We start from the raw sequence: 72,089 nt of genomic DNA on the forward strand, positions 1-72,089 counted from the left end.
TTCTCTCTCCTTCTCTCCTTCTCATTTTCTAAAAAAAATGTGTTTATACACACAAAGTGTGTAGGAAAATGCTAGTTAAAAATTGTGAGAAGTCAATTTAGACCATCTCTAACTGAAGGGTCCAGAGGACCAGAAGGCCGAAAATAGTTCGAAAACCGTCTCCAACCGAGGGCTAGGCCAAAGGGTTCATGGGCTCCACTGGACAAAAAAGGGCCAAAGGGCCAACTGGTTGGCCCAAATGAGCCAGACAGTCAGCCTCGGCCCGGGCTAGATTTTTCACCATTCTTGTCGGTTATATAACCGACAGCATTGTACTTATTCCTGTCGGTTATATCCGACAAGAATGGTAGGCCAAAATTTCAAATACAATAGCTAGCTAATGCCAACTAGCCGTTATTTTTTTTTTATAATTATTTTTTTTTATAATTTATTTTTTCCTATAACTTCTATTTTACAAAATCTGTTTCATATTTTTTTTAAATTCTATTTTTTTCCTATAACTTCCTAAGCCATTATACAACATGAAATTAAATTAAGTAACGTGATACAACATTAAACAATATGAAACAACATTAAATAACATTAACCAACATAAAAATTTATACAACATATAAAAAACATTTAACAACATGAAATTTAAACAACATTTTTAAAAACACTTAACAACATAAAACTTAAACGCCTACTGTGACATCCCGCATCGCCCAGGGAAATGATCCTTATATGTATATTCCCATCCCTTCCTAGCACGAGGCCTTTTGGGAGCTCACTGGCTTCGGGTTCCGTAGGAACTCCGAAGTTAAGCGAGAAGGGGGCTAGAGCAATCCCATGATGGGTGACCCACTGGGAAGTTGCTCGTGAGTTCCCAAAAACAAAACCGTGAGGGAATGGTAAGCCCAAAGCGGACAATATCGTGCTACAGTGGTGGAGCGGGCCTGGGAAGTGATCCGCCCCGGGCCGGGATGTGATAATTTGGTATGAGAGCCTAACCCTGGTCGTGGTGTGCCGACGAGGACGTCGGGCCCCTAAGGGGGGTGGATTGTGACATCCCGCATCGCCCAGGGGAGTGATCCTTATATGTATATTCCCATCCCTACCTAGCACGAGGCCTTTTGGGAGCTCACTGGCTTCGGGTTCCGTAGGAACTCCGAAGTTAAGCGAGAAGGGGGCCAGAGCAATCCCATGATGGGTGACCCACTGGGAAGTTACTCGTGAGTTTCCAAAAACAAAACCGTGAGGGAATGGTAAGCCCAAAGCGGACAATATCGTGCTACGGTGGTGGAGCGAGCCTGGGAAGTGATCCGCCCCGGGCCGGGATGTGACACCTACTCCATGCTTCTTTTGGCCTAAAGATGTTGTGGTTTTTAAATTTAAGTTATTGTAGTTTTTAAATTTAAGTTGTTGTAGTTTTTAAATTTAAATAATAAATTATGTTTGGCCCTATGGCCCTTTGGCCCTAGGTTGGAAACGGTTTTTTGTGACAGAGCTAAAATGAGTCCTATGACCCTTTAGCCCTCGGTTGGAGATGGAGGCAAATATAACCCTTTACTGTTCATTAAAATATTAATATCTTGAAGGCCTCACATCTCTCTCTCCTTATTTTCATGGTTTTTCCACCTGCCCTTCTTTCTCTTTCAAGCCCTCATTTTCTTTGTTTTCGATCTTCTCATCTTTCTCATTTTTCTTAGCCAAATCATCATCCGTGCAAATTTCTTGCGTTTAAAACCCTTGGAAAAATAAATAGTTGCTGCATTTTGTGTTTAAAACCCCTGGGTCAGTACCCATTTTGTTGGTTTTTCGATTTTATTAGGGTGGGTTTGTTACCTCCAAGGTCCACCTCCGTTTGGTGGTGAATTTTTTTTAAGCTTTATAGTATTGCTGTTTTATTTATTTATTTATTTATTTATTTTTATTTTTTTGTAGTTTTCCATGTTCAAGTGGGATTTTTGTATGAATTTTTTTTAATCTGGATGTTTTCTTTATATCGTTAGATCCGATGTGTTGGGTGTATGATTTGTTTGTGTTTTTTGTTTCAAAACACGTTGTTCTATGTTTTTTGGAATTTAGTTTTTGTAATTTTGGGTGTTTTGTTTATATCCTTAGATATGTCGTTTGGTTGTATGATTTGCTTCTTTTTTTTTGTTTCAGGACACTTTGCTCTTAGTTTTTTGGGGCTTCTGTGTGTTGCTTCAAAGCTTTTTTTGCTCAAGGTAAATAATTTCAGTTTTTTCCTTTTAGCATTTTTTGCAATAATTTTTTATTTATTTATTTTATTATAAATATTGTGAAGTTGTTTTCTATAGTGTGGAAGTTGAATATGTGGGATTTTTTTTAAAAAAAAAAAAAAGATTTTGGTGTCTTTGTTATGTTGTTCTATGGTTTTGGATAGTGTTGGATTACTTCGTGTTTCCTGTTGTGTTGCAAAGGATTTTATCTTAGGTGGTAGCAAGTTTTTGTGAAAATTAAATATGAAAAACAATCAATAATTTCATAGAACTTGCATTAATTGTAACATCCCACATCAATCAACGAAGAGGAGATGATGTGTCTTATATGTACATGCCCACCTTTATATAGCACGAGGCATTTTGGGGACTCACTGGCTTTGGATTCCATCGGAACTTCGAAGTTAAGCAAGTTTGGGCTGGAGCAATCCCAGGATGGGTAACCCACTGGGAAGTTGCTCGTGAGTTCTCAAAAACAAAACTGCGAAGGCATGGTCGGGGCCCAAAGCGAACAATATCGTGCTAAGGTAAAACCGGTTTGGGATGTGACAAAATGGTATCAGAGCCACTCTGTCGTTCGGTGAAAGTGTGCCGACGAGGACATCGGGCCTCTAAAGGGGTTGGATTGTAACATCCCACATGGACCAACGGAGAAGGGGTGATGTGCCTTATATGTACATGCCTACCTCTATATAACACGAGGCTTTTTGGGGACTTATTGGTTTCGGATTCCATTGGAACTCTGAAGTTAAGCGAGTTTGGGCTAGAGCAATCCCAGAAACAAACCGTGAAGGCGTGGTCGGGGCCCAAAGTAGACAATATCGTGCTACGACAGAGCTGGTCTAGGATGTGACAGAATGGTAACAGAGCTACTCTGTCATTTGGTGCGAGTGTGCTGACGAGAACGTCGGGCCCTTAAGGGGGGTGGATTGTAACATCCCACATCGACCAACGGAGATGGGGTGATGTGCCTTATATGTATATGCCCACCTCTATATAGCACGAGGCCTTTTGAGGACTCACTAGCTTCGGATTTCATTGGAGCTTCGAAGTTAAGCGAGTTTGGGCTGGAGCAATCCCAGGATGGGTGACCCACTGGGAAGTTACTTATGAGTTCTCAGAAACAAAACCGTGAGGGCATGGCGGGGTCTAAAACAGAAAATATCGTGCTACGGTAGAATCGATCTGGGATGTGACATTAATCGTCTAACAATGGTTCCTAAAAGACCCTTTAAAAGCTAGATCTTTCTTTAAAAGAATTGTTGGCACTGTTATGCGATCTGTGCAAGACGATCAAAAGGAGCAAGGTTGGTATTGCTTTATGTTTTTCCTTATTATAAGATCTTGCATATTTTCTTTTGAAAGAACTGATTGCTTAATTTTTAAAGTTCTCTAAGAGCAGTTCCAGCGTGGGAAACCTTCCAGGCAATACACTATGTTATCCACTCAACAGTAACTGCCCTTAATGAACAATAACTACCTTTTGCATCTCCATCGTTGCACTTCAATAGCCTTGGAAATAGATAATAAAATATTAGTATTTTTTTTATTTATAAAATAATACAAAATAATTTTATAGAAAAGTAAAAACAATTTAAAAAAAAAAAAAATTTGGATTTTTATTCGTTTTTTACAATTAAAATTTTTTTTTTATTCAACTAATTAATCTCTGCCGTTGGATTTTAGAAAAATTGAATTCCAACATTCCATATTGTGCCACGTGGCATAACGGTAACATTTCTAAATTTTAAAACTTTTTTTTTAAAGGAGAATAATATTAACCATTGATCTCAAATCCAACAATTGATATTAAATAAGATTTTTTTATTTTTTTTACGGTTACAAATCAGACGGTCCACATTGTATAGCCGTTGAGATCCAACGGACCATGGGATGCCATGTGGCTTCCCAACGGTAGCTTTTTGAAACTGCACCACTGGCCCCAAGCACTGAAACCGTGTCGGGTGACGCGCCCCCACGCGCTGGTGAGGTGCACGCACCTGACAGAAAAAAATAAAAAATCCAAACGTCAGATCCACTTCGGGCCGCGGGCTGGCAATTCCTCACTGGCCCGATGCTCGGGCCTCCAGTGTCCCTCGGGCTCCCCACATTGGAGTGTGTAGGCCGGGCTCTCAGGCCCTTTTTCCCGGCCTGTCCCCCGAGCAAACTCCCACGCTGGAGTTGCTCTAATACTTCTCTAGCGATGTTATTTGCATGCATTGAGACCTAATAGATATGTTATCGTATTAAGCTTTCCAGACCATCAACATAGTGCAATTACTCTGTTAAGGACGTCATAGTTGTCTTATTTCACTTATCTCCTCCCCTTTCCCTTCCCCTTTTCTTTTCAGTTACACGGATATCAGAAACATGGAAGCAGAAGTGCTAGCATTGGAAGAGCTTTCAAAGCAGCTATTCCTGGAAATATATGAGCTTCGTCAAGCAAAGGTTTACTTCCAGTTCCGTAATTTCGGTTATATGATATAATTTTTAAATGATTCCCTATGGGACTGCTGATCTATGTGATTATTTGTACTGAACCATGCATCTGTTATTTTAGGTACTACAATTTTCATTAACTTCTGCTCAAATGCACCTCAGCCATTATGATTTTTTTCAACCTGGGTGCAAGACTGCAACTTAGGTGCTAGCTTGGATGAAGGGAAAATTCTTTTCAAAACCATTAAGAATTCATCACGATAGTTTTTTAGTAACTGTTGTCTCTTAATTGAAGGTGTTACAACTTACAAGTGAAGATTTCTGAATTGAAAATTTGTGTAGGCTATTTAAAACTCAATTCCATGTGCCATGCAAGAGTGTAGACGATAAAAATGACCCGGTTAACTCAAGTTAGGGCATAATAATGTTTACCCATATTTAATGGCCAAAATGTGGTGATGCATAGCTGATTGGAACTTGAAAGTGATGAAAAGAAGATTTATATGAACCACTGGCTGTTTCAATAATTTAAACCTGTGCCTGATTGAAGTTGTATGAACTGAAATCCTTACTTGACAGTAGGCTGCTGCTTCTTATTATTTTACTGTCATCTGTGAGGATTGGTTTTTGCTACTTCCATAATATTGTGCAGGATACATAGATGATAGATTTCATATCACCTGCGTCCAACTATGTTAGACAACGTTCTTCGTTTCAATTAAAATCACCTACGACGATATCGATTGTTTGTCTTCTTTGTTGTCATAGAGATTGAATTCAATGTCTTTGATTGAATTGATTGTTTCATTATTTATACTTTCACCTGTTTGGTTGTTGGAAAAACGTTGGCAACAAAAGAACTCAATTTCAATGCTATTGTTGTGATGAATACTTATTTTGACAAACTTATCAAATTTTGGATATTTTATGAATTTAAGATCTTGAGTTTTAGTACTTTTTATCAAATTGTAATGAATTTGCAAATTTGTCAACTATATCTTACATTTGTGGTTCCATATTCACCTTGCCCATAACTATTGAATTTTGTCTCTTGACTAGATGGATTTTTATAGCTTTCAGGATCTACAATTGCAATGCCTTTGATGGATAAAGCACAGAGGACCCGGCTACTCTTATAAAGCTTCTTTAGCATCATAAGTTAAAATTGCATATCATTTTTTTGCTTAACGGAATTCATTATGTTAATAGCATACCAATTATGTGATAACAATTGTTATCTTAGCAGTTTCTAACAATTGGTAAATATGGATAAATGTGTAGAAGTTTGAATTATACATATGAAAATTTCATCTATTACACTCTTTTACTAATTTTTGTTACACAATCAATCATTCACAGGTAATGCTATTCATAGAGTAGTTCAAAGAATTCCAAGAGTTTCATTCACCCAATTTATGCTCTTCATGTAAAAGTTCTTTCAAAAAACTCAAACATCTTTCAGCGTAGATGACATTAACATTCTGTAACAATATATTATTGCTTTGAAACATATTTTTCCATACGGTTTCTAATCCCGCAACAACACGCAGGCCATATTTCTAGTTAAGATCTATAAGTCGTTCCAGACGTAATTGGTCACTTTTTCATCCTTAATACAATCAATGCATAGAACAAGTTTGAAGCAAAAGATTTTTCATGGGTCTTAGACCTATCAGAGTAGGGTGGCACTTTATTATCGTGATGAAAATCTTTATAAATGTTAAGTTTAAAAGGTAATGTTTACTACTTAAATGTTGTCAAGGGGTCTAGAGCTCCGTCTCGGTCCTACAAAGTTATTTGTGTTTGACTTCGTTAATTATTACTCTGATTTGGTTTACTTCGGAAAGATTGTCATATTAAATTATATTCTGTGAAATGGAACCAAATTGTGAAAACTTCTAACTGTTTCACTTTAACACGATTAAAGACTTGAGTAAAATATACTTAACCAAATGACACAAAATAATGGAGATCAAAGAGAAACCACTAGTGAACACTTAAAAATAAACAACTCGCTACTCAAAGGAATCCACCAAAGAGATAAAAGTTCAAGGATAGGAAGAAGCACTCTTCCCTAAACCAAGCTTAAAAGTAATTTTCAATTTCTGAATCCTCCATTTCCGTACATGAGTAGAGTTTTAAATAGTCTAGGCATGGAACAACCTTCCATGCCCTTATTTATAATCATGCATAACCATGACTTAAAACTATGCATGAACTTATTTTATACTAATCATGAACTTGAAAACATTGAACAAACTTTTAATTAAGTATAATGAACGCACCACCTAATAATTAGATGGGTCTAGAATCGGTATTCAAAAGATATGCAAGTTATCTCTTAGGGCATCTAAGTCCTTCTAAGGATATATTCTCTATGACGATGGATATACTCTGCAACATGCACATATTTTCTACACGCCATTCGTCTGTGTGCAGACATGGAGAAATATATCATACATACCTTGCCATAGGCAATTCGTCAAGGATGGTTCACGATGTTGCACACATCACCCAATTCCTTCGTAGAACTACACCATGCAATCACAGAGATATGTAAGCAGTCCGATCTGGATTTATTCACACCCAATCAATCCCATTCTCCCATAACCGAAGTTCATGGGTAATTTTAACTAGATTTCGCCTCCGTTTGCAGATGTGCACAAATTTAATTCCAACATAGCCCTTTCAAGAGATCTCTTTACCGCTTATATTTTGCGGATTGTCCTTTCGACGAGATAGTACTCCAACCGTTAAAAGGAGATAAAACGATCAAAATGACGCGAATTAGCGTGGACGTTGCCCACTATGTCTTATCTTGATTCCAATACCGCATAAGTATTATAAGCAATTGCGATATATTCTAGCTTTCAAAACGTTGCTCCATATATATTTCTCTAATCTAACTAAAGTGACGAGATCATATACCAGCTGCAAACATACTTGCAAGGATAGACATACATAACAGACATCAAGCTAACAACCCCGAAGGGTGTGTCGCATTGAAGGATGATTGGCCCCCCTATTGGACAACCAAGTATCTCGACACCTAGCCAATCATTTGTCATCGTCTAGATGCATGACAAATCACTCGGTTCACAGGATTTACTTCCCTAAATGAGGAATGACATGACACAAATGCATCCCTACTTGATCGCTTACTCAACGATCTCATGAAATTAGGAGGCTTGAAGTTTTTGGTCCATTATGCATACATGGATGCAATATAGAATTGGAATTAGATTATCATTGATGATGTTTCACTTCTATGATAGCTACCAATATAAATGAAAGCATTTCAGGTTTTAACAAATAGTTTAAATATATATTAGAGATGATTTTAGTAAAGGCACTGGGTGGGGAAATAGTATTTCAAATTTTTAACTTTTTTGTGGTGTGTGAAATTATAATGTTTATTCTTCTGAAAAATTAAATAACTTTATATATATGTTAGAGGTTTTTAACGATGTATGATAGAGGACCTTGGGGATTTTTTATTTTTTGAACAAATGATATTATTTACACTAAGGGGAGAATGATAAGTTTAGCCTCACAATAATATGTTTAAATTTGAATTTGGCGAAAATCAAACTTAAGACCTCTTACTTACAAATGAAAAGAAATACCACTAAATTGTAATAATAAGTGACTATAGAGAACTTTGGTTTTTTTTCACTTAAAATATAAATAAAAATACAAATGGGAATGTAAAAATAAAATAATTAACATAATAACTGAAAAAATAGAAAAAAAGAAAGTGAGAAAGTGGGGATAAAAAAGGCAAAAACATAGAGAGAGAGTGGTGCAAGCCTAGGGAGAATCGATAAAATTTTGAGGTATGTTTTCTCAATCTTATTAGGGTAAATTACATTTTCATACCTCAGGTTTGTAGTCTATTTCAATTCCTTACAACATCTTCAAAACATTTCATTTTCATACCTTAAGTACTATTTTATTTCAAAATAATACATCCGTTACATTTTTCATCCATTGATCCGTTAAGTGCTGACGTGGCTGCCACATATATGCCACGTGGCCAAAAAAAATAATTTTTTATTTTTTTTTAAACCTAAATCTTCAAAAAAAAAAAAAAAAGTTAGAAAACTAGATCCCATCACCCCAACCCCCCCCCCCCGGGGCCGAAACCCCCATACGTAAACCTTCAATCGAAAAAATAAAAAAAAAATAGAAAACCCAGATCCCGCACACCTTCCTCCCTAGATCCCGTCAAACCCCCCCTCGCGGTGTCTGAGCCTCATCATCTTCCATCTATCGTTCGCACCCATCCTTCACCTCCTCCGCGCACCCATCTTCCCATCTTCCCTCTTCCAACCTGAGCCCAACCTGCAACCCAAAAATAAGAAAAAGAAAAAAAAACCCAGCACACCCACCCTCTGCACCCATCCTCGCACGCACCCCTTCCCTCCTCTACACACCCCACTCCTTAAATCCACATTCATTGGGGAAGACATAATTTGGGTTGTATGGAAATGGAGAGTTTGTTTTTCTTTTCTTTTCTGGGTTTTTTGTTTTTTTGTTTTTTTTCTTTCTGGGTTGCAGGTAGTGGGTGCAGAGGAGGAGTTGGAGGGTGGGTGTTTGAGGAAGACAGGAGGGGGAGGAAGATGAAGGATGGTTTTTTTTTTTTTTTTCCCTTATCCTCTTCTTCTTCTGGGTTGCAGGTTGGGGTTAGGGGGGGGGGTAGGGAGGGATGGGGGTTGCGGGTTTCGCTTTTGTGTTTGGTTTTTATTTTTTATTTTTTAAGAAGATTCAGGTTTTTAAAAAAAAAAAATTAAAATATTAAATTTTTTGCCACATGGCAGACAATTGGCAGCCATGTTAGCACTTAACGGATCAATAGATGGAAAATGGAATGGAGATATTATTTTGAAATGAAATAGTACTTAATGTATGAAAATGAAATGTTTTGAAAATGTTGTAAGGAATTAGAATAGGCTCCAAATTTGAGGTATGAAAATGTAATTTATCTATTTTATTATTATTATTTTTTATAGCAATAAAAAATTACAATTTTAATAAGATAATATCTAAAGATAAGATATGATAAATTTCTATAAGAATTCTATTACAACTGCATCTTATTTTTTAAGTTAATCTAATATTGTGTTTTACAAGATATACTCTCAAAACGATCTTACCAATTTACCATCATCACCCGAAAAGGAATCAGGAACTGCCTTACGAAACCTTTTGCAATTTCAATATTTAAGATTTTTCCTTTATAAATTAAAGTAAAAGTCTCCTGTGAGTTCCCTCGATTCGATTCGGCTCGTCTCCTACCTTGTGAGTATAACTTTTCTTTTTAATTATTTTATTTAAATCTGTGAATCTCTGTGTGGAACTTTGTGAAAAAGGTTTTTGAATTTAAAGCTACCAAACACGAAATCACTCACAAAATTAAACAAATGAAACACTAAACAACTAAGCCAGATCTACCATGGTCATTAACGAGAGACCTCCCAAGCGCCCCAGGACGAGGGTCACCGCCGATCTCCCCGACTTTTTCGCCTTCCCTCCGCTCCAAAACGACGGTGTCGACCCCCTGCCCTTCCGCGACAGCGTTCGCCGCTTCCTCATTCGTCACGCGCATGTCACGTGCCCATCATCCTCGCTGTTCCCTACCCTGGTGACGTCGCAGATCTCACTCCGCCGACTCCGGGTAGGGCATCTGGGGGACCGGACCGCCGTGCTTCCCTTGGACGTCGTGGAGGAGGACGTCACCCGCTCCAGACGATCCGTCTACTGCGACCAGTGCTGAGTGGTTGGTGAGTCCACTCACCCACCCTCTCACTCTCTTTCTCATCTCTCTGTTATTAATTTATTAATAGTTATGTTTATGAGAATACTTATTTATTTTGTTTTTTGGAAACGTTTATGAGAATGCTTTGGATAGTGTTTAACTTAACGTTTCGTTTGGCAAAACGACAAACAATGAAGGTTGGAGTGGGCATCCGGTGTGCAAGAAGCTATACCACTTCATAATATGAAGAGGGGCTGATGGCGGTGAGAGTGATCAGATGCAGAGCAACGGCGGTAGCAAGTGGTGCAACTCTATTATTGCCACCGCCACGACGGCTGAGACGGAAGATGTGGAAGAGTGGGCGTATCTTCAGCTTCATGACAACACTCACATCCTCCACGCCGTCATTCACTCCAATGGCTTCGCCCACCTTCTTACCCTCAACGACAGACAAGGTGGCTCCGCCATTCTCTCTGGCCGTCATATTTTGGACTTTTGGGATAGGCTTTGTCTAGCCCTCTCCGTCAGGTCCTTAATTCTTTCCTTTTACCTTTTTATATTATTTTGCAAATTATGTTTGAATTTGGAGATCAGGGGAAACTGAATTGCATTACTTATGTGGCATTTTGAAATACATTCGACAGGACAGTTAGTGTGATGGATGTGTCCAAGAAGTACGGGATGGAGTACCGGATGCTGCACGCTGTCACCAGCGGCCGTTCTTGGTTTGGCATTTGGGGTTATGAATTTGGTGCTGGGAGCTATGCTCTCACTCAACATTCCTACCAACAGGCAGTGGATACTCTGTCTAGCTTGCCTCTAGACCCTTTTATATTCCAACCAAGGAAACCCCGGACTCGCCTCCACTCTGTTATTGCCTTTTACCAATCGTTATCGGATATCCAACTCCTAACAATCAAGGACCTTTTTACCTATATGTTGAGTCTCATCCATAGAGCCCGCCAGCATACATCATCTAAGAAGAAACCTGATCAGCAGCGCCCTTCCAAGGCCTTATGTGCCTGGACGGCCAATGATGTCGAACATGTGATGCAAGCTAGTATCAAGCTGCTCCTTGCAGCAGTTGGTGCTGGTGGGTTTAGTTGGGTGTCAAAACGAGCTCTCAGGGGTGCGTTGTACAAGAACTCCTCTTTGGAGCTTCTTGATTACTGCCTGAAACACCTGGGAGGGAAGTTGGCACCCACTGGTATGGTAGTTAAGGCCCGATGCAGTCCCACTTCAGTTGACCTAGAATACAGGTAATAAGAGACCGCCGTTGTTTGGTTCAGTTGCTTTTGTCAACTTACGCATTCGTTGAGTCCTGACCTGACATTAATTATTGTAACAGGCTTGAGTCATCAAGTGTTCAAAATGTTGATGGATCTGAGTCGGATTTGAATTTTCCATCAGAAGAGCAAATCCTTTGTGACCTCAAATTTTTATATGATTCCATTCTCCACCCGGACACCATGCTAAGCTATACCCCTCAAGTGATGGAGGAACGCATTATTGAAGCTGCAACTAAGCTTCTTGATTGCAAGCAATTCGTAAAGGACTATAGGCCTTATAAAATGGCAGAGGAAGGCTCCCTTGGGATTCATCTCTGGTGTCATGTGGAGCTTTCAGATGAAGCCAAAGATGATTTTGTCCTGCCTCCGGAACTTCTTGTATTGCCCTGAATGCGACAGTTGCCGACCTTAAAAAGGAAGCGACTACAGCCTTTCAGGAAGTATATGCCATGTTTAAGAGGTTTGAAGTAGAGGAATTGCTTGGATATGGCTCTATAAAGGATTCATTTACAGTAAAACTTCTGCTTGGATCATGTGGCTCAATTCGATTGAAAGGTAGATGCCTTGCAAAACTTGGGCTGAACCGTTTCCGGAAGGAGAGAGGACTTGAAAGCTGGACCGTTGATTGCACTTGTGGGGCCAAGGATGACGACGGGGAGATGATGCGGGAGGAAGACTTGGATGAATGAAAATTTATATTTGCCTTGTGCATTTGAAGAGAGTGATTTCTCCTTCTAAAATCAAGCATTTGGCTTGGTTGTGTGAGCGCATCCACGATTAGCGACGTGAGCGAGCTCCATTTTCCCTAGTTGAGTGATTCCCAAGTCATATATCCCTGTCTCCTCGAGACCTTTGGTTCTTTCCTGCGTCAAGTGGTATCAAAGCCAGGTTATCCGTTGCGGTTGAAGACCATGGCTGTGATTTACAATCTGTTTGAAGAGCACACTGTCAAAGAAACTAGTTTCGTCGATTGGAATTTACCACCAATTTACAATGAGTACATTAACGATGAAGAAGTCAAAGAGAATTTTTTTGATTGGTGTTCTCCACTAAATTATGGCGAGCATGGAATTACCATCGCCTCCAAGGTCGCACCAATTCCACGGAAGGAGAATGAGTTAAACATGATTGATACGCCTGGGCATGCCAATTTCGGTTGTGAAGTTGAGCGGGTTGTTGGAATAGTCAAGGGTGCAATTTTAGTTGTTGATGCTGGGGAAGGTCCGCTTGCACAGACCAAGTTCGTACTTGCTAGAGCCTTAAAATATGGGCTACACCCCATTCTTCTTCTGAACAAAGTAGATTGTCCAGCAGTTTTTGAGGAAAGGTATACATTTTGCATGCCTAGAACTCTATTTCAAACGGAAATAATACGTGGATGTTTTGTTGCCCAGAATGATAATCAGGTTTTTGAATTTAATTCTAAGCATCTACCTTTGGAACAACATTTATTTTCTTCCCAACGAGTTGATTGGAGTTTTCCTCCAATATATGATGATTACTCTGATGATGGGTATTTGGTGATTTCTACTAAAGAGGTATTTCCAATTAAGTTTATTCAAGAAATTACATCATCAACCACTACACAAGGAAGTCTTGAACCTACAGTTTTTCAACCTCTTCCAATAAAGGAAGGAAACTCCTGGTTGGAAGATGATTTCAATGGCTTTGATGTCGTTGATTGTACTATTTTGCAAATCTGGTTCGGTGCCGTATGTGATGACTTTTCGTTTGCTCTTTTGAAGATATCTTTGGCTCAAGTTGTTAATACTCAAGTATTTGGAGAGCCCAAACAGTTAACACCTTGGACAGGTCGAAAATCTAAATTCAAATCAAGATTAAAAAGATGCAAACTCGAGGAGGAGTTTTTTCTGACAAGAGGAGAATGATGCAGGAGGCAGGCCTTGAAGAAAATAATTGAAACCATTAATATGCTTTGGAATAACAAAGGTTTTGTATTTTAATTATTTGGAAATTTGTTAAGTTATTTTGGAAGTTGTAAAGGTGTTGTAGAAACCTGAGGTCTATTAATTTGTAAACGCTTATAAATATTGTACTAGAAAGCCTTGAATGACAGATTTGAATGAATTAAAATATATTTTGCTTTGTGCAATTGAAGTGAGTGATTTCTCCTTCCCTAATCAAGCATTTGGCTTGGTCGTGTGAGTGAATCCACGATTAGCGACGTGAGTGAGCTCCGTTGCCCCTGGTTGAGTGAATCCCAGGTTATCTATTCCCCTCTCCTCGATACCCTTGGTTCTGTCCTGGTGGTAGCATTGCGCGCATCATTTGTGTTCGTCCTCAAAATCAACTCAGTTCCTGTGACTTTTGTCTAGAGAGTCATACATCACTCGAAAGCTGTGGAAGTCTAGTTTTCAACGCAACAAACTGTGCATCAAACCAAATTTTGTGTGTGCAGATATCGACAAAGCACCATAGAGCATCAGTGCTGTCGCGAAAACAAAATCAGTTCTCTTGCGGGTCAGTTTTCGATTTGGTTAAGTATTTCTCGACCTTCATGCCATATATCATTTGAAAGCCCTTCCAGTCTAGTTTTTAAATTCTCAAGCGATTTCTCAATCCGTTATTTCTACAAAGCAATATCTACAATTTACTAAAGCATGTTATTGCCTCTAGTAAATGAGGTTAGATGGGTTCTAGAAACGGCTGTCTTCGATTTTTCAGGTGACGATTTTCTAAATCTCAATCTTCCTCCAAATTTTGATCGTTGTCCAAATGGTGCATGTGAGATTTGTTGTGCATGTAATGAGGTTGAAAAACGTTCCAACATGGAGTTTGGCACGAAAGGGGAATATACAGAAAGCAGTGATGTAATCGATAACTTGGTCGAATGGGATTCCGTCCCAGTTTATGATCAATACGAGGGCAATGAATATATGGTTGAAGAGTTCCATGGACAACTATATAATGGAGTACAAGCTCTTAATATCCGTAGAATTCATGATCCTTTTTGGGACAGTTTCATTGCTCAAGATATGAGAGGAGAGCCCTTTGATAGAAGAACTTTTCAACATGATTTGAAATCTCTCGGCTCATTTGAAGAAGTGATTTGGAAGCACTATTCCAAGGTGATTATTTTCACGAAGAAAACATTAATGTGTGCATGGTCTATAGGAACTTTGAAAATTTTGGTGCTAAATTCGGTATCGTGGAACATCTTGGTTGGACATTCAAAAGATCGACGAAAAAACAAAAAAAAAAAGAGACCAAATGAAATTCAAGGACGAATTTTCTTCGAGAAAGGGAGAATGATGCGGGAGGAAGACTTGGATGAATGAAAATTTATATTTGCCTTGTGCATTTGAAAAGAGTGATTTCTCCTTCTAAAATCAAGCATTTGGCTTGATTATGTGAGCGCATCCACGATTAGCGACATGAGTGAGCTCCATTGCCCCTGGTTGAATGATTACCAGGTCATATATCCCTGTCTCCTCGAGACCTTTGGTTCTTGCATGCGTCAGGAGAGGATGTTGGCTTGTGATACATGTGGTGTTTGGCAGCACACCAGGTGTGCCAGGATTCATAGCTCTGATGAGATTCCTGCAAAGTTTGTTTGTATGAGATGTGTGAGCTCATACCGCAAGGAAAGCCAAAACACCCATAAACCAGCCAAGGGAGTTAACAAGAGTGTTTCTTTCTCCAACTCAGCTTGCAGAGCAAAGGCAGCCGCAACTGATGGTCCCAGCGTAGTATCTAACTTCAACATGACACTCGGTGTTCATTGATTTGTAATTTTGACTCTGTACAGTTAGCATCTGTTAGTTTCTGGACGGGGGCAGATTTTTTGCCACTAAGTAGTTCATTGCGAACTTGCCCCATCGTGAACCCCATTTTGAGAAAAGTTGTCTCTGCAAATAGCTCAACGGAAAAAGAAAATGACTATTTATTCATTGTGTTCCTAACAAAACTTGTCATGATTTTGAAAAATGGTAACTGAACTTGAAAGTTGCCTCTTCATCCTCCTCTTTGATCGGAATTCTTACCTGTTTCCTCCGCCTGTGTCGACACTACAATTTTAGCTTCTAAATTAGTGCCATGGGGTTCAGCCCTTGAAAAAGAAAGGTTTCTAACAGCCGTACACAGACTGGTATACTTGGTAACCACTTCCTTGTACGCACTCAGCAGTCTTTCGACATCTCCAACTGTCAAATCTCCAGCCTCTTTGTCCATATAAGGATAATTTGATGAACCTGTAGCTTTCAATAGAATGTTTATCCATTAGTCAAGAGTCTGGAAGGGTAACTAACAGAAACAAAAACCGATAAAAAATATTTTCACAATGGTGGATGCATTTATCTGTTACTTATGGAACTTTGGTTTGGAATATTACAACTAAAAGTACACGGTCCCAAGCTCCCATTATTTGAGCATACAAAAGAAAAATAAAACAAGGCACATATTGTTTTGTTGTCAAAGAAGAAAAAAACGTAATGGTCGAAGTTCTATAGTTTTTCTAGAGGTAGCATAGGTTCAATTCACAAGGGTAGTGTTCGTTGGATATAGTATCTAATTCAGTGAGGATATATATACCAGCTTGTGATTCGTTCACAACCTTAATTGCTTATCTTGGTAATCCAATATCAGTTCGGCCTTGTTTGGTGGTAGGATTGGTATAACTAACTTTCCTGCATGACTAACATTTTGTAACTTCTACTTGGACAAGATTTTAAGTTGATATCCATTTCTTGCTTCAACATACATTGAATCTAGTGAATTATGCAATCCAATCCAATCCGAAATGAGGCCAACACCTCAAAACTAGGGCCTGAAGAAAAGGTAGCATTTATGGTGTTTGGATGAGGAACTTTTAAAGTCAATGAATCTAAGGGGAAAATTGTTAGGTTATATATTAAAATAGAGGGACTTCAAAATGACTAAATGCAATACATTTGAGAGAACTCTTGAATGACTCCTTCAAGGGTGTCATTTGGAAGTCGTGTGTTTAGCGTCTTGTAGTGCACTGGCAACATTTTAGTAGTTGATTGGTAAAGCTTCTTCTAGTGCATTTTTAACAATTGAGTCTAAAGTTCCTTGAGACTTTAAATTTCCTCATCCAAACATACGGTAGGAAAATGAGTTATAGCTTGAACCTTACCACTTCTCTCTTTATAATGGAACACTGCTGATGAACCAGGATCTGTCTGGCCTTGTGAGGTTGTCATTTCTTCCAAAGCTTGTGTGGCGTCCTTTTCTGTAGCTTTATTGGTCAATCTTGCGGCATGCATACTCTCTTCAAATTCGATTTCGTCGATAGAAAGAGATTTAGCATTTAACTCAAGAATAAATGTTTTGGCTGAGACTAGATTGGTGAAGTAATAAGCCGCTTCCGACACAAGTTTTGTCTGCCTTCGATATAAATGAATAAATCTGAGGTTGGAATGCAATTGTGGAGGATTGGCCTGTTAGTGCAAAGCTGAAGGGGTTAGTAACTAGTGATGCAGCATATAGAAATAAATATAAAACTTTAAAATGATTGAACAACAACCAGCATCAAATATGACATCTTAATTAAATAACACAAAGTAACTACGAACGCAAATGGACACCTTATCACCAACTAAAAAATTCTGATGACGCTGAGAAGACAATCAACAGTAAGGAAAAAAATCAACATTTAACACACACTCCAGGACCAAACAAATGAGGTAATAAAACCTAAAATCTTTCAGGCATGTATGATGTGATCTCACATTGTTAAAATTTGAAAAATCAGAACTGGCATGATTGCAGAATGGCTTATTACCAAGGAAAGCTTGCCTTGATCATGACATATATAAGGACAGGAAGGAAGTCATCAGCTCCTGCTAATACATGATTTTCTGACATTGATGCATTCAGCAACAGATTGTTAATGACCTTGCAACAATTCATAATACAGAGAAGCTTTTCACGAGGGGCTTTGAAGGCATTGATTTTCTGCAATTCTTTTTCTGCAAGCTGAACAGAAAAGAGAGAATTTGTGGCTAGTCCTTTAGTTCTTACAAGGAATAAGTGCAATATTGTTATATCAAATAAAAAGAAATATACGAGTCAAAATTGATATTTGATAATAAAAGGAAAAGAGAGAAGCAGAGTAATGCAGTTATAAAAGATCTTCAAGAATATAGTTATCTGGATGACCATTCATTTTCATAAAACCAATCCATTCAAGGGGAAGGAGGATGGTATCCAAGATTCTATGCAATTATCTCTACTAAATAAGTTATTTTCAGAGTATTTATTGTCTCTCAAACTACACATTCCCCTCCAAAGGAAAAACAAAAGGAATTAGCTGAAGCAGAAATTCCTTTTATATCAATATCGAGTATGGCTGAAATCAAAAGGCACTGTTATGATTTAAAGAACCTAAACTTCAAATATATACAGGTATTTAGCTTGAATTTTTTAGCCTGATGCTATGCACATTCATTCACATTTTGGTTTGGTTGTGTGTCAGGCAGGGCAACAAGGCTGCTGTTTGGTGCTCGTGATTAATAAAGAGAATTAACACACCTCTGCTGGAAAATGAATTGCAATTAAGGACTACTATTTCTAAGAAAATGTGTCTACTGAAGTCACAATCACTCAAACGGCAAACCACAAGGGGTATAGTTCAATCCTGAACTGCCAAAGATTACTAAACTAAACCTGATTCATTATTCAAGCAAATATAATCATTAAGATGAAATTGAAAATGTGCAAATGACATGTCTTTTATGGTTCGTTTACTTATTTAAGAGCAACCAAGTATTCAGCTGGAAATCAACATCTTTAAACAAAATGACCTCTACTACAATGCTTCGTATAACGGAGATAATAGGATAACCATGAAACTATGAGCATTAAATCTAAAATGACAAACAATATACAGAACAATCCATTAGCATATCAAATGGAACTAAATAAGCACTAAAAAGGAATGCAGTGCCTGCAGTAATCTGCACTCCCAACAATCAGTGCAAATGCGGTACACGTACCAGCCATGAAGCTTCATTACGCAGAACTACTGGAATATCCAGATGCTCTGGCTTCAAGAAGGTCTGCAGCAAGTGTATTTTGTGCGAGGTTTCAAGGTCAATCTTTGCATCCTCGGGTGAAGAAGCAAAGGTACGGGAAAACAACTTTGTCATGACATATTTCTCCAAACCCTGCAGTAGCCATCATAGACAAACACACCCCAAGCTCAGTATCCCAACAACAGCAACAACAAAGCCTTTCCCCAAGCTGAGTATCCCACATATAAACAAAATAATTTTGTGGTACGTGCTACAGTGCCTTTCTTTAATACGATTGTTAGTCGGAAAGCTTAAACTATTGTGAACACAAGGGATGCGATGAAAAACGAAATTAACTTTCGAGTGAAGCGAATTTTGAAATTCTTAAGAACACCAACATAGACTAAACCAAATTCGTCCACCATGTTTGAATTGAAACAAACAGGGAGAGAGGGAGGGACAGAGTACCTCCATTGCACAATCGACTTCCTGATCAGTGGCACCTGCCCACAAAGGATGATCCCTAATATTATCTTCCATGGTTGCGTAGAACTCTTGAACCTTTTTGCCATCACTTTCAGGGTTGGCCGCGTAAAACGAAAAGGAAACGATAAAACTGGCAAACAAATATCAAACCAAACAGATTAAATATCCATTCGATTCGATTCCATTTCATTGATTAGGGTTTGAGTTATGGGAGTACCTTTTGATAGATCGGACGAGATCGAGGGAAGCAGGGTTTCGCATTCGATCGAGAAAGTCGTAGAAAATAGCGGAAGAGGATGAAGAGGATGACGATCCCTCCATTCTCTTTTGACAATTTGATTGACCTGAGACCAATTCAGATTCAGGGGAGAACTGCCACCAAAAACACCGCCGCCACAGCCATCACCGCCGCAATCACTCTGTGTCTCGAGAATTTGAACAAGAAGGAGTGGCAGCATATTATTTACCAGCGGATTATAGATTAGTCGTTGATCAGACCAACAACAACCGTTAAAGGAGAGACAGAATTGAGAACAATGAAGAATGTTAGGTTTGGCACGTGACACCCCCAGTTTTACTTGCGGTTAAAATGTTAAATGTTTCCGCCCAAGAAAATGTTAATGTTTTTGTAAACTTCTAGTTTAAGTGTGATTGTGCAAATTATATATTAGATTTGATTTTAGTTATTCTTTTTCTATATGAACTTGTATTCCTTTGAGGAGAATGATTTCTTCTCCCTTTTATTACTATAAATAAGGGCACTACCTAGGGAGAATAATACACATTCCTCTACACAACCCTACAAACACATATCTCTCTCTATTCCCTCTCTGTGCCGTTGGCCCCCCTTCTTCTGTCAGTTAAATATAGGTCACAATACATTATCAACACGCTCCTACCACTGCGCTTAGGAATCTAACGTAGAAGCTTTCCGCATCAAACCAGTTCACCAATATTATCACGCAATCAGGTTATTCTAAAAGAACGGTTTTTATCTCGATATTTTTGCAGCCCTCATAGCATGAACATTCACCATAATGCATGACCTAACTTTACGTTTTTCGAATTTTAGATTCTAGATAAATTGTGTATGCAGTATATCCGTAATCTCTACTAATTAATAAAACACTCATTGTCAACCAAAATCCTATAAAATTACCAGTTTAAACCTCTAATTAAAACAGAACATGAATAAGAAATATGGGGTAAAAAAATAATTTCACACAACCAAATTTTATTATTATTATTATTTTTCAAAACCTCACCTACATATAATTGATAGGAGCATATTTATGCGACTTTGTTAATTTAATTCTTTGCATTTACTTAGTTAGTTCTTAGTTATTTTAGTATTTTAAGCTATTTTCGTGTGTTTGTAGGTCTAATTGACTAAAGTAGCAAGAAAGTGCATTTTGGTGCATTTTGGAGCAGTTTTGGGCTTGAATTGGATAGCATATGCTTGGAGCAAGATGGATGGACGAAATTGAAGTCCAAAGGAGGCTAGGAATCTGCTAAGGAGATGGAAGAAATTAATTCAAGAATTGGAAGAAAAGGAATCAATCACAAAGAAGGAAACATGAGTCAAACTTCCTTGTTTTGACTTAGTCAATCCTAATCTTTTCCTACTTAATTCCCAGCTGCAAGGACGGTTCCTAATTGATTTGGGACACTTAAATATAAGTTTTTGAAGCATTAATCCCAACAAAGAAGGTTGCCACACTTCCCTTTCCTTTTTCCCTTCCTTCCCGTGCAAGGAACCACATTTCCCTTTCCTATTTCCTATTTTCTGTCCATGCCGTAACTTCCCTTCCTCTTCTCTCTTAGAATTCTGTTTGTTACCATTTTCTTGGAGGATTTGGAGTCTTAAAACCTTCCCAAATTAATTAATTAATGCCTTAACCTTTCTCCATTCATTTAGCCATCATCCACCCCTACCACCATCCAACCTATCCATCCATCACCATAATTCATACCCAAACACCCTTGTGCCGCATCAAATAAGGAGAAAGAAGAGAGGAGAAGCCTTGGACGTTTTGGCCATTCAAGCTTGGATTATTGGAGCGTTTCTAGGTGTAATCTATATTAGTTTTTAATGTTTAATTTATATTCTCTTTGTTTTGCTGTAAACATGAGGAACTAATTTCGTTTTGGCTAGAGGAGGCTTTGAAACCATGATTATATTTGTGATATGAATTGATTAATTCCAGTTGTGATTTCATAAATTGTGAATGCAATTTACTTAACCGTTTGATTGAGAACTTATTCTTGTTTGTTGATTAAGGGTGCACACTTAATTTGCATGCTTGAATTTGGTGCTAGAATATAAGGGAGTTTCACATAATCGTTGCAAACTTATATTCACAAGTAGTTAAGATTGTTTTCACAATCATGTTAAGTTAAATTCCTAGCATGAGTATCATGATGTCATAGTTACGAATGCTTTGTCAATACTTATGATTTTCATAGAACGTAATGATCTTTGATTGTATCTCTATTATGATGTGATGTAGGGAACTTTTGAAGAATGCTTTGGGTTGTCGAATGATGTCATCCAATCCAATAACTAAAGGAGAATCAGAGGGTTAATTAGTGATGTCACGGTTAATCTGGGGTGTTGAGGTTCATGGTTTATTGAGAAAGCAACTGGAAGTCAATTTGTATTCGAATGTATCATGTGTGGAAAAGAATCCTCTAGCTAGCTAATCATCCATAGTTTTTCCCCAAATTCGTCCAAACTTTGTTTAAGTCTTTAAGTTACTTATTTTCACTTTAAATTCGTCCAAAAACCCAATCCCTTGTCTTTGTTGTGTCTAAATAGCTAGAATCTGTCCAAATTGTGTTTTTGAGTGTTTTGAGTCAAAACTAATTCAATTTTCGTCCAAAGCAAGTCCTAGAGTCTAGTTTGAGTCTATTTGATTGTTTTGTGCTGTTTTGAGTCTCTTTAGTTTGTTTTGAGTCATATAAGTTTAGTTAAGAGTCTTTGAGTTTATTTTAGTGTTTTTAAGCCTAGTTTTGTATTCTTGAGTCAATTTTTATTAGATTAGAAATCCCTCCTAATCCCCGGCCTAAAACGATCCCTACTTACATCTTTACTACAATTGTCAATAAGAGGGTTTAATTTGAATGTTATTATTTATCACATCAATAATTTTAACATATTTCTAATTAAAAAAAAATTCCCACTTCGACATTCTCCATCACTCTCTTCCTCTCTCCTTCTATTTCAAAATAAAAATTAAAAAATTTTCTTACACACTTTGTGTGTGCCCATATGCTAGTTGTTGAATTATGTGAATTTGATATTGCCATGAATTGCATCAAATATATGTTCATTCATTAAACTATATATTAAACATGCCTTGAATTAATTGAAAAAGAAAAAAAAATTGAAAACTTTTAGGGTTCTTCTAACCCATGACCTGAGCCTTAAACCCGAGTCACTAGCCCAGGCCTGCAACCTATGTGGTTGAGCCGAGCCGTGTGTCCATGAAGTAGGAGCCATGGGCTTCTGGTCTGAAACCCATAAACAAACCCAACGCCATCAATGGCGTCTCTACCATCACAGGTAGGCCTGCAGTCCAACCATGACCTTAGGTCACCGTCCCGACGGCCTGAAGCTTGTCCACCGACGTAGATTAACCGAGATTCCTTCGAATCTCATCGAATTTTTTGAAATCCCGATTTTAATTTCTAGGGTTTTTGTTTGAATTGTTGAGATTTTACAATCTTCGTCCGTAATCATGGTTGAAAACACCCAGGGGTACCGCCGAGTATTTTCGTCCAAGATTTGGCCACCTGCAGTGGCGGCGTCGGTCATTTTCTTCGGCGAAAACCCCTAGCTCTGCTAGGATTTCTTAGTCCAAGCCCGACCCTAGTTTTTTGGGCATGGCATCGACTCAAGCTGAAAAAAAAAAAAACAAATTTTTTTTTTTTCGGGCTCGCTACTACAACCTAACTTTACCCTACACTCGGCCTAAATTGAAAGAAAAAAAAGTTCTTTTTTGGGCTCGTATGCAGTGGCCCTTTGCCTTGTCTCGGCCTAACTCGTGACACCAGCCCACGTGGCTTCGGTGTCCCCATACACGATGCTGCACCAGATCCTAGCCTGCAGCTAAAGAATCAATGCACTGCACTGTGTCTTACCAGAACCGTGCCCTTTTTCATGGGCTCTCTTGGATCCAACCCATACCTATTTAACCTAGCCTTTTTTTTGGGCCTGGGCTGCACGATTTTAATTTGCTCAGCCCACCTGTGGGCTTTGGCCCATGTTTTTGGGCCCCAAGCTTAATTGTTTATTTTTAGACAATTTGGGTTTTATAATTTTTCCACCCATACTTTAAATTTGTCCCAAAGTCCAAATATTTAATTCAATTATGAATATAGACCTGAAGTTCTATTTGCATATTTTATTGTTGCATATTTCTGTATATATATTTGCGTTTGTCTGCAGGAACATATAAACCTGAAGTTCATAATTATTTCGAAACCTGAAGTTTCTAGAAACATGCCTTATTTGAAAACCTGAAGTTTTCCTTACAAACACCACCCATGAAAAATCGAAGCTTTTTCATGCAAATTTAAACCAATACATGTCTATTAGAACCTAAATGTTCTACTCCTATGTGAATGGATTGATATTCTTCTCCATTACATTAACCACATCTTGTTTATCTATTTTGTAATAGGAACATGTCAAATTTGAACAAAATCAACTTCACCGCTTTAAAGGTCTTTGGAAGAAACTACCTTAAGTTGGTCCAAGATGTGAAGTTCCACCTCACTGCAAAGAACTTGCATCCCGCCATTGAAGATGAGACAGACAACCAGGTTGGCGAAGTTGAGAAAGCCATTGCCATGATCTTCATCCGAAGACATATTCATGACGCACTACAAACCGAGTACCTTGCTGAGGAGGATCCACGAGCTATCTGGGTCACTTTGGCTGATTGTTTTGATTGCCAAAAGGACATCTTCTTGCCTGAAGCAAGACATGATTGACAACATTTGCGCTTCCAAGACTTTAAGTCTGTGAATGAATATAATTTTGAAGTTTGTCAAATCCGATCACTTCTCAAATTCTGTAATAAGACCTTGAACGAAGATGATCTCCTAGAGAAGACCTATTCGACCTTCTCTTCTACTAATATTGTCTTGCAGCAACAATATAGGGCTCAGAAGTTCACTAAGTTCTCGGATTTGATCTCTGCTTTGCTTCTCACTGAAAACCAGAATCATATGTTGATGAAAAATCATCAAGCTCGACCTACTGGGGCGATGGCTATGCCTAAAGCACATTATAGCACAAAAAAAGCCCAAAATATCAAAATAGGCATAGTAGGAGTGGCTAGAAGCCAACCCGTCAAGGTTAACGGAGCCAAGGCCCATCTAAAGGAGGAAACCGAGCCTAGAAGCGCCACAACCTTGCTTCCAAGGCCCTAAACTTCAAGCATAAGGGCAAAGCACCTAAAACCATGGATGTGGATATGTGCTATCGTTGTGGTTCAAAGGACCATTGGTCTCGTGTTTGCCGAGCTTCCCAGAAGGTTGTAGCTGAATATCATTCTCGTTGTAAGAAGTTTGAATCAAACTTAATGCAAGTGGATGAACCGGAGAGTACCAAGATGGAGGTTTCCGACTTTCAAGAGGCCACTACCCCTATAGAAGATTAGAATCTTAGACACAAACTATTTTTCTAGTTGAAATTTAAACAATGGGGCCGAATTCCACCTAGTGGTCGAACCCTCCCTTGTTTTTTGGTTTAATTTTGAACAATTTCCTTTATATTTGGATTATTTGCTGGTGATTTTTTTTTTTTTTGGATATTAAGTTTTTAATTAATTACCATGCTTGAATACTTAATTTACTTTGAATGGATATTTGTTTTTAGAACTTTTATGCATGTGACCAATTCAAATTAATTTTCATCCTAAGTATGACTAGTGGGGAAGTTAGTTGTCTGGTAGATAGTGCAACCACGCACACCATTTTGCGTGAAGACATCTATTTCACTAACTTCATACCTAAGAATACACATCTGACAACCCTTTTAGGCCTATTCAACCTGATAGAAGGATACAGTAAGATGTTGTCCAATGGTACAATTTTGACCATTGATGAGGCACTTTAATTTCCGCGTTCCGGAAGAACATTGTTGAGTTTCAAGGACATTAGAGATAATAATTACCACGCTGAAACCTATGTAGAAAATGGAGTTGAATTTCTATCCATAACTTCATACGAATATGGCCAGAAGCGTATTCTAGAGAAAATTGAGCATATCCCAAGTGGTCTGTATACTATGACCATAAGCCCTATAGAAAGCCACTATGTGGCCGGCCCTACCTTTGGGACCGCGCACAAAATTACATTTTAGCATGATTGTTTGGGACACCCTGGACGAACAATGATGCGTCGTGTCTTCAAATCATCACATGAGCATCCACTAACCTGAAGTTTAGGTTCGATTCAAGGAATCGCATATCAAACTTGCTCTATGGGAAAGCTTATTATTAAGCTTTCTTATGACAAGATTCGTATGAATCCTCTTATTTTTCTACAAAGGATTCAGGGGAACATTTGTGGACCGATTCAACCTCCATGCGGACCATTTAGATAATTTATGGTATTAGTTGACACTCCTACACGTTGGTCACACGTGTGCTTGTTGTGCACAAAGAACACTGGCTTCTCCACTCTGGTGGCTCAAATTAACAAGCTCAGGGCTCACCACCCTAATTATCCTATCAAATCCATTTGATTGGCTAATGCTGGAGAATTCACATCTAAAACTTTTGATGACTATTGCATGTCAGTTGGGTTTGAAGTTGAACATCTAGTACCCTATGTTCGCACCCAAAACAGTCCGGCAGAGGCATTCATTAAGCGTTTACAAATGATTGCTCAATTGTTGGTCATACCTACCAAGTTCTCGATCGTTGCTTGGGGCCATGCAATAATGCACACAGCCATGTTGGTTCACCTAAGGCCTATTGCGACTTAACCATATAGCGCCCTTCAGTTGGTTAATGGATACGAACCCGACATATTGCATCTGTGCGTTTTTGGTTGTGTGGTCTATGTGCCTATTTCGCCACCTTTACGTGCAAAAATGCATCAGCAAAGGATGGGAATCTATGTCGGATATGATTCTCCTTCGATCATTTGTTACTTAGAAACTTTGACAGACGATCTATTTACTGCTTATTTCGTGGATTATCATTTCTATGAGACAGTCTTCATGTCGTTAAATGGAGATAAGAACAACGCAAATTATCGTGGACGACTCCCACTTTGTCTCATTTAGATCCCCGCACCGCTTAGTTTGAAACTAAAATGCAGGGCATATTAGATCTTCAGAGTATAGCTCAAAGCATGCGAGATGCTTTCACTAATTTAGTGTGAATGACAAGATCACATATTCCAGCTGTGAATGTTCGACTGACTTCCTTCCTGGAGGCCCGAGACGCCAACTTTGGCGATCCATGTACATTAGCGGCTAGCCAATCATCTGCCTCTACACATAAGCGTGGCAGACTACTTAGTTCAAAGGATTTACACCCTTAGAAGAGAAAACCCACGGCACAGGCCCCTGAAGAGCCTACCGTGAATTCGACTGTTGCTTACTCATTCTATCCAACTCATGAGGAAATTATAGATTACGGAAGCGTCCTTGAAGAGACGAATCCACATTTCAAGAATCATGATATTTCAGTCTATTATGCTAGCTTGGATGATGTTTGGTGTATAGATAAGATGATTGTCGACGATGCATTAACATATGTAGTAGCTACTGAGATCATGTTAAGCGATGAAAATGAACCTCGTTCCGTTAATGAATGTCGACGTAAAACTGATTGATTAAATTGGAAACAAGCAATCCAAGTCGAACTTAATTCGCTTGCAAAACGTAAGGTGTTTGGACCTGCAGCTCCTACTCCTCTATATGTGAAGCCCATTGGTTACAAGTCGATTTTAGTTCGGAAGCATAATGAGAAGAACGAAATTGTGCGTTACAAAGCTCATCTTATTGCGCAAGGCCTCTCATAACTCCCCGCGATTGACTATGACGAAACTTATTCACCCGTTATAGATATGATTACTTTTCACTACCTTATTAGTTTGGTAGTTTCCGAAAAACTAAGTATGTAGCTGATGGAAGTAGTAACTGCGCATCTCTATGGGGATCTTGATACGTAAATTTATATGAAAGTTCTCGAATGACTTACATTGACTGGATCAAATATTTCAAAACCCTGGAACACGCTCTCAATTCTGCTAAGGCGGTCACTTTACGGTTTGAAGCAATCCGGAAGAATGTGGTATAACCGTTTGAGTGAGTATTTGACTAGTCAGGGATATGTGAACAATGAACTATACCCTTGTGTCTTCATTAAGAAGTCACATTCCAGTTTTGCGATTGTTGCAATATATGTCGTTGACATGAATCTTATTAGAAATCCTGAAGAGCTCACGAGAACTGCTGTGCACCTGAAGTCAAAATTTGAGATGAAAGATCTAGGAAAGATTTGATATTGTCTCGGTCTCAAGACAGAGCACCGTTCAGATGTAATCTCAGTACATCAATCGAACTATACCCAGAAGGTATTGCGCTGCTTTAACGAGGATAAAGCGAAGCCTTTGAGTATTCCTGTGGTTGTTCGATCCCTAAATGCAAAACGAGATCCCTTCCGTCTGAATGAGGATGATGAAGAGATTTTGGTGCCTGAAGTTCTTTATCTAAGTGTGATAGGAGCTTTATTGTACTTAGCTCAATGCACTAGACCTGACATCTCATTCGCTGTTAATCTTTTGGCAAGATACAGTAATGCACCAACACACAGACATTGGACTGGTGTTAAAGATATTTTTTGTTACATTAAGGGTACTACGGATTTGGGCTTGTTCTATCTCTGCGGATCCTCGAGTGATGCCACACCCCCATATCTGGAGTCGATTCTCGCCTTGTTGGTTATGCCGATGCTGGAGAGTTATCTGATCCGCATAAGGCATGTTCTCAAACAAGTTATGTCTTTACCATTAGAGGCACCACAATCTCTTGGAGGTCAATTAAACAAACCTTAGTTGCCACTTCGTCTAACCATGCTGAAATTCTCACCTTACTCGAAGCAACTCAGAAATGATTTTGGTTGAGAGCAGTTGTGGGCCATATTTGAAGCTCTTGCAATCTTTACCCCGTCGTTGATGTCCCGACGACGATCTATAAAGATAACGCAACATGCATCGAATTGCTCAAGAAGGGTTACATCAAATGAGACAACACCAAACACATTGTGCCGAAGTTCTTCTTCTCACATCAACAATAAGAGCATCAGAAGATTGAAGTCAAGCAAATCCGTTGACAAGATAGTCTAGCCGACCTCTTCACTAAATCACTATCGAAGGCGATGTTTTAGAAGCTTGTTCAAGGAATTAGTATGCGTAAACTTTCTAAGTTGTAACATTGCTAGTTCTCTTTGGAATTGTGTCAAACTCAGGGGGAGTATCCTGAAGTATACTTGCTTGATCTTAATGTACTCTTTATCCCTACGATTAGGAGCATTTTTCCCACTGGGTTTTTGCTTCCTAACGAGGTTTTGACGAGGTACCCATATTGGGTTGATCATATCCCTGATGACGTCCCGTAGACGTTTCATTTGACTTTGCATTACTCACGCATTTTTTCTTAGACTATGGATTTTGTCCCTACTCAAGTTTTTACCATAGCCATAGGGTTTTTTGTGAGACTTACTTCCTTATGCAAGTTCCTACCTTATTTGAGAATAACGTGTTCCCAGAATCAGTGCTGACAAGTCGACTTCCTCATCCTCTACATGATGCCGAATCTACTTGAGTATTTACACACTCAAGGGGGAGTGTTGTAAACTTCTAGTTTAAGTGTGAATGTGTAAATCCTATATTATATTTGATTCTAGTTATTCTTTCCCATATGGACTTGTATTCCTTAGAGGAGAAGGATTTCTTCTCCCTCTTATTACTATAAATAAATGCACTGCGTAGGGGGAATAACACACATTCCTCTACACAACTCTACAAACATATATCTCTCTCTATTCCCTCTTTGTACTGCCACCCCCTTCCCCTGTCAATTAAATATAGGCCATAACGAATCTCCGTATGTTTGTTTCCTTAAACTTATAATTGTGAATAAAAACTTACGCATTTTTTGTTTTTTTTTTTACGAAAACATTGACTTGCAACTCAAGGTTTTACTTTTTTTTTTCTTGTACTGTTTAATATAAAAGACAATAATATATTGTTCTTTGTACCATAACCTATCAACAAATTTTTTTTCTTAGTACAACGATATATTTTTACACTAAGGGGAGGGGGAGTTCGGTTGAGCCATACAATGGGCAACCGAATTTGGTGTCGAATTCGCCATCCACGATATTCAAACCTAAGAACTCTCATTTACAAGTGTAGAAGAACATTACCAGACCATAGTACTGAGTGGTAATTGTCAACAAATTGAGACTTCAAAAAATTTTGAACTAGCCATTATGAACTTGATGAAGTTGAATTTTCTTTGAAGTATTGAAATAAAAAGATAAAATATTACAAAAATGTTTTTAGTTATATTTGTATCATCTCTCCAATAGAAATTGAATCTACATTTGTTGGTGGCCTTACTTCTATTAGAAATATAGTACAAATGATACAAAGAGATGGTAACTATAGCACTAGTCAAAATATTATATCAATTGAGAGGATTATTGTGCCGCAGTCTTACAAAGTGTACGTCAATTGAGAGGCCCAATTGGTCTTTTTATTGCCTTGTGTTAGGCGATCTCGTGTTGCTTTGGTTTTTTCTTTGTTGTTGCCCTTCCTTCAGCTTTTGGATTTTGAGATTTATATTAATTGAGCTATATTGATTACTTGTTCGAAAAGAAAACAGTGCACGAGGGAGGATCATCATCCCTGCAAGGAAGGAAGCAACTTTATATCTTTTCTTGGGGCTAGAGTCTGCTAGCCATAAGTTTAGATTCGTGTGCTTTCATTTCATTACCAAATATATACTAAGCACAGCACTGCACCAGCAGTTCAAATTTAATAACCTTCGTCAAATATGCATACACAAATATTGGATATATAGTTGCAGTAATGGGAGCCCTGCTAGCTGCTGCATCTGCATGATCGATCTTTCTAACATAAAAGCATGCTACATACATCCCATTCTTATACACACACACAGACACACACACACACATATATATATGAATTCGATTGGTGGATCGCATCGGAGTTAGAACTTAGAAGTTCTCTTCTTTGAACAAGTCTAACAATGCAAGTGCCTGCAAAAGTCAATATTCCAAACCACAAGTTTCAGAAGCAAGCGAAGCAACCCAAAAAAAATATTAACTTTCACTATAAAACTAGCATACATATATATGTGTATGTATTCTGGCATACATAGAATTGTAAAGAAAAAGAAGTTAATTGTGATGAAAAATGACCTCAGGCACAGAGAGTTGTAAACGGAACTTGGGGCCATCATAGTGGTAAAGTATTGGCCTAAATGCATCCTCTTCTAGTGGTTTGCATCTTTCCTTCACTCCAATTCTAACCTGAAAATTAATCAAATCCAATTCGTTCTCGATTTCAAATGGTTGGAAAACAATCAAATGTCAAGTATATAATATACAACAATTGCACAGTTTATTTCGAATAGAAATTTCACAAGAATACAATATATCTCACAATATAAACAATTAATAAAACTAAATAATAAATCACAAAACACTGACTTGGTTAGGAAGATAGAGGCTTGCAGTAGCAATCTCCTAAGACAAAAATTCGCCCCTACACCAGTGCAATAGTTCAATGGATGTCTATCTTGCTGGATACAACTATCTAATCCAAGTTCTTGCACACGAACTTGGATTCTTGGCGAATTGGTTATGCGTTTCTCTGTGAAATATGGAGAAAGGAAACGAAATTGATGGATTGAGTTTCTGATTTTATTGCCATATATATAATGGCGTAACTTGAACAAATGTAACCGTTCATGCTTATCAGTTTTTTAAAATGGACGTAACTATTCAATCAGTTTTATCCTTTCAGAAAAACTGAATCCAAAAAAAAATCAACAATGTAACTTGTGTTTTTCGTCCATCTGAGCCCCAAGGCCCAAGGCCCATCTTTGACATTTAATATATACACCTAAACCCTCCAAGTCTAAGGCCCAAAGTCCATGGCTTTGGCCAACCATAAGTGTGGGAATACACTTATAAAGTGAATTTTTGAAAGAGGAATGGGCGATGTGGGACTGGGAGGTCCCTCATAAACACATAAGTTCCAACAATACCCCACATTTTCTATTCAAACTCTAGCAATACCCCACATTTGAATAGAAAATAAGATACTTACTAAATTAGTAACGGCTTTCTAGAGAACTTAGATATGATACACATCGGGATAGGTGTCTTTTGGACTTGAACCGTCTCTAGTGAGTGCTTATTGGATTTGCCTAATGAAGCAGTGAATTTAATATCTTGAACTGATCATTCTTGGTAGTAATCGAAACAATAAGTATCACACATATCACATCTTGACACATGTCAATTCATACGGTTGTGTTCATTTTGGTCCTGAGCATATCCTGATTTCATGAGATCTTTAGAGAATTGTAGCCAAACCAATTCTCAAGGATGCGACCCCACATCAATCTCATATAGGTAATGCTAATAAAGAATATCCTGTTCTATTCATCTTAACCATAAGATATTAGCATTATTAAGAATAGTTATTCACCCTTTTCGTTTTACAGGCAACACACTATTTTCCATCATAAGAATGAGTAAAGATTATGTGTTTCTTACTTTGAGTTTTCCTCAACTAGTTTGCCTATTGAACCTAGACCATGGGATCTCCAATCAGCTAGGTTAGGTTTTCGTCAAGTTATAACTCATTGAGTTGGCTTTAAACCCATTCCCTTGATGTAAATGCCACTTGATCCTTGGATAGGCCTTTTGTCAAAGGATCGGCAATATTCTCCTTAGATTTAATATAATCAATGGAAATAGTTCCATTCTTGAGTAGCTATCTAATGGTCTTATGTCGTCGCCTTATATGCCTTGACTTCCCATTATATTCAATGTTTTTGGCTCAACCTTGTGCAGTCATGCTGTCACAATGTATACATATTGCAATCACAGGCTTGGGCCATAATGGAATATCTTCCATAAAATGTTTAAGTCATTCAGCTTCATCAGCAACTGTATTTAAGGCTATAAACTCTGATTCCATTTTCGAACATGCTATGCACGTTGCTTGGACGATTTCCATGACACAACTGCTCCACTAAGTGTAAATACATATCCACTTGTGGATTTACTGTATGTGCTCCCTGAAATCCAATTTGCATCACTATGTCCTTCTAATACAGGGGGATATTGAGTGTAATGCAAACCATAGTTCATTGTATGCTTTAAGTATCTTAATACCCTTATTAAAGCATTCCAATGATTTCTTCCAAGATTACTTGAATACCTACTTAGTCGACTTATTGAATAAGCAAGATCAGGTCTTGTACAATTCATAATGTACATCAAGCAACCTATAACTTGGGTATACTCCAATTGAGATACACTATCTTCTTCGTTTTTAGTAAGTTTATAAATGGGATCAAAAGGAGTTACTGCAGGTTTACAATCATAATGTACAAACCTTTTTAGAACCTTTTCAACATAATGTGATTGAGTTAGGACGTATCCATCTGAATTCCTTAGAATTTGAACTCCAAGAATCACATTAGCTAATCTCATATCTTTCATATCAAAGCTAGAATTTAGCATTTTCTTTGTGGAGTTAATCACATCTTTGTTTGTTCCCATTATAAGCATGTCATCAACATATAGACATACAATAACACAAGCATTTTTCGTTTGCTTAACATAAATGCATTTATCACTTTCATTGATTTCAAATCCATTCGTAATCATATTATGATCAAATTTTTCATGCCATTGCTTAGGAGCTTGTTTAAGTCCATATAATGACTTAATCAATTTGCAAACCTTCTTTTCTTGACCTTTGACAATGAAACCTTCAGGTTGTTCCATATATATTTCTTCGTCTAATTCACCATTTAGAAATGCAGTCTTGACATCCATTTGATGTATCTCGAGATTGTATACAGACGCTATGGCTATTAATAACCTTATCGATGTTATTCTAGCTACTGGTGAATAAGTGTCAACGTAGTCAAGTCCTTCTTTTTAACGATACCCTTTGGCTACTAAACGAGCTTTGTACTTGTCTATGGTACCATCCAGTCTCAATTTCCTCTTGAAAATCCATTTGCGTCCTGTTGGTTTATTTCTAGGAGGCAAATTAACCAATTCCCATGTATTATTTTGCATGATGGATTCTATTTCACTTTGAATAGCTTCTTTCCAATAAGGTGCTTCAGATGATTCTAATGCAGCCTTATAAGTTTGAGGCTCTTCTTCGGTTACAAAAGTGAGGAAATTAGGACCAAAATCCTTTGCCATTTTTGCTCTTTTACTCTTCCGTGGTTCCAAATCTTGGCTTTGAACTCTAGAAGTTGAAGTATGATTATCGTCATCATTTCTTGTAGTAACTTCATGTAACCTTTTGTTCAAAACATATGACCTATCTTTATAAGGAAAAATTTCCTCAAAGAACTCAGCTTCTGCAAATTCAAGTATAGTATTCATATGAATGTATGCAATTTCAAATTTATGAACCAAAAATCTATATGCCGAACTATTATTGGCATGACCAATAAATACACAATCCACTGTTTTTGGTCCAAGTTTTTGTCTCTTCGGAAGAGGCACTTGGACTTTTGCAAGACAACCCCACACTTTCAAGGTTTTATATGTAGGTAACCTACCTTTCCAGATTTCATAAGGAGATTGATTAGTCTTCTTATGTAGAATTCGGTTCAAAATCATATTTGCAGCAAGGAGTGCCTCACCCCATTAATTATGTGGTGCACCAGAACTGTTCAACATGGAATTAATCATATCCTTCAATGTACAACTTTTTCCGTTCAGCCACTCCATTTTGTTGAGGAGTATATGGTGCTGTTGTTTGATGTATTATTCCATGTGTTGAACAAAATTATGCAAAACCATTAAATTCGTATTCACCACCTCTATCCGATCTTAAGACTTTTATTCTTTTGTCTAGTTGATTTTCGACTTCATCTTTAAATGTCTTAAACATGTTTAAAGCTTCATCTTTACTATGAATCAAATAGACATAACAATACTTGCTGCAATCATCAATGAAAGAAATATAATAGTTCTTTCCTCCACGAGTTGGTGTGGATTTGAAATCACAAAGATCATTATGGATTAAACCAAGTATTTCGTTGGATTTTTCCATTGATTTATATAAGTGTCTTGCATATTTAGATTATGTGCATATCTCACATCTAGATACTTTGTTCATGGAACATTTGGGCAATAGGCCTAAGTTAACCATTCTTTGAAGAGAACGAAAATTAACATGACCAAATCTTGCATGCCATAATGTAGAGGACTCAATCAAGTAAGCAGAAGAAGCACTAAGCTTGTTATTATTATTAATAGCATTAGCAGAAAGTACATTCAGTTTGAAGAGCCTCTCAGCCAGGTAGCCCTTTCCCACATACACCTCACCTTTGGTGATTACAAACTTGTTAGATTCAAACACAATTTTGAAACCTTTGTTACTCAGAAGTGATCCAGAAATCAGGTTCTTGCGAATATCAGGAACATGTAGAACATTGGTGAGTGAAAGCTCTTTTCGGGAAGTGAGTTTGAGCGTCACTTTTCCCTTCCTTGCAACGGCAGATGCAGTTGCATTTCCCATGTACAGATTTTCTCCACCATCAACAGATTGGTAAGTAACAAATAAATTCCGATCAGCACACACATGCCTTGTTGCTCGTGTATCAACCCACCAGTCATTGGAATTAGTCAATAAATTGACTTCAAAGACAACAACAACAAACGTGTCTTCTGCAACATATGCTTGATTGGAACTCCTAGAATTCTGATCCTTCTTGTGGCGGTAGTCCTTTGCCCTCCTTTGATTTTCTTGAAGGTTTCCCTTTTCACAGTAGTCAGTGCTTTCTTTACAGCATCCTGTTTTTTTTTTTTTTTTTTTTTTTTTTTTTTTTTTTTTTTTTTTTTTTCCTGATGGTGCCTTGCCTTGTGTGAGTCACCTTCTTCCACAACATTGGCTTTTGCCTCCAACAATGAGACATCATACTTCTCATTTTTGCGATGATCCTCCTTCACACATAGTTTGAGAATCAACTGATCCATGCTTATGTCTTCAGGTAGATGCTTCAGAAAAATATTAAAGTGCTTCCAATTCGAAGGTAGTTTCTCTATGATAGAGCCAACCACAAAACCTTCTTTCAGACCAAGGTTTTCTTCATCTAACTCATGAACAATCACTTGGAGTTCTTCAACTTGCTTGACAACAGACTTAGTGTCACTCATCTTGTAATTCAGAAATTTTCCAATTACAAACTTCTTGGAACTTGCCACTTCAGACTTGTACTTCTTATCCAGAGACTCCCACAGCTCTTTCGTTGTCTTATATGATGAATAAACATCATACAGAAAGTCATCTAAAGCATTCAGAATGTAGTTCCTGCATAGAAATTCACTGTGAGTCCAGGCTTCTATAGCTTGCAGAATTTCGGCAGGAATATCTCCCTCTTCTGGTGCTTTGGGGGCCTCAGAAGTAATCACATGACTCAAGTTCAGAGTTGTTAAGTAAAACAACATCTTCTGTTGCCAACATTTGAAATCAACTCCCTTGAACTTCTCAGGTTTCTCAACGTGTTGCTTGACGACACCAACATTTGATTGATCCATAAAATTTTGTCTTAGATTGTTGGAAAACAATCAAATTTCAAGTATATAATATACAACAATTGCACAATTTATTTTGAATATAAATTTCACAAGGATACAATATATCTCACAATATAAACAATTAATAAAACTGAATAATAAATCACAAAACACTAACTTGGTTAGGAAGATAGAGGCTTGCAGTAGCAATCTCCTAAGACAGAAATTCGCCCCTACACCAGTGCAGTAGTTCAATGGACGTCTATCTTACAGGATACAACTATCTAATCCAAGTTCTTGCACACGAACTTGGATTCTTGGCGAATTGGTTGTGCGTTTCTCTGTGAAATATGAAGAAAGGAAACGAAATTGATGGATTGAGTTTCTGATTTTATTGCCATATATATAATGGCGTAACTTGAACAAATGTAACCGCTCATGCTTATCAATTTTTTAAAACGGACGTAACTATTCAATCAGTTTTATCCTTTCGGAAAAACTGAATCCAAAGATAAATAAAAAACATAACTTGTGTTTTTTGATCCATCCGAGCCCCAAGCCCCAAGGTTCATTTTTGACATTTAATATATACACCCACACCTTTTAAGTCTAAGGCCCAATGTCCATGGCTTTGGCCCAATTCTTTTTTATACCATAAGTGTGGGAACACACTTATAAAGTGAATCTTTGGAAGAGGAAGAGCAATGTGGGACTGGGAGGTCCCTCATAAACACACAAGTTCCAACACAAATGACTGAATCGAAAAATTAAATAAATATTATGCCAATTGAACTACTAATGATACCTATTAGCACTTGTACCTGTGCTGGAAATCTTGATTCTCCTTTGCACTTCTTGTCTTGCCACGCGGTTGGCTCGATGTTTGATCCTCCAAAGCTTACAGCCTTTTTTACAGAGGATCACACAAAGGTAGTCAATCTAATTTCTCAAATTAAGGATAATACGCAGCTGAATATTTGATACATAGATATAATAATTTATATGTGCAAACCTGGAAGACTCCATGTAGCTGGTGACCTGTGTAGTTATACAGAAAAAGAGGTAAGCTAGGGGTTATTGCCCTTACTGAGTCCTTATATTTCTGAGGCAGACCTGAAAGTGGATATATATATATATATATATATATATATATATATATATATATCTATATGCAACCATTCATTATTTTGAAATTTTGTAACATCCTGAATTAAAAAACCAACTATGCTCCTCCAAACCATGATAATAAAAAAGTAAACATAAACAAATAGTCAGTGTTCATATATGTTGTAATTCTATCAACAGAAACAAGAAGTTTATCAACAGAAACAAGTAGTAATTAGTTAGGTAGAGAGAAGTTACATACCAAATAGTTGACGGTGTAGGTCCTCTTGCATTGTTTTGTTGTTGCATACGAAAATGTAACCACCCAAAACCTCATTCCTTGGCAGCATTTCAGACTGAGGCAGTCATTTGCCACTTATCATGACTAAAACTATTACTACTATTACTATTAGTCTGCTGCAGCTGCACATAGTAACTGGAATTATAATGCTGCTGGCCTCCTTCTTTCATCTTCAACAACTTATTCCATGGCATTGGCATACTATTAGTAATGTTGAGACTATTCGTCTTATTTCGATAATAATAGTACTCCTCGCGATCATCTAATTCATGATGATGATCAATATCCGCGTTCAAGTCATGAATTTCTGTCATATTTCTCATGAATTGATTGTTTTCAAGAGCAAGGCTTGATGGCGGTTCCCTCCATGTTTGGTAATGGAACTCATCTTCATTCCCAGCTGCTGGTGACTGCCACACAGAGCTTCCATTGCTCATTGATACTGTGATTTTTGACCGCCCCTGCATGCCTGTGAATTACTGTTTACTAAGAGCAAAGCAAGGCTACTTGTGTGGCGGTATTTTATTTGGTGGACATTTTCATAATATGCATTGGTCTTTCGGCTATCGTGGGGTCCTTTTATTTTTGAGTTTTGCTTTTAGCTAGAATATGAATCAAAATAGTCCGCTATTTAAACGCACCGGTACTAGTACTAGTATTCAAAAACAAAAATTAATGCATGATTGAACAATTTGATTTTCAAACGTTGCTCCCTCCCGCTTTTCTTATGATATGATATATGCATAATGCATGAAAAATTAATTTTACTTGGGGCTTGGGGGTCGGCGGCATAAGGATCAAGCAAGAAACAAGCTTTGTTTTCTTGTTAATTTAATTCAAACATCAAAGTAAAAAATAGTGGACCAATTGTATGCTTTTGTAATGAGTAAAAATGTATGTCTTTTTTGTGTTCTAGCTACTTTGCCCTTTCATTACCACCAGAAGCAAAGCCTCTAAGTCAATAACTTAACTATTCGTGTGCCGGTTTGAACCATTTTAATTTATAATGACAACTTGACATATCTGAAGTATGACATAATTGACATTGATAAGAGTGGAAAATGAACATTTCAATTTAAAACATAGGTAGTCTTTTTAGAGTAGAAAAAACGATTCTGAAACTATTGAATACCAATTAAGTGAACATCATGAACCTGCCAAAAGGTTCTTGCTAAGACACTCATACCGAAGCACACAAATCAACCCCAAACCAAGTGGAAGCCACGACTGATGTCTGCCGTTGATTGGCTATTCCCATAACTAATGAGAGATTTTCCTTCAACTTGGAGACCAATCACAATGCATGACAACACCACATTAAGATCAATCCTACATTGGCCTATCTTTGAAAAGTTCCTCCAACTTTACCTCTATTAAAGGTATAACTCTCATTCTAGGCACGTGGCTTTCGTCATTAACCGAAGGTGTTTAATTTGTTTTGTATGTACAACTTTGTCAAATTTGAAGAGCGCAATTTTGCTACCACAAATTTGCACGTTCTTTGAGAGCTTCATTGAAAATTCTCAAAAAGCTTTTGCAATTCTTCTTTGAATTTTCCCCTCTTTGAATTTTTTAACACACCCAATCTCTAAAACTTTTTAAATGCTTTGATTTGCATGCTCTAGAGAAAGAAAAACATGGTTAGAAATTCCGAAACCACGACTAATGGCACTCCTTACGTGCTTGGATTTTGAACAGGGAACAGAGACAATGGAAGGCCCTTGACCCTTCTCTAATGCTCCGCACGGCAAAAATGGAGGCGGGACGGTTGCCACCTCCGTCAACAACTACATCAGGCCTTTCCATGATCCTTGTCGCAACAGTGCCTGACACCACACCAGCAGCAACCACGGCTCCAGTCTTGTAGAATCAAGCATGAGTGTTAGGTTTCTTTCTTAGCAGTCAGCCTAGGCCCAGGCAATGTAGGCCACAGTGCCTCTAACGCAGCAGTCCCAGTAAGCTCATTTCCAGCGGGCCCTCACGGGTCGACCTAAACTCGCGCCCAAACCGCTCTTGTAAACTGGCTCCAAGGCCGGTCCAACCAAACTCGGATTGCCTCCTTGAATTGACCTTGATTCAAGCTGTACAAGTTGCTCCAGTCAATGAACCGACTCGTTTTTTGATGAATCCAACTCGTTTTTAGGCAATCTGACTCATTTTCTGGTAGATTCGATGTCGTCCATTACACTTTCACCACCACAGAGATTCTTATCAACCTAGATCCTTCATTCTGAATGACGAGATGAATATGACTAGCAGGTTGTAAACTTGACAATTGTACCGTGCAGCAAACCACTCTAGTGAGCTAACTCTTATAGCACATCACCACACAGCACGCTCTTGACTAGGTGTCCCAAAGCAGCCTGGTTTGGTACTGAGGTGATTCTGAAAAAAGCTGGTATCAAAAAAAGCTGGGAGCTGTTTTTGTGTTTGGTAAACATTCAGCTTCAGCTTTTTTTCACAGTTTTGGGTGAAAAAAAACCAAAAACAAGAAGCTGCAAAACCCAGCTTTGAAAAACTGGCTTTTTTTCACATCTGTTTTACATAAAAGTTTACCAAAAACTATAATACTGCTTTTTTTTTTTCAAAAGCACTTTTACAAAAAAGTTTACCAAACACTCTGCTGCTTTATTTCACAGCTGCTTATTCTCACAGCACAGCAGAAGCAGCTTTTTTTCAAAGCACAGCAACACCAAACCAGCCCGAAGCCTCCTGCAAGGAACAACATCACACTTGCAGACCGTCGCAGGGGGCAGCCTAAGACACCACTACCTCAGCAAAGGAAAATCTAGAAGCCAGAAAAAAGTCTCATCAACGAGCAACTGCGCAAATTCTAGTGTATTGGGATTGTGGATGAGGTGCTTCGACATCACCTGACTTTACCTCACTTAATATCCAAACAAGAAACAAATGATGATTTATTTATCTAGTTTGTAGTGTGAAGTAGCGGTGAGACCCTCTTACAAATTCCACTCATAATGAGATATTAACTCATTACCGTTGGCGCGCTGGAGGGAGCGAGCGCCAAGTGACCTCGTTTTCACCACCAAAACTCCAATTCGGCTTACATAAATAAGTTCAAAGTCTTAAGCAGATCACTGAACAACTCCTCATAATTATTCTAGTTGTCCTGCAGTTTTGCTTCCGCAAAGTTCACTACATTTCGCCTATTTCAATGAAGATTCAAGGAGTTATTCAGAAAGCTTTGGTTGCATGCACAACTACCAATTCCAAGCTTTTAAGTGCGAAAGGGTAAACCAATTTTCCAACACCCATCTTAGTATGCTCTCCAATGAGAGATTGTAAACTAAGTTTCCAACACCCATCTAGGTATGCTTTCCTTCTAGAGAGCGTAAATTGTCCGGATGTCCAAACGTGGACGGGTTCGTTACACTAGTTTAATTGGGAACACATCAACATTCAATGACGTTACCCAAAATTAGCCACCATAGTCTCTTCATGGGATCCCCATACAAGACTTAGTTAACTAAAGAATTCTTACCCCTGGCCGAATGTGTCAACTCGACTTCATTACCAAAAGAATATTAAGGCAAATACTGAAATAGATAAGCAAGCTATTAGTTAGCTAAAACTATAAACCTTTAGCTGTGGTTATTGTGTAATTAGTTGTAGGAGCTAAGGGCATTAAGGGCATTAATGCATCAATCCTTTAGCTATATATACTCTCTTGTACTGATGTAATTATTCAAGAAAGTAAATATCATTTTTTACAGAGAGATTTTCTGTTTCTATATGGTATCAAGTTACCAACCGCCTCACACCTCTCATTCACCCACCGCCTCCATCCTCTTCCGCTCACTACCTCGATCGATTTCTTCCGATTTCTTGATCGATCTCTACCTTTGATCTGGAATTTTTGTCTCGATTCATCATGGCATCCCCTTCTGAACCATCATCTCCGATGGATTCACCGCCATTACCAAAACCTAATCTCTCTGGAAGTTCTCCCTCTCCAAATTCGTATCTGTCTCTTACGATTTAGAACATCGGAAGTATGGTACCTATCAAGCTCAAGTGCACCAACTATCTCCCAAAGCGTGCCTTGTTTGCTCTCATTCTTCGTCGCTACAAGATCCTCTTTCTCATTGATGGTACTGAGCCATGTCCGGCTCCTCTTCTCCTTGATCGATCTGTGAATCCAGTGTTTGAGCAGTGGTTTGAGAAAGATCAAAATCCATTAATCTGGTTGAATTCGACACTCTCTGAAGATCTCATTCCTTTCACGGTTTGAGTCTCTACATCTCGAGAGCTATGGCAGAAGCTTGAACAACGTTTTGGTGGAGTCTATGATGCTCATGTTCATCAACTTCGCTCTCGTCTTCAATCTATTCAGAAAGGTCATCAATCGATCTCAGAATATCTGCAACAAATCAAGGAAATTTCTGATTCTCTCACTACCACTGGTGCTCCTATCTCCGATCGAGACCTAATTGCAGCGACACTTCATGGCCTACCAGATGAATTTGAGTCGTTCATTGACTCAATCATGCTTCGGTTGTTTTCTACTTCTCTTGATGAATTACATGGCATGCTGCTTACTAAAGAATTATCCATGGCTTGTTGTAAGCAAACTGGTTCCTTTTCTATCACTGAGCCATTTCAGGCATTCTCTGCTCACTTTTAGGCACCATTGCTGCCTACGCCTGCATCTTATTCACCACTTCAATCTTCCTTCCGTTACAACTCTAATCGTGGGAGACAAAATCGCACCTTCAACAGAGGCAATCGCAATCGCCATATCAATCGTGGCTCTTTCAATGGTAATCATCGTGGTTCTCAAAATCATCCTCAAGGCTCCCGATCAAATTATCAAGGCTTTTCATCATCTTCTAGCACCAAGAATCCATGTCAAATTTGTGGTTCCACTAGCCACGAAGCTATTGACTGTTTTGATAGGATGAATCTTGACATCTTTGGAAGAGTACCACCAGCCAAACTTGCTGCTTTATGTGCTCATTATTCTTCCAAACCCTCTCCCTCTTGGCTACTGGACTCTGGAGCTACATCACATATTACCAATGATATTGCAAATCTTTCTGTCTCCTCTCCCTACACCGGTGAAGACAGAGTCTATATCGGAGATGGTAAAGGTTTATGCATTAAAAATATTGGTTACTCATATTTACATACTCCTCATACTGATTTCAAGTTGAGTAATGTACTACATGTTCCACATATGAAGCACAATTTACTGTCTGCCTATCAATTTCTCAAAGATAATGATTGTTCTGTGACTTTTGTGCGGCCAAGTTGAAGATGGGTTTTATCCTCTGCAAGGTTTCAATAGCACTGTCATTTCATCACCATCAGCTTTCATTAGTGTCAAGGCACCTGTGAAGATTTGGCATCGCAGATTGGGTCATCCATCTTCTTCACTATTTCGAAAGGTTCTATCCAGAAATAATCTTGCTGTACAAGGCAAGACCACTGTTGATTTCTTTTATTCAGATTGTGCTCTTGCTAAAAACCATAAACTTCTATTTGGATGTGCAAGTTCTACTACAAGTCACAGTCTCCAACTGCTTCACTGTGATCTTTGGGTTCCTACGTCTGTTCTCTCACCTAGTGGTTTTAAGTACTATATATTGTTAGTAGATGACTACAGTCGCTATAGTTGGTTGTTTCCTTTAAAGGCCAAATCTGATGCCTATTCTACTTTTGTTGTATTCAAAAAGTATGTAAAGACCTTACTTGGAAATAAAATCAAAATCGTACGCTCCGATTCAGGGGGTGAATTCACTAGTACTCTATTTCAATCTTTTCTTCGTTCTCATGGTATTGTACACCAATTAAGCTGTCCCCATACCCCTGAACAGAATGGTTGCACAGAAAGGAAGCATCAACATATTGTGGAGACTGCTCGAACTTTACTTGTTGCATCTAATGTACCTCATCTCTATTGGGTAGAGGCCTTCTCCACATCTGTGTATCTTATCAATAGGTTGCCAATATCCGGACTCTCTCAATCTCCTTGGGAACTACTTTTACAAAAATCCCCATATTACTCCAGATTGAAGGTATTTGGCTGCCGTTGTTTCCCATGGCTTAAGCCTTATGTTCATTCCAAGTTGGATCCTAAAAGCAAAAGTTGTATTTTTTTAGGGTATAGTTTACAATACAAAGGCTACAGGTGTCTTGAACCTCAAACTGGGCGAGTATATATTTCTCGACATGTGCAGTTTGATGAAACTGCATATCCATTTCACACTATCTCTCAACCAGCTGCTGCAGTTCAAGACTCTAATTCACCTGCTATGGATTTACATTTCTCTATTCCTTTGTCGAGAATCTCCTCAAAATCACCATCTTCAAGATCCATCATTGGAGCATCACAAAATCCTGATTCTTCCAATTCTGTCTCACCTTCTGACCTTATTGAAGCAGCATCGAATCCTGCATCTTCAAGTACCTCCCAGTAACATTCATCCCATGGTGACTCGTTCCAAAGTTGGCAAATATAAGCTTAAAGTCTATGCCGCTGCCAAGCATCCCCTTCCATTAGATATTGATGTTGTTCCCACTACATATCTGCAAGCATCTAAACATGTTTATTGGCGATCTGTTATGCAAGATGAATTTAATGCCTTGCAATCTACAGGAACTTGGACATTAATACCTCCCTCCCTTACTCAAAATGTTGTCGGTTGCAAGTGGGTTTTTAGAGTTAAGAAGAAGCTTGATGGTACTGTTGACAAATTTAAAGCACGCTTGGTTGCAAAGGGGTTTCACCAACAAGAAGGCATTGATTTTCAAGAGACTTTTAGTCCTGTGGCTAAACCCGTCACAATTCGAGTCATTCTATCACTAGCAATGCAATTTAATTGGTTTTTGCACCAATTAGACATCAATAATGCTTTTCTTCATGGGGATTTAAAGGAATCTATGTACATGCAGCAACCTCCTGGCTTCATTGATTCCAGTAAGCCTCATCATGTCTGTCAATTGCGAAAATCTCTGTATGGCCTCAAACAGGCCCCCCGAGCTTGGTTTGACAAACTTTTTCAAGCTCTCCTACAATTTGGATTTGTGCAATCTTCTTCTTATGCTTCATTATTTGTTCTTAAAGATCCCTCTCCAGTCATTGTTCTTGTTTATGTCGATGACATCTTAGTCACTGGCCCAAGTTCATCTGTGTGTAATCAGTTCATTCAAAAGCTCAGTGCTCTTTTTCCAGTTAAACATCTTGGTCCACTGCACTATTTTCTGGGATTAGAAGTTCATCGGTCTGCTAAAGGTCTCTTTCTTCATCAAACCAAATATCTACTGGATCTTCTGAGAAAAACTAATATGGATTGTGCTAAGCCTTGTTGCACTCCTCTTGGTTCCACAAAACTTGATCACACGGGTCCTCTTTTCTCCAATCCTACTGAGTACAGATCTATTGTTAGTGGTCTGCAATACTTAACATGGACCCGTCCTAACCTCTCATTTGCAGTAAATCAAATCTGCCAGTTCATGCATGCTCCTCGAGAACAACACTTGCAGGCTGCAAAACGAGTTCTTCGTTATCTTAAGGGAACTATATCTGAAGGAATTTGGTTCAAAAAAGGTTCTTTTCATCTCACTGCTTTCTCAGATGCAGACTGGGCAGGATGTACATTTGATTGACGTTCCACCAGTGGTTATTGTGTCTTTCTGGGTTCAAATCTTATTAGTTGGAGTGCAAAGAAACAATCCACTGTTGCACGTTCATGTACTGAAGCTGAATACCGGTCCCTAGCCCACACTGCTGCAGAAATTACATGGAGATATTGATTTCTCTCTCTCACAAGTTCCCAATCTCTGGTGTGACAATATTTCTGCAATCTCCCTAGCTTCTAATCCAGTTTTCATGCCAGAACAAAACACATCGAAATCGACTATCACTATATTTGAGAATTAGTCTTGGCTAAGCTCATCAAGGTTCAGTTTGTTTGCAACCAAGATCAATTGGTTGATGTTTACCCCAAGTCTTTGTCCAAAGGCCGGTTTCGTTATCTCAAATCCAAGCTTCCACTTGGTTCAATGGTTGATCCCAAGCTCAGCTTGAGGGAGTGTATTAAGGCAGATACTAAAATAGATCAGCAAGCTATTAGTTAGCTAAAACTGTAAACCTTTAGCTGTGGTTATTGTGTAATTAGTTGTAGGAGCTAAGGGCATTAAGGGCATTAATGCATCAATCCTTTAGCTATATATACTCTCTTGTACTGATGTAATTATTCAAGAAAGTAAATATCATTTTTTACAGAGGGATTTTCTGTTTCTATAAAGAACCATAAGTGCAGCGCATTCCGTGAATAGCCGCCCATGAATTTTTTTATACAACTGCATGCAATTGTCGTGCCTAGTTAGCAAATTTTGTGTCTCAATTGAGCTCTCTCATGTTGCGTTAAGAACTATGCCAATCAAGGGATCAGTAACCTAAAGTGCAGTAAGTTCACCGAACAAATGTCCACAAATTTCTGTACACGTTTGTTGGGACTAGTTAGTGAGTTTCATGTCTTTATAGAACTCTATCATGTTGCACTACGGGCTACATATCTTAAGGATAAGTGACCTAAAATGCACCACATTCCCTGAAGTGTTGTCCACAAATTCCATACAATACACTCGTTTTCTTTGTCTAATTAGCGATTTTCGTGACTTCATAGAGCCTTGTCATGCTGTGTTACGGGTTAAGTAGCATAAATGATCACTACTCAACATTACAAGTGCAATACAACTTTTTTCGAGCATCTTATGTGGGCTTTCATCATAACACAAGCTTCGGCCTTGTGGAGAACAAGATCTAAAAAGCTCAATGTACACTACCCTTTTAACCTCGCCTCAATCGCACAAACAGGTTCTCATGTCAGACGAGTTTTGAGCAATGTAGCCAACAACCGGCATGACAGTGCCAACACACGGTCAGGAGGCAACAACATATGACCAGCTTGATAGCTCACACTCTAGAAAACCAAAATCACGCCCTATGTTGTCCCTATTCAGAGGCTCCAATCTTAGCAGTTTCATCCTTAGTTGCTCTATCTACAACAGTTGAGGATTCAGATTCCTACTCCAAGTCTAGAGGGTCCAATAAGCAGGCTAACCTACCAACGAAGCCTCATGCCTCTCTCTTTCTCCGGTGGCTCCAGCCGACTTCACCACACGCGCAGCACTCAGCCCACTTATCTCCAGTCTTCATGACATGCAGTAAGGGCAAAACACACTAACAACACTTGGCAGAACACGCAAAGAAGAAAATCAGGGGAGAGGGGATGATAAATTCTCTCTCTCTCTCTCTCACTCCTAGAAGACTTATACTACAAGTAAGTCTCAGAATTCAATCCAGTCAATGAATCAATTTTTGGCATGTCAATTCAGCTTGGGACTTTTATATCTCCTGCACATAGACTTTGTACGTGCAACGCATCAAATATGGGGGCATTTACGAAGCCAAAAATAATCCAAAAAATCATGGGGCTGACACGTGGACTTTTATTCACTATTGACAAAGATGCCCTCATTAACTAGCGAGGCCCACACTTATTTCAACGACAGTTCAAACAATGAGAAGCCCTGAACCGCTAACAAGAACTACTCCAAGCTCAAATGCCCATGGCAAAGAAGATAACATAAGGAAATTAATGGTAGAATTATAACTAACTCCTACCTTTAAGCTTTCCTGTTTGAACTTTGAAGATAGATTCTTTTAATCAAAGAAATGCAATCACAATAAATCAAGGATTCATTGCAATTGCGTTTCTTTGATTAAAAGATTCTGGTTTTGGTTTTTGGAATTACGTTCCGAAAAGTATTGGTTCAGGATTTGGGTGACCATTTTCGGTTTGGGATCCCATCTCGAACCACCCCTTACTACATCCAACAGATAGCACGCCTTGGCCAATCAGACGTCGACATATGACAGAAAATTCTACACATGCGGCCAGCCCTATGCTTTATAAATATCTCATCCTATGCCAAATTCTTGGTAAGATTTTGCTACGCAATTAAGCTCTAAACACTCTCTTAAGCATCGGAGGTTCATTGGCCAAACCCCCCTCTGCTCTGGGCGTGCAGATTTGGTTGTTAACAGAAGGTGTTTAATTTGGGTTGTAGATACAATTTCATCAAATCCGAAAAAGGCTGAACTTTTCTACCACATTCGTCATGTGAGATAGAAAATAGCCTAGGCATCAGAACAAAGAGTACATAATGATCAAAGATAAATTGCATGAATCTTATGAAAATTGGAGTTTCTATGAAATATCCATCCATCCATCCTGGAAACGGATCAGCCATGCATTGAGCTAATTACTCGTGTCATGCATGTGGCATACTAATTAACGAACTAAGCCTAAGCCTACACTTGTGGTTGGTCTCATGGCTTTATAACATTGTACGTCAAAGAAAACAATTCACTTCAAATAAATAGAGAGCCTGATGAGATCCTTTGGTTAAACAGCTTAAAATTATAACGATAAGTATAGAGTAGACCCGTACAGAATGGATAATAAATAAATCACAATAAAACAGAAAGGAAGAGTGCAGTTCAATCAAGCGACTTTATCTGAAGCCCTTGAAGGTCATCCCCTACATGTGCGATCGAGCTCAAGCTATGGCGACTGCGTCTCCAGCTGTTTGAAATTTTGAATTAAGATCAAACCTAAAATTATTAAACCTAATATGAATGCTAATAATGCATATAAAATTGCGGCCATCCAATCAAAGGCGAAAATCCCAAGGAGGCTTAGTAGCTGGTTTTCCAAGCATTGCTTTAGAAACAATCAAGAATCCATAATTATATTGCTTCGTATTTTCTTGGGATCGTTTATTGCTTTAAATAGTTCCCTTTAACTAACTAGAAAACTAGATAACAAGAGGTAGTCCGAAGTCACTATGAAGCGCGTGGATTGTATATGATCATTAAGGATCAAAATTAAGATTTTGGTGGGGATCATTGGCTTAAGTCTATATTTATTAATTTAACATTTTGTATGTTTACTTACTTAAAAATGGAAGAAGCCATGAATTGTATGAGAAGGAATTTGGATGAGAATTGAGCACGGGATAAACAGTACCACGCCTTGGTTATCTCATAACTCTTCGTACCCAAAATTCATGTATGACCCAATTTTTTATTTTTTAGTTGTTATTAAACACATAATACAACATAAGCCTAGTAAACGAGTCGTGTTGTTTTCGTGTTATACATGTTATCTTAACGAGTTGTGTCGTGTCAAATCTATTAAAATAACATATTCTTAACAGATGATCCAATAACAAGCTGATTCGTTAACGAGTCTTGTCATTTCAGGTCGGATTAACGGGTCAATAAATTGACATGCCTAATTTATAGGTCTGGCAAACAATATCTTATCGGGTCGCCCGACAACAAACCAATACGTTAATGGGTTACCCGATAACAACCCAACTTGTTAACACGTTGACCCAAAACCCGTTATTTTCGTGTCCAATTAATGGGTCGTATAAGAAATTGTCAAGCTTGACACAACATGAATGAGAATGATATACTTGTTTCTTACAAATTCATTCCTTGTAAGTAAACATGTCATTTAAATTTTGGAACCCTTACCTTGTATTCAGCCAACTATTAGATCCACCGTTCCTAACAATCTTCACCTTAAATCAAATTATGACATTATTAACCTCTTATGAGCATGCATATGTGCTTAGTACAAAAAATGTGGGAATGCTAGTCCTAGATTTCTGTGGTTAGGGTTTGTTGTTCTTCTTTCCCCAATTTTCTGAATTACTTGCACAAAAAGTGAACTAAGAATAAAAAAACGAAATAGTTATCAAACAGACTCTAAATTAACTAATAGATTTCTAAAAATAATGTTCCTCAAAAACTCAATTGGTTTTAGATCTCTACATACCGTGATCCCAAATAATGCCGCACATTGTCGTATATTAGATGTTTGCCATCATAACACATACACAAGACATTGTTATTAGCTTTAAAAAGGCACAAGAGGAAGGTAATCCTGTTTGTTTTTAAATATATATCGAACCAAAATTAATATAAAGTAAAATCTCTTAAGAAGCATGGCTAGCTGTTATTGATGAGTAGATTGGATGAGAGGGTAGCCACTCTCCAAGATACGCAGGTGACGAAGATCGTGCCCAAGGGTAAATTATACCAAAAAAGCCATCCTAGTCGACTCATTCCAATTCCATAGACTTGCTTTTTACGATAGCTTTAACCATCCCCGTCGGCGTAGTTACCGGCCGTCAACCTTTTCCCATAAATCATCATCCCCCCGGTTGACACTCAGCATGATATTTAAGCCTCATGACACCATCCCCAGGTAAAATTTCATTCATTGCTCAAACTCAAAACACATAGCGAGAAGAGCGCCAGCTAGCTAAATTGCTAGTGCAATACTACTGCTGTGGATATCGATTTTTAGATACATTGCAATCAAGTCATACATATTTGATATCGGTAAGTGATTATCGATGGCAAATTCTTCGAGTGGTGGTGTGCCTCCGGGGTTCCGATTCCACCCTACGGACGAAGAGCTACTTCACTACTATTTGAAGAAGAAGGTGTCCTTTCAGAAGTTTGACATGGAGGTCATTAGAGAGGTGGACTTGAATCAGATGGAACCTTGGGAGTTGCAAGGTATGAAAACTTGTTGATCTGTTTTGCAATTATAAATATTCTACTTTGAGCTTAATTATGATCTAGTTAATTTGTTCAAGCGCTGCAATCCTTTCTAATTAATAATAAGCTGGAAACAAGAAAGAAATGATTGGTTTTCTCTCCAAGGTTATTGTCTTTGCACGATAGTGATTGGTTTTATTAAGATTTGTTTTCACAATATCGTCATGCATGTACTTTATATAGTTCTCAGTCGAATTATATTTACACACTAAGAGTTTAAACTGATCATCATTTGTATATGAAGCCGTTTTATTTTTCCCATTTTTACACAATTCCAGAATAGAATAAATTTAACGTTTAAGAGATTCGTACAAGTTTCTCAATTTTTGCAATACCATTAAAAATGAAAATATAAACAAAAGTTGCTCAGACACACACACCCCAAGAATTCAACATGTATTATTGATCATTTGCATATATTAACATATAATTGATCATTTGTATATGTCATATGAATTCGTTCTTTTTTTACATAATTAATTCTAGAATAGAATATATTAACATATGAATGAGGAGAAATGCTAAGGGAATTACTCTCTCAATAGTGGGATTCTCTATAGACTCTATCACCTCATGTTTTGGGTACAATATTTTATAATGTTAGTAAAAGAATTGACGTTAAATTGTGAAGTGATAGAGTCCATGGCCTACTTTTGAGAGAATATCTTAGCATTTCTCATGAAAGATTTGAAGTTTCTCAATTTTGCAATTCCATGAAAAATAAAAGTTGCACACATGATTGTAAATAATATAAGAGAAGAAAAAATGATAAGGAGTTCCTCTCAAAAGTGGGACTCTCCATAAGCTCTCCGCCATCTTATGTTTTTTGTCCAAACTCATAAGAGAAATGCTAAGAAGATTGTCAAAAGTGGAACTCTCCATGACTCTTCACCATCTAATGCTTTTGGCACAATTTTTTATAAGATTAGCACAAAAATTGTAAAAAAAAAAAAAAATGAGGTGACGAAGAGTCCATAAAAAATGTCACTTTAAAAGACTCTCCTTATCATTTCTCATGATATAAAATATTTGTTGAGTCTTGACTAGTAATACGCACCAGACTCAACAGTTAATTAGATAAAAAGGGAAAAGGATCCTCACCAGATTCTTTTTCTGGGGATCCCGTGATCATGATCATTCATCGTACATCGTACGGTCAAAAATCATTTCAAAATTTAAAATTTAAAATTAAATATAAATAGTACCTAACGAAAACTAACCGCACGATATACGATGAACGATCACGATCACAAGATCCCAGGAAAAAAATCCGGTGAGGATCCTTTTCCGATATAAAGAACACCTTGGTTGGGTTGAACAGTTTATATATATGATTAGTCAGGTAAATCAGTGGACCAGGATATGTACATTCTCTTTTACAAAATATTGAAATACATATTGCTAATTTGCTATAAATTAACCTAGATCAGAACAACGGGGGTCATATCTCTGAGGCCATTTTAAATTAATGACATAGTTATATACAAATGCAACCCTAAACCCCATCTACATCTGTAATTAATTTTTGTTTGTTTGTTTGATGCACGCGTGTACGCACAGAGAGATGTAGGATTGGGTCGACTCCACAAAACGAGTGGTACTTTTTCAGCCACAAAGACAGAAAGTACCCAACAGGGTCGAGGACAAATAGGGCCACAAACGCTGGGTTTTGGAAGGCAACAGGGCGGGACAAATGCATCAGAAACACCTTCAAGAAGATTGGCATGAGAAAAACCCTTGTTTTCTACAGAGGCAGAGCTCCCCACGGCCAAAAGACTGACTGGATTATGCATGAGTACCGCCTTGAAGATGGCGATGATCCTCAAGGAAACCTATTTAGTGTATGCACTACTTGTCCCCATCTCCATTTCATTTTCATCACTCTATATATATGTCATCTCGTCAATTTATGTTATAACCATAACATAAATAATCAGAAAATTTACTAGCTAGGGTTTAAGGTTTTTCTTACGTAATATACCTATTAGTCGAAGATTTTAATTTGTATCCATAAATATATATTGCATATATGCAGGAAGATGGGTGGGTGATCTGTAGAGTTTTCAAGAAGAAGAATTTATTCAAGGTTGCAAATGAAGGAGGAAGCTCTAGCATGAACTCTTCAGAGCATCAGCAGCTCAACAATGCATCAAGCAACAGCCAATTGCAAGCTCGCTCCTTCATGCATAGCCACAGAGACAACCAGTACTTACTACGCCAACAACACCATGCAGCAACCCAAGAACTAAGCAATAACTCAAGCCTTCACTACGCCCACCTGCAGCCCCCGCCTCACTACTCTCTTTTCCAATACCAAGCCCTTATCCCGACCCTCGCCCACAAGCCTCATTCCTCCTATGACGACTACTCTTCCCAGCTCCCCTCCGACGACTCACCTGCCCACGGCATGGTCAAGCAGCTCATGACAAACCCTAGAGACTGTGAAAGTGGTAGTGAGGGTCTCCGCTACCAACCTTGTGAACCAGGGTTAGAGGTTGGCACGTGCGAACCAGATCATCAACCAAATATGGTTGCAGAAGGAGCTGGAACGGCTGGCGGAAGAGATAATAATCATGATCACCAGGGGATGAGTGAATGGGCTATGCTCGATCGCCTGGTTACTTCTCATGATCTTGGAAATGATAAAGACTCGTCGTCCAAAGGAACAGCCAGGTATGAGGATGCAAATGCACCCTCTTCTGTCAACCAAATTAACCACCAGCACCTGTCGTTGCGTGGAGAGATGGATTTTTGGGGCTACGCAAAATAATATTGGCGTGTCGGTTCCATTATTATATATCAACGGATTGGATTATTGACGGATTAGAGCTAATTTACCAAACATTTGGGCATTCCCTTTAGCTAGACATTAAAAATATTGGACATTTTTCTGGTTCTTAATTAATTTGTTGTGAATTTTGAATTAATTTGTTAATACAAAAAGACTTAGTTAAAATGGTTGCCATTGATAAACCATATATATTGTTGTTATTGCATAAGCCCCTGCTGTTCCTGCCTACTGGTCAGGAAGGATTCAAATTGTATTGCGATCCTTATACATTGATACTGTTTTCAGGCAGTATATATTTTTAAAATGCAGCCTTAATTCCTAAATTCACATTTGAAATTTGTTCTATCTTACAAAGATAATTTTATAAATAAAATATTTTTTCAATAAAAAAATTGCAAGGGCATATCATTGTCACATATATGCAGTGTTTACAATATTCATGAATTGTTGATATTTTTTATTGAAATATTCGAAAAATCAAGAATCAATATGGAAAGGAGAGTGTGAAATGAAAACTTACCCTATATTGCGAGATATAGGAAAATCAATAAATATCGATGTAATTTATCGATTCACTACATAAATTTTTGATTCACTACATAAATTTTGCAGGGACCCATTGTAGATTTCGTACTTTTAAATTTTTGAGAAATTTTTCTCTAATTTCGACTGCATTTGAATGACCCACCACATTGCAAATTTTTTTAATTTCTATAAAATATAACCAATTGTTGTAAATGTTATTTATAAAGTGGCTGTCCACATTCTTGGTTCTATGTAATATGTTAATACTTCAGTACTCATTTTGAAATGTGGTGTGAATGTCGCACATGTGTTTGTGTAAGAAAGCTAACCAAAGTGGACTTTGGTGAAAGTCATTAAATACATTAGATGAAAATGTCATAAAGAGGTGAAATATTTTCTTCTTGTATGTAAGAAGTTGTCGGATCAACCTCCTGTAAATAGAGGCATGTTTGTAACTTCATTACAACACACCAGATCAAAAGTGAAAAGCAATAATTCCACAACTTTTGGATGAGTGGGATAAATGAAGTCCAACTCTCTAATCTCATGTTTATCAAGGCTTAAGGAACTTGGACTTGGAAAATTTGTCTTCCTAGTTCCTACTCCCTAGTAAGATGTACTCGTGGTGGGGTGTAGTGTATTTTGCAGGGTTGCCAAAAGCTTATTTGAACTGGTGTAGAACATTTTTTTTGGGGCTTAAAATGCTTAAGTGATTATTTTCAGCATGATATATGTTTAAGCAAAGATTAGAGGGTTTGAAAAGGTTTATAGATTCGGTTAGTGTCTATATGAAATTACTGACTAATTAATTGGGCGAGGATGAAATTCGTATACCAGATTTGATGTTTACCATGGGGATGTTCCTTTTGATAGTTCAAGCGGCACCAATTGTTGTTAACCAACAAAAAGGAAGATGTTTGCCAAAAGCTTATTGAATGAATGACAAAATGTGTGACTATGAAGGGAACGCAGCAACCCATGAACTGGAGTTAGCTCATCTGTATTTGTTGACCAAGCAGCCTCAAAATACTGGCGGAAGCAGAATCATTCTTCGATCAACCACTCGAACCTTACCCCGTGTTAGAGTTAGTACAGGCGTTCACTTGTATCTATCTTTCTGTCAAAGAATGGCATGTGACAAGCACGAAGACTGTTCCTTGCGAGGAGGTTTGACCGTTGGATCCAATATGGATATAATATATCATACAAGCAAATCATGAGTAAATTACCACTTGAGTAAATAGTAAATACCAAGCGCAATTTGAGAAAACAATTTGGAGATTTGGTTTGCATCAAGCAGCCTTTTCGCATACCACTAAACTCCCTGGATGGATGGTAATGACCTGTTTCTTATATCCCAACCAATCGATTTGCCAACTCAAACATATTGTTCCTTATGTGAAATAACTCTGGTATTCAATTTCTTAATGAATAAGATATTACAATCAGGTTTATATACAACTTTGGAAAAAAGCTTAGTAACTAATTACACCTAGTTAACTCACTAAACTAGTATTAGTTAGATGGACAGTTGTAACAAATTTGTAACAATATTACAACTAACCATTTGTGTATCTCTTTACACCCCCTCAAGTTGAACGGAGGAGGGTTGAGTGAAAGCTTGGACTAGAGATATTGAAACTGAGCTTTGGAAAGAGACTTGGTATGAATATCAACAACTTGTTGTTGAGTATTGATGTATTGCACTTGGAGCAATTTGGCAAGAACAAGTTCATGAATGTAGTGGTAATCAATTTCCACCTACTTTGTGCAAGCGTGAAAGATTGGATTGGAGGCTAGAGAGATAGCAGAAACATTGTCACACCAAAGGGTAGGAATAGTAGTGAGTTGGAAAGCCACATCTCTGAAAATTTTATACACCCATGTGAGTTCAACCGTCGTGTGTGCAAGAGATCTATATTTAGCCTCGATGGAAGATCGAGCAACCATATGTTACTTTTTGGCACTCCAACTAATCAAATTTCTACCCAAATAGATGCAATAGCCACTGGTAGATCTTTGATCAAACACACAGCCTGCCTAATCTGCATCAGAGAAGACTGTAAGATGCAAGGGACTCTTCTTGAACCACATACCTTGATCAATTGTACCCTTTAAGAATTGTAATATCCTTTTGACAACTTGAAAGTGTAAATCCCTTGGGTAGTGAAGAAATTGGCAGACATGATTCACTGCAAAGGAAAGATCAGGTCTTGTCCAAGTGAGATACTATATTGCCCCTACTATGGATCTATATTTTGTGGGATCAGCCAAAAGAACACCAACATGATCAAGCTTGTGAGTTCCCAAAGGAGTAACATAAGGTTTACATCCTTCCATGTGTGTCTTGACTAAGAGATCTAAAGCATATTTGCTTTGAGACAGAAAAATACCTTCATTTGATCTATGAACCTCTAAGCCAAGAAAGTAATGAGTAATGTAATGGTCCTAAATCCTTAATTGGAAATAAGGAACTAAGTTGCTTAATAAAGTGTTGACACAGAGAGGTATTGGGACCAGTTACCAAAATATCATCCACATATACAAGTACTATCATAGGGAATGGTTGAAGCTTCACAAATAGAGAGCAATCAAATTGTGAATTTGTAAAACCAAGGGAGACTAGAGTTTGAAAGAGCTTGTCATACCATTGCCTAGGGGCTTTCTTCAATCCATATAGAGATTTGTTGAGTTTGCAAACATATAAAGGCTTGGAGGAATCAATGAAGCCTGGAGGTTGTTGCATAAAAACTTCTTCTTGGAGATTGCTATGAAGACAGACATTGCTGATGTCAAGTTGGTTTAAGAAACAATCATATTGCACTGCAAGAGTGAGAAGGATTCAAATAGTAACAAGTTTGGCAACCAGACTAAAGGTCTCTTTGAAATCAATTCCTTCTTGTTGATGGAAGCCTTTAGCAACAAGGCGTGCTTTTTATCTATCAATGGAGCCATCCGGTTTCCTTTTGATCTGAAATACCCACTTGTAGCCTACCAAATTTTGATAGGGAGAGGAAGATACAAGAGTCCAAGTGCATGTGGATTGAAGAGCTTGAAACTTTTCAAGAATTGCTTTATTCTAGTGATCATGTTTGGAGGCTTACAAATAGGTTGTAGGCACAAATGAACTTGAATCAATAGGATGTTTTGTAGCTGCTAAAACTTTAGGCTTGAAAATTCCAGCTTTAGGCCTGGTGATCATGGGATGAGTATTTGTAGAAGCTGAAACTGGAACTAAAAGTGGAGAAGTATGAAGCTCCTGAGATGAAGTAGGCTCTTGAGGTTGTTGTGGATGTTAGGATTGATAAGAGACTAGTGGTGTTGAAGAAGAAGTGTCTCGAGAAGAGCATGAACTTTGTCTATGACGTAATTGTGACTCTGAAAGTGGCTGTGTTGCAGGTATGTGTGATTGAGAAAATGGCAATAAGAACTCAGTTGATGTAGTTGGTGTTGCAGAAGAAGACCACTGTGAAAAACTACTATAGAGTAAAGAGGGGTCATGAAATGGAAAATGATCTTCATTAAAGAGAACATGCCTTGAGATATAAACCCTGTTAGAGAGCACATCTAAGCACCTATAGCCTTTATGCTGAAGACTATAGCCCAGAAATACACATGGTTTACTTTTACCATCTAACTTAGAATGCACATAAAGTTTGAGCCAAGGATAGCAACAGCAGCCAAACACTTTCAACTTTGAATAATTAGGAGACTTATTAAAAAGAATTACCCATGGAGACTTGTAAGATCCAGAAATAGGCAACCTATTGATAAGATACATTGCAGTAGAAAATGCTTCTACCCAAAATATGTGTGGAACTTTAGAAGCAACAAGAAGTGTCCTTGCAGTTTCAGTGAGATGTCTATGCTTGCGCTCAACACACCCATTTTTGCTTAGGTGTGTGTGGGCAGCTAAACTGGTGAGAAATACCATGCTGAAGTAAGAAAGAAGTAAATGTACAACTGGTGAACTCACCCCCTAAATCTATTCTGAAAGTCTTGATTTTATTGCCAAGTCAGTTTTCAACATATGTTTTGAAAATTACAAAGATAGAGAAGATTTCAGACTTTTCTTTTAAAGGAAACATCCAACTATATTTGTTAAACTCATCCACAAAGAGTACATAGTACTTATAGCCACTAACAGATGAAACTGGACAGGGACCCCAGACATCACAATGAACTAAATCCAAGCTATTAGAAACAGTTGTAGTACTATATGAAAATGGCAACTTGTGATTTTTGCCAATTGCACAGTCTGCACAAAAAAACTTAACAGAAACAAAACTATTAGGGGCAAGTTTATTAGTATGTAGAATCCTTATGAGAATAACTATTGAAGGGTGACCAAGCCTTTTGTGCCATTATTGTAATGAAGCTTGAGAGCTAACAAGCACAGAGTATGAAGCTTTGAGTGGCTGACCTTGCAAAAGATAGAAACCATTCCTAACTGGGCCCCAAAAAAACATCTTCCCAGTGGAACGATCCTGGATTACAGAACCATCAGAATCAAGAGTTAAAGAGCAATAATTGTCTCTTAAAAATTAATACACAGATAGCAAATTGAATTGCATCATTGGTACATGGAGTACATTATTTAAGCGAAAAGCAGCATGTGGTGTTTTAAGAACAGATGAACCGGTGTGGTGGATTGCCATACCTTGTCCATCACCAGCATAAACCTTGTCTTTACTAGAGTAAGGGATACGAGAAGAGATTTCTGAGATATCATTGGTGACATGAGCAGTGGCGCTAGAGTCCAGAAGCTATGTAAGCTAAGAACAATACGCAGTATTGGCACACATAGCAACAAGCTTAGCAAGTGGAATCTTTCTAGCAAAAGCATGGTTCATTCGAGTATAGTAGTCAATTGCCTCATGATCAAAGGAGTTGCAAATTTGACAGGGAGACCGATTACCAGAATTACAATTATAACCACCAGAATTGCAATTATAGTTGCCATAATGATTACTAAAATTACCAGTGTCATTGCCAAAATTGTTGTAATTGCCACGATAATTGCCTCTACCTCGATTGTTTTTCTGAAAATTACCTCGGCCACAATTATTGCGCTGAAAATTACTACGATTGTTGTAGTTGGAATGTTGAACAGCATATGTCTATGAGAGAGAATGCGTAGGTAAGAAACCTTGTTGTAGAGGCAGAGCTTAAGCAGCAAAGGCTTGAAATGGTTCTATGGCAAAAGATGAATGAGCTTTCTTCTTCCAATGCATGAAAAGTTCTTTGTTCAAGAGTAAACCATGAAGCTCATCTAAGGAAGTAGATGAAATTCGAAGCATGATAGAATCAATGAAGGATTCATAATCATCAGATAGGTCATTTAGAGTGACAGCAATGAGATCTTGTTCCAAGATTGGCAGCCATAAAAACATCTGAGATGCCTTTGATACGCTGCAGATAATCAGAGATAGGTTGATTGCCTTTCTAAATAGCATGAAGGCGCTATCTGTGTTGATGAATGTGAGCAGCCGAGACTCCGCCAAATTGTTAGTCAAGATTCTGCCATAATTCTCAAGATGAAGTAACATTGACGGTGAACGAAATAAGGTCTTCAGAAAGAGTTGAATTCAACCAGATGAGGATATTTTGATCATTTTCAAACCATATCTCGAAGTCAGGATTAGGTACTCCAATACTCACACCAGATTGATCAAGAACAAATGGCGGTGGACATTTCTCCGATCCATCAATGATGTCTGTAAGTTTATATCGTTGGAAAATTGGAGCGAAAAGAGCTTTCTAGGCCTAATAATTGTCCTTCTTAAGCTTTGTAGGAACCATACAACTGATATTTTGGATGGAAATTGAAGAGATCGAAGAGAAATTCGAAGAATTAGGGTTTATCGGAGCAAAATTTGATGAGAAAGGGGTGGGATTCGGAGTGAAATCTTATGGGTTTGCAGGCGAAGAAGTAGAAGATGCCATTGTCAATCAAGATTTGCAGAGCAAGAAGCAAATTTGATAGAGAAATTGAAGATTGCAGAGGAAGCTAGGATCGGTGCATGAGCAAAGAGGCTCTGATACCATATGTGAAATAATGAATAAGATATTACAATCAGGTTTATATACAACTTTGGAAAATAGCTTAGTAACTAATTACACCTAGTTAACTCACTAAACTAGTATTAGTTGCATGGACAGTTGTAACAAACTTGTAACAATATTACAACTAACTATTTGTGTATCTCTTTATTCCTGAGGCCGAACGAACACAGCATTCAACAACATACATGATGCACTACACATATATATAAGCGGCGGCGGCGGCTGAAACTAATTCAATACCAGAACCAGTGGTTTTGTTTCCAGTTGCAACCAACAACACCTTCGGAGAAAGGATCCAGGGAGTCCACTACCTCAAGTTGTGCATCACCTCCCAACGTAATCATCTACATCCACATAACACAAGTAAAACGTCAGGAGCAGGAGTGAGAACAAGACACAAAGAAACAGATTTCAAGCGCACAAGCGATGCCACTGCTAATTCAAACTGTTGAACATGGTCACTTCCATAAAACAAAACATGGAGAGACAGCATAACAGGATCACCTGATACATTTCCTTTCACTTTCTCTGACATATTTTTATGTTCATCAATCAGCTGCACAAGATAAAATCAAATTATATAGCAGTAAAGACACGATCTTCTTTTTCAATATTACCTACGTGCACACCGACATTTCTCTTTTTTTTTTATGTGGGTTTTAAATACTGCAAAATAAGAAGCACGACGACAATAACATGCCGTTGCCAGGTCTAACCGGAAACTATGTGAGATTGGTACATGTAGGAATTCAAGATCTTCAGCTACAAGGGTGGTTTGCAGTGTTGCATAAAACCAAAAGGACGTGGAGCGCATTCTGGAAAGCTTACGTTGACCTCCTTCAAATTTGGCAAGAGAGGAAATTGCTTGCTTTCCTAAGATATTAAAATACTTGAAATCATAGTTTCATAATTCCCCGATAAACCCGCATGCAATGCATTCAACTAATATTTTCTGGAGTAACAAGCTTGCACTCATCCAAAGCCTAATATCTTCAGATTTTTTATTAACGCATTGTATTTCAATTTCTTTATTCTAAGCAATTTAATTCAAGCACTCTGCTTTTCAATTCTTTATTTTACGCACTTTCCTTGCTGTTTTGTAGTTTCAATTTTTATTTAAGTTCAAAGTACCTTCATCTTCTATACGCACTCGTTCCCAATTTAATTTACTCTTTCAAGTCTATTCTCTATTCCTTTTCTAATTCCATATTCCCTTCTACCCATCCATTACATGAAGTTGGTTGTTCGTTGAACGCCTTGCCTTCAAGGTAGAGAAAACCTAGGCCGAGAAAAGGAACAAACACAAATCACACTCATATCTTTTTTACGTAGGTCAATCTAGGTCACGTGGTGACGCACGCGCGCATCTAATCTAAAGAAGGACTGAAAATCCTTATAGGCCGTCTGGTCCAGCCAAAAAAAGAAAAACATTTTTGACACAATTGGTGAGACGCTCTATATGGACAAACAATAGGGGTCACAATACCCATGTTGGCCGGTTAACTACAAGGGCTTCCGCAGTCAATATGGTGGCCCATATGCATCTAACGCACAATATGGCTTTAATAGCTAATATAATTAGTGTAGTGCTATTCACACATCATTTTTACTTCTCACACATCATTTTTACTTCTCACACATTCTTTTTAATTTTTAGTCGTTGGATCGAATGAATTGAAAAAGATTAATAATCAAAATTAATAAAAGTGTGTAGAAGGTAAAAATGAGTGTATAAATAGTATTATCATATAGTTATAATGGTCGATGCAATATAATTATAATCTATTTAAATCCCTTTGTAACTGATGACAAGATGTGTGCGGAGTTTTGTAAGTAAAGATGGAAGGTTAATTTGGTTGCTTTTGAGATTGAACTCAAACATAAAAGACTAAAAGCGAATTTGAACCATATTATTACTAGCGTATTGGAAGCTAAGCCCACCCGTCTTCTTTAATGTAGATAATAGAGGGGGAAAATACCGAAAATTCCAAACTGAACCAAAAAAAAATCCCGAAACCGAACCGAAAAAATCTCAAACCAAATATCCCCAAATTTTCAGTACCCAATCCTGAACCGATCCTGAAATTTTGGTAAGGGAATTGGTCTCACATTTTCATTTGTTCGGTAATCCCGAACCAAACCAAAATAAAAAATGTATTTATATTATTTAATTTTAAATATATATTTAGAATTGTAACAACCATCAGATTTGGTTGAGATTTCAACCGTTGAATCCAAATAAAACCCCCATTCAGTCACTCTCTCTCTCGACCTCACCTCACTCTCCTTGCCGATTTTTCTCGATCTCTCAAGTGACTCCCCTCCTCACCGTCTTGGAATCCGGCCACACCCACATCACACAAGTGACTCACCTCTCTCTCGACTGACCTCACTGATCCCTCTCTTTCTCTCTCTCTCTCTCTCTCTCTCTCTCTCTCTCTCATCCCTCACTGTGGAGCCTTACTTCACCACACAGAGCCACGACCACTGCTCTCTCTGTCTCTCTCGTGATTATCTCTATCAAACACTTAAAGTCTGAGAGTCTTCTTCATCCAGTGCACTGTGCACTAATTCTCCCCCAAATCAGGTAAACTTTGGAATAAATTTATTGTTTGAAATTTAATTTAGGGTTTGACTTCTAGATTAAGGTTTGCGAAATTTGTTCATGTTTTGGATTGGATGTTCATGATTCCAACCCTAATTTAATTTCTATATTTATGTTTACCATCTAGTTACTGCTAAAACATATGGTATTCCCATAGATAAAATCTTTAGACTCTATCCTTTGTGGATTTTGAATGAAAATAATGCCTCTAGATGTGGATAGGAACTCTTTCTCGAAAAAAGAATAAAAAGATAGAAAGGTAATAACAGTATGATACTTTACTGGAATTTGGTTGACCCCAAAGTTTCAAGATGATTTGCATAGGTATTAATTAGCGTCTTTTATTTCTTTTGGGTGAGATAAACGATGTATAGTTTGAAATTGGATTCACCAATTATTAGATATGGTTTCATACACCCTGCTGCTCTGATGGGCAGTTGGAACTCAAATGTGTTGCTGCTGCATCAATCGATTTGCCACGGAAGCTCCACTGTATATTAGCTAGCCATTGCTGTTTAGAGATCTTAGGTTCACATAAACAGAACGTCTCCTTGTATTCTACAGCAACTTTAGTGTTTATCGCTGGAGTTAACTTGAGAGTTCCGAGTTGAAGGTTATTGTCGTTTAAGTGCCTTCCTGTCCACTTTTTAACAAGATTCATAGGGTTAACTTTAGTGTTTATCTTCACTGTTTAACCTCACGGTGGTGGGATGATTAATAAAATAAAAGACCTTAATTGCTAACTTTAGCATTTGGAAGATGTTGCTACTGTTTTTTTCCCAATTTTTTATAGGACCTAGAATCTGCTTGTATTTTTCATAGGGTCAAGGCACTGTTAGCACTTGGAAGATATTGTTAACTCCTCAACTATTTGAATGCAATAAGCCCAAACTATGCACTGCAGATAGAGTCCGCAGACTCATATTTCAATTGTTTTTTAAATGTGTCCCGGCTAAAAAAAATGTAAAATTATGTTAGTTAAGAGACTATGAACCATTGAAAATTCAACATTAATACTCTATCTTCATTGACACTAGGAGGTCTTTGTATAAGGTGAAGTTGGCCCCCTTGAATTGAGCTTAAGGAGATCGGTCCTCGGTTTGAATTGAGGCTTTTTAAGGTTAGTACTTTATCTTCATTATTGAGAAATTTGTGCTTCTTGCAAGGATATAGTACGTGTTTCATTTTGCATTCACATGTTTGTGTTGTTTATGTCGTATGGTATTAGTTAGATATAAATAAATATGAATTCTCTTTATGAATAGATATGAACTCTTTTTAATTGTTTCTTCTTAAGAAATGCCATTTAGCATGAATAGATTTAAAATTTAATGTTGTGCTTACTTTGTACATATTGAATATGTTATTGCATTTGAATTGGATATCTGATTTATTGTATTGGAATTTGGATATATGTGTGGTTGTGATATATTAATGTGCATTATTATTATATTTGTTAGGATGGATGGGTCTAGTAGCCAATCTAATACACCTATGGTCTCGGTATTAGGAAAACGAAAACAAATCCAACCTGGTGGTACCCTTCAACTAGGCACTCCCTCACCTCAAGATTATTTGCATGATGATTATTATGAGGATTGTTGGGATGATGATCCGGATGTGGAGAAGGATATTTCATTAGAACAAGTAGAAGAATAAGGAGAAGAGGGAAAAGGAAGTAGAAGTAGTGAGAGAATGGGAAGGTCCTCCTCAAAAAAAAAGGGCAATAGGAGAAAGGGCCCAAGTCCGACGTGGAACGATGCTAAAAGGGTAACAACCACCAATTATAATGGGGTGGAATTGTACATGACCGAATGCATGCATTGCAAACTCTTAGTACCTACACACCTTAGAATTCATGAGATGGCGGGAATTCTTAAGCATTTGAATAAATGTCTGGGTTCTAGTCTCTTTGAGAGTGTGGTTTCGAACCAAGCAACATTGACACAACTGACAATGGGAGGTGCAGTTGTCACTCACACTTTCAGTCAAAAAAAGACTTGATATGAGATGTGTAAGGTGGATTATAATAGCGGAGATGCCTTTTAGGGTGGTCGATCAAGAGGACTTTCTAGCTTTTATTTGTGACTTGAATCCAAAGTACAAACTTCCTAATAGGCATAAGGTGGCGGGAGCAGTTTTGGAGTCGTTTTTCAAAGAGAAAGCGAAAATAAAAGTGTAATTGAGGGTTTGAGAGTGAGTATTACGACCGATACTTGGACTTGGATCCAAAAGATAAACTACATGGTCATCACGGCCCATTTTTTGGACACTACTTGGGCATTGTATAAGAGGATCCTAAACTTTGTCCAAGTTATTTCTCACAAGGGTGATGACATTGGAGAGGTGTCTAGAGGTTTGCTTGAATGATTGGGGCATAGACAAGATGTTTAGCATTACCGTTGACAATGCTAGTGCAAATGACACCGTTATTGCATACATGAAAGGAAGACTCAAGTTAAATGGTACTCTTTTACTAGACGAGGCTCACTTTCACATGAAGTGCACTTGTCATATCCTCAATTTGATAGTTAAGGATAGAATGGCGGATCTTAGTTGTGAGATTGATACCATAAGAAATTGTGTGAAGTTTATATACTCATCCCTGGCAAGGTTAGAGTCTTTTAGGGAATATTGTGTCTTGTTGAGACTTGATAGGATGTCAAGTATCCCTTTTATGTTGTCACAAGGTGGAATGCCACCTATGAAATGCTTAATAGTGCTTTCAAGTTTAAAGAAGTGTTCTTTAAGATGGTCTTTGAGTGTGACTCTTTTATTGCTTACCTTATAGAGGAGGTCTCGAAAGAGGTTGATGGGGTGACAACAAAGGCCAAGTGGGTGGGTCCTCCAGAGGTGGATGATTGGGAGAGGTTAGTGAGTTTTGCTGACTTTCTCAAAAAGTTTTATGATGCCACCTTGACATTGAGTGCAACCCTTACTCCAACATCACATTTAATATGTAGCATGGTGATTACTTTGCAAGTGGAGATAGAAGAACAAATTTTAAACACCTCTAATGCCACTTTGCAAAGTGTGGCTACCTCAATGAAGCTCAAGTTTCACAAATATTGGGGTGACATTGAAAATGTGAACCTTATTCTCTTTGTAGCCCAAGCACTCGACATGAGGTACAAATTTGAAATGTTGGAGACAAATCTAGAAGAGCTTGGCTATGGATGGGACACAATAAGGGAGGAGAAAGCATGGGTTAAAAGCCATGTAACCGGGTTGTATAATGCATATAAGGAGGGAGTGGTCCTTAGTAGTAGTATTAGTAGTAGTGTTACTTCAAATGTGGAGCAAAGATCAAGTGTTGTACTAGATGATGGGGGGGGTGTGGTAAATATTGATGTTGCTAAAAGGATGACAAGGAATATCCAACAAAAGAGGGCGGTGGCACAACAAAATGAGATGGCCAATGAAGTGGATATGTACTTCAATGATCCACATCAAAGCCTAACATATGAGGGTTTCAATCTTTTGGATTGGTGGAAAGGAATAGTGGTACATATCCAACTCTTAGTAAAGTTGCTAAAGATGTATTTGCTCTTCCTAATAAGGTAAAAACTAATACACAAATTAAACCCTTTTTAGACAATTGTAGTGTGAGTAAGTAGGGATCGTTCTAAGCCGGGGATTAGAATGGATGCTAATCAATACAAACTGGACTTAAAAAATGTAAACTAGGCGAAACTAACATAAATAAGAACTAGGGGGTTTGGACGAATTTTGCACTGAAACAACTAAATTGCAGAAACAAAGTGAATTTGGACGACAATTGGGTGAAAGGCTAGCTAGAGGATTCTTCTTCACACATGAACCATATGCATACAAATTGATTTTCAGTTATTATTCCTATAAATCATGAATGACAATGCCCTAAATTAATTGTGAACAGCTCTAATTAACTCTCAGATTTTCCTGATTTCATTGAATTGGACTTAGCGACACAATCAAATTATTTTTATCAAGTTCCCTATATGAACAGCATGATAAAGATACATATCAATGATCATTAAGTTCTATGAAAATCATAAGCATTGACAAGGCATTCGTAACTATGAACTGCATGATACTCCTGCCAGGAATTTACAAAACACAATCATGACTAGTGACATTTACTACTTGTAAATAGAAGTTCATAACAATTAGGTGAAATTCCCTTATATTCTAGCATCAAATCCCTGCATGCAAACTAAGTGTGCACCCTTCAACAACACACAAGAACATGTTCTTAATAAAGCAGATAAGTAAATCGCATTCATGTTTTGTGAAACAATAATTGGATGTAATCAATTCATATAAAACATATGTTCATGGCTTCAAATTCACCTCTAGCTAAAAAGGAATTTAGTTACACATGTTTGTGATGCGTGATTTATACGCACACAATTAAACCCTCTTTTTGTCAATTGTAGTAAGTATGTAAGTAGGGATCGTTCTGGACCGGGGATTAGGAGGGATTGTTAATCACTTGGATTTGACTCAAAAACGTAAAAACACAATATAAAACACTATACTAGACTTAAAGAATGCAAAACTAAACTTTAAAACACTAAGACAAACCAAAGACTCAAAATGCTTTACAAACACAAACTAAATGAATTTCTAACTAAATTGAACAATAAAGTAAAGGGGGATTGAGTTTTGGACGAGATTAAACTAAATGCACAGATTCTAATTAAAACAAATTGTAAAAACGAAATTGATGAAATAAAATGATGAGAAACTAGTTAGAGGGTTCCTTATCCACACATGAACATATGCATATAATTTGATTCCCAGTTATGACTTCAACAAACGATGAATGACAATGCTCCAAGTTAATTAGGTCCGCTTAAATTAACTTTCAGATTTCCCTAGATTCATTGGATTGAATGGAATACGCATTACAACCAAATTATTCCTAATCAAAGTCCCTAACCATGGAATACGCATGATAGAGACATTCAACAAAGATCATTAAGTTCAACGGAAATCATAAACATCGACTAGGCATTCATAACTATGGAATACGCATGTTAATCCAGCCTAGGGTTTACTAAACACAATCGTGACTAGCGATCTTTACTACTCATGAATATAAGTTCATAACGATTAGGTGAAATTCCCTTATATCCTAGCATCAAGTTTAGGCATGCAAATTAAGTGTCGACCCTCAACCCACATACATAAACAAGTTCTTAATCAAAACAAAAAAGTAAACCACATCTAAAGTTCATGAATTCATAACTGGAGTAAATCAAATCATAACCAACATATGTCCATGGCTTTAAATTCACCTCTAACTAAAAAGAAATTAGTTCCACATGTTTAACATAATTGAACAACAAGTTAAATTAAACATGAAAACAAAAACAAAAGAAGAAAGAATTCCAAAAGTTGCAGAATGTAAAGATGAATTTGTGATAGAATTGAATGGATGGATGCTAGCCAAGGGGTTCATCTCCACACATGTTACACTTGCATAATAAAAAGATTTCCAATTGCATTTCAATAAACCATGAATTCTCAATGCTCCAAGTTAATTAGATCCGCTTAAATTAACTTTCAAATCTTCCTAACGTTATTGAATTGGATGATTGCATACGACAACCCAAAACATTCCCCACAAGTCCCCTACATGATTGCATAATAGAGATACAAGCAAGAATCATTACGCTCTATGAAAATTATAAGTGTTGACGAGGCATTCGTTACTATGGAATACGCATGAAACTTATGCCAAGAATTCGTTTAACGCGATTGTTTATAAGCAACCTCCACTACTTGTGAATATAAGTTCGTAACTATTAGGTGAAACTCACTTATATTCTAGCGTCATATTCATGCATGAAAATTAAGTGTGCACTCTCAATAAACATACATAAATAAGTTATCAATCAAACAGTTAAACAAATTGAATCCACAACTTATGAAACGCAATTAGAAGTAATCAAATCAAAATGCAAGCATAAACATATATTTCGAATTCCCCCCTAGCCAAGGGGGGGTTTAGTTCCTCATACGTACAAAACAAAGAGAATTGAAATTAAACATTGAATTCAAAGGAAAAGAAACACCTAAACATTCCAACAACTCAAACTTGAATTGTATGAACGTTTAGGCCCGCTTCCCTTCCTCTTTGTTGTAGCACAAGGTCTAAGGATAGTTTGATGGTGTGAATGGTTTGGGGAGTGGTGAAAATGGAAGGGGGAGGCCACGGCCTTAAGGAATGGATTTGGTGTGTGAATGGAGATGGTGTTTGGATTAGTAGGGAAGGCACGGCACAAGGGAATGGTTGGTGTTTGTGACTGAAATGTGTATGGAAGAGTGTATGTGAATGTGGCTGCAATGGATGCTTATTTATAGGTGAAGAAGAGGGAACATGACAGCTAGGAACTTGGTGGAAAGCTGGAATGGTGATGGGAGATGCATGTGGCTGATTTATGCATGTGATTAAAGGGTGGGAGTGCATGTGCTTTGACAGAAATGAAAGGGAATGCACGGCATGGTTAGAGTGTGCAAGGGAATGTGCTGAAAATGCATGTGAAAGCATGTGAATTAAAGCTAGGGTGAATGATTATGAATGCATGTGGAATGTAGCTGGAATGAAGTGTGTATGCACGGCAATGATGGGTATTTTCTGCAATGGTTGCAATGATGAAATGGATGGGAGTGCATGTGCACGGTTTTTGGGAAAAAGGTGGATGAATGTGCATGTGAATTAGGTTGTGAAAGCATGTGCAATGACAGCTAGGATGAATGCATGTGGAATGGCTGTAATGATGAAATGGAATGCTGGAAAGGTAGGGAACTCACGGCAAGGATGATTTCTGGTGGTGAATGGGTGTATGTTTGAATGGTGCATGTGGGTGAATGTGTGGCTGCATGGTTGAATGATTAAAGGGTGTGGAAGATGGCTGGAAAGTGTATGAATGGTGGAAGAAAGGTGGAAGGTTGCAGCAAAGGCTTAAGTGTTTGTGAAAGATGGCAGATTGTATGGATGAATGATTAGGGTCTTGTAAGGGTGGAAATGCATGTGGAGTGCATGATTGTTTATGATGAAGTGCACGGCAAGGTTGGAGAAATGATTATGGATGCATGTGTTGAATGATTTCTTGGTGAGGGATGTGGAGTGGCTGGAATGATGAAAGAATAAAGGGTGCATGTGGGTTAATTAATGAAGGAAATGCATGTGAATTAAAGGGGGAATGCATGTGAATGTGCACGGCACAAAGGGAAATGGTTTTGGTGAATGGCTGATTAGAATCTAGGGTGAATGGTGTGTACGGTTTTGGATTCTAAGGGGGTGTTGTTGGTGTGTTATGCATGGCATGATTGGGATTAGGAAAGGTTTAAATGTCCTAAAACTAAAGGGAACAAGGTTCCAACACTTTGGTCTTTAATTAGGTCTTCAATTTTGTCCAACACTTTGGCTCCAAGCATAAGCTATCCATCCTTAGCCCAAAAGTGCTCCAAAAGTCTCCAAAATGCATCTTTTTGCTCCTTTAGCCCTTTGGACCTACAAACACACGAAAATAGCTTAAAGTACTAAAATTACTAAGTACTAGCAACATAAATGCAAGAAAACAAGCAAACTAAGGCGCATAAATATGCTCCTATCAGTTTGTCATAACTAAATAAAAACAATCTAATTTAAACATTGAAACTAAAACTAAGGATAGAAAGAACCCAGAAAAGCTCCAGCAATGGCAGATTCGGCACCCCCTCTCATTCCTTACAAGCTGCGGCACTATGTGTTTGTTCCTCTATATTTTTCTCTCTAAAACTCCCCCCTCTGAGTTCTATGGCAAGGGTGTGCATTTATAGGGCAGACACACGGCATTGTTTGTGGAGGAAAAAGATTAGGGCATCGTACAATTCTAGGAGAAAATGAATTAAATTGTTTGCATGATTTCAGGACTTCTAGAATCAGATATGCATTGTTAAAACATGATAAGGACTCCTAAATTCAGATGGAGGATGAGTTTAGAAAATGTTGGATTAAACAGGATAATGTTTGGATAATATGGGATAAGATAAGATAAGATTGGATAAGATAGGATAAGGTTGGATAAGATCTCCTTATTTTCAGCTGATTCCTTGTCTTCCAAGCCTTAATTTAATTCTTCCAGATTTGTAGCACATTTTTAGCATCATTTGTCACCAAAAACGTCCATCCATTATGCTCCATACACATGTTATCCAATCCAAGTCCAAAACTGCTCCAAATTGCTCCTTTTGGCCATTTATTGTCATCTTCACCAATTGAACCTACAATAATACGAAAATAAACTAAATCACTATAATAAATGGAAATTAACTAAGTAAATGCAAGGAAATAAGATAACAAAGTCGCATAAATATGCTCCTATCACTTCCTAATAGCACTGTTGCTAGTGAGAATGCCTTTAGTCTTGGTGGGAGAGTTGTTGATCCTTTTAAAGCTTCCTTAACACCTAAAACGGTTGAGGCTTTGGTGTGTACTAGTGATTGGCTTAGAGGAAATGAATTTTGTTTCTACAGGGAGCCTACACTCGACGAATTCAATTTCTACAAGGAACTTGAACGCTTAGAAAAAAGTAAGTAAATAATTTAATTTCCTCTTTTCTTTTCTTAGTATCTATTATCTGTTTCTATAATTCAATCTAAATGATTTGTGGTTTATTGTTTTAGGCACGGCTAATTTGGGGGGTGAAGAGCATACAACACAATGAAATGAAATGCCACCTCCACTTCCTCGACCACCTCAAGTTGAAGTTCAACAATGTCAAAATCAATCACTACCTCCACGAGCACCCATTTTAAGGGGAAGGGCTCAACCATCAACATCAAGGGGAAGAGTACCAAAAGAAGGGGAAATGGTCAACAATCAACAACAATAAGCATCCTAAGGGAGCAACCACAACTATCAACAAGATCAAGGGGCCAAATGGGTCGAAGAGGCCAACAATCTTCATAAATTTTAAGCTTTTCTTTTCGCTTTTGGTTTGCAAGTTAATTTATTTTGAAACTTTGACTCGTAACTAATTTTTTTTCTCTTGCGGTTGCCCCCCTCGTTTGGGGCCACCTCTGGATAAAGCCATCTTTCAATCCACGTGGATGAGATTGATGGGGTTGTTACTTAATTTATTTTTGTTGCATGCGTGTGGAATGTTGAATTTAAATAGTTTAATAGTAGACTATATTTGAAGAACAATTCATAATTTCATATTTCAATTTGGGATTCCCGAAAATTTGGTTTGGGATTGGTTTTCAAATTCCCATCTCGAAAATTTTCGGTTTGGGATTTGGGATACTAGTTTCGGTTCGGTATCCCATACCGAACCAGCCCTAAATACCAGAGTTATTCTTTTGATTTAACCAAGGCCTCGGAGATCTATGAAGAGTTGGTGCGGGCAAAAGTGATCATGCCCGACAGCACCAAAAAGATGCCTAAGCTAGAAGAGCTAAGAGGAAAGAAGTATTGCAAGCTGCACTATACCTTCAATCACTCCATAACCCATTATGTCAAGTTCAGGGATTGGATACAAGACCTCATAGTGAAGGGCAAGTTGTTGTTGGAAAAACCAGACACCAATATGATGATTGACATGGACCCCTTTCCAGAAGCCCCAATAAACATGATTAACTTGACTTGGGCTGAAAAAGGGAAAAGGAAGGCCACCTGGGAAGTGAAAGCAGAAAGAAGGCAAGTTAATAGATCGACAGAAGGAATTATCAAGTTGCTCGAGAAACCCAAAGCAGCCATAGTTAAATGACTAGTTTTGTGTAGCAAGTGCCAGCATCATGAGCTATTATTGATCAGGAGTTGATCAAAAGAAAAGAGAAAGAAGAACAAGAAATCCGCAGAAGCATCATGCGGGCAGCTAAGAAAGAGACTTCCAAGAATGTTTTCCAAAGGTTGGGAGGGGACTCTCAACCAAAGGGATTGTCAGAAGCATTCAGAGATTATGATGCCTCTGAAGAAGTGGAAGACAGAGAAGCCAAAATACCAAAATGGGTGGATGTG

At 37.9% G+C, this 72,089-nt stretch overlaps 3 protein-coding genes and 1 pseudogene across 4 annotated transcripts; 2 read left to right on the top strand and 2 right to left on the bottom strand.

The window, feature by feature from the left end:
- Window positions 1–9,837: 9,837 nt before the first annotated feature.
- Window positions 9,838–15,336, top strand: LOC137729637 (PHD finger protein At1g33420-like; annotated as a pseudogene).
- Window positions 15,316–19,687, bottom strand: LOC137729636 (vacuolar protein sorting-associated protein 9A-like). Of its 2 annotated transcripts, none has more exons than XM_068468628.1 (7): window positions 19,410–19,687; window positions 19,175–19,322; window positions 18,689–18,859; window positions 17,490–17,669; window positions 16,828–17,131; window positions 15,716–15,928; window positions 15,316–15,580 (listed from the first exon to the last, which is right to left on the bottom strand). In XM_068468628.1, exons 1-7 carry the CDS (start codon window positions 19,511–19,513, stop codon window positions 15,432–15,434), a joined length of 1,269 nt encoding a protein of 422 aa, XP_068324729.1. In that variant the 5' UTR covers window positions 19,514–19,687; the 3' UTR covers window positions 15,316–15,431. The 2 variants fall into 2 exon arrangements, with proteins under 2 accessions (XP_068324729.1, XP_068324730.1); XM_068468629.1 differs by having other exon boundaries at window positions 15,320–15,580; window positions 15,716–15,922; window positions 19,410–19,685.
- A 10,775-nt stretch (window positions 19,688–30,462) lies between these two features.
- Window positions 30,463–33,705, bottom strand: LOC137727483 (B2 protein-like). The gene is made up of 4 exons (XM_068466338.1): window positions 33,480–33,705; window positions 33,229–33,359; window positions 30,667–30,777; window positions 30,463–30,504 (listed from the first exon to the last, which is right to left on the bottom strand). The coding sequence occupies exons 1-4, from the start codon at window positions 33,703–33,705 to the stop codon at window positions 30,463–30,465; spliced, it is 510 nt and encodes a 169-aa protein (XP_068322439.1).
- Window positions 33,706–49,900: 16,195 nt separating this feature from the next.
- On the top strand, window positions 49,901–52,878 carry LOC137727496 (protein BEARSKIN2-like). The gene is made up of 3 exons (XM_068466347.1): window positions 49,901–50,066; window positions 51,669–51,949; window positions 52,144–52,878. The coding sequence occupies exons 1-3, from the start codon at window positions 49,901–49,903 to the stop codon at window positions 52,876–52,878; spliced, it is 1,182 nt and encodes a 393-aa protein (XP_068322448.1).
- Window positions 52,879–72,089: the final 19,211 nt, after the last annotated feature.

Source organism: Pyrus communis, chromosome 3, assembly GCF_963583255.1.
Source record: "Pyrus communis chromosome 3, drPyrComm1.1, whole genome shotgun sequence".
Classification (NCBI taxonomy): Eukaryota; Viridiplantae; Streptophyta; class Magnoliopsida; order Rosales; family Rosaceae; genus Pyrus; species Pyrus communis.

Bases quoted from the DNA above. Each gene is read 5' to 3' on its own strand.
- LOC137729636 (XM_068468628.1), bottom strand. From the start codon at position 19,513: ATGGAGGGATCGTCATCCTCTTCATCCTCTTCCGCTATTTTCTACGAC. The intron at 18,860-19,174 runs GTACTCTGTCCC...TGGCTACTGCAG, and splicing joins AAGTCGATTGTGCAATGGAG to GGTTTGGAGAAATATGTCAT. The intron at 17,132-17,489 runs GCAAGCTTTCCT...TTGCACTAACAG, and splicing joins TTATATATGTCATGATCAAG to GCCAATCCTCCACAATTGCA.
- LOC137727483 (XM_068466338.1), bottom strand. From the start codon at position 33,705: ATGGCAAAGGATTTTGGTCCTAATTTCCTCACTTTTGTAACCGAAGAA. The intron at 30,778-33,228 runs GTTTGCAAATTG...ATTAATTTTCAG, and splicing joins TCAAAGGTCAAGAAAAGAAG to GTTAGAATTGGAGTGAAGGA. The intron at 30,505-30,666 runs GTCATTTTTCAT...TGACTTTTGCAG, and splicing joins TACAACTCTCTGTGCCTGAG to GCACTTGCATTGTTAGACTT.
- LOC137727496 (XM_068466347.1), top strand. From the start codon at position 49,901: ATGGCAAATTCTTCGAGTGGTGGTGTGCCTCCGGGGTTCCGATTCCAC. The intron at 50,067-51,668 runs GTATGAAAACTT...GTGTACGCACAG, and splicing joins GGAACCTTGGGAGTTGCAAG to AGAGATGTAGGATTGGGTCG. The intron at 51,950-52,143 runs GTATGCACTACT...GCATATATGCAG, and splicing joins CTCAAGGAAACCTATTTAGT to GAAGATGGGTGGGTGATCTG.